This window comes from Culex quinquefasciatus, chromosome 1 (genome assembly GCF_015732765.1).
Source record: "Culex quinquefasciatus strain JHB chromosome 1, VPISU_Cqui_1.0_pri_paternal, whole genome shotgun sequence".
NCBI lineage: Eukaryota > Metazoa > Arthropoda > Insecta > Diptera > Culicidae > Culex > Culex quinquefasciatus.
The window spans coordinates 42,071,304-42,143,392 of record NC_051861.1 but is presented as its reverse complement, the minus strand read 5'-3'; the positions used below and the strand labels follow the sequence as shown (position 1 = coordinate 42,143,392).

General features: G+C 37.7%; 2 protein-coding genes across 3 annotated transcripts; one reads left to right on the top strand and one right to left on the bottom strand.

Moving 5' to 3' along the window:
* Positions 1-36,083: 36,083 nt before the first annotated feature.
* On the top strand, positions 36,084-58,793 carry LOC6040662. 2 transcript variants are annotated; one of them, XM_038248552.1, is made up of 8 exons: positions 36,084-36,232; positions 36,538-36,851; positions 41,463-44,791; positions 46,629-46,798; positions 46,858-46,939; positions 46,999-47,244; positions 47,304-47,780; positions 57,316-58,793. In XM_038248552.1, exons 2-8 carry the CDS (start codon positions 36,593-36,595, stop codon positions 58,747-58,749), a joined length of 5,997 nt encoding a protein of 1,998 aa, XP_038104480.1. In that variant the 5' UTR covers positions 36,084-36,232; positions 36,538-36,592; the 3' UTR covers positions 58,750-58,793. The 2 variants fall into 2 exon arrangements, with proteins under 2 accessions (XP_038104480.1, XP_038104485.1); XM_038248557.1 differs by having other exon boundaries at positions 36,089-36,252.
* Positions 58,794-67,033: 8,240 nt separating this feature from the next.
* On the bottom strand, positions 67,034-67,633 carry LOC6040663 (39S ribosomal protein L55, mitochondrial). The gene is made up of 2 exons (XM_038249251.1): positions 67,300-67,633; positions 67,034-67,239 (listed from the first exon to the last, which is right to left on the bottom strand). The coding sequence occupies exons 1-2, from the start codon at positions 67,495-67,497 to the stop codon at positions 67,093-67,095; spliced, it is 345 nt and encodes a 114-aa protein (XP_038105179.1). The 5' UTR covers positions 67,498-67,633; the 3' UTR covers positions 67,034-67,092.
* Positions 67,634-72,089: the final 4,456 nt, after the last annotated feature.

The following is a 72,089-nucleotide window of genomic DNA, read 5'->3' as shown; positions in this document are numbered from 1 at the left end:
CATCTTAACGCAAAGGATACCGTCTCAATCCGCGAGAAAAATCCGATTTTCACACAGTAATAATAAGATGTATAGCATTGCAAATCCCGCGGGCCACTTCCTTCAATTCTTCAAGATCTTCTCGTGCTTTCCAAGTCTCAGCCGTGTGCAATATTCGAAGCCAATATTTATGAGCCAGTTCCTGCAGACTTCCCAAACGACGACTCCCTCCGATATCGCTAAATGCTTCTTCCTCCCCCGACCAAGTCAGTTCGAGCGTATTCTCTCTAAAGTGTTAATATGAAAAATGTTGCTGGCATCGGGAATTCGAGTCACGATAGTGGTTAATCTTGGAGAGTTATTACTTCTGGGGCGCGTTCAGGGGTCAAACGAGCGAAAAAAGGGGCCGAACTGGGGGGCAGTGCCTTCGACGGGATTTTTTTTCCCGTTCGATCGCTCATTTTTCTTCGAGCTCTGTGAACTTAAAATCGAATCTTTCCTGAGAAACTCTAAAAAATCAACTTCGCAACAAACTTGAGTAGACACGGGAGGTCAACGTGGTTAATTTTACGACGCTCGAAATTCGTGGCTCCAATCAGATCAGGGGATAATTTTTTTTGATTGATTTCCAGTTTTTTATTGACCCTTTCAAATCCAAACTGCTGCTGCTGGAAATAGAAAACCCATTAAAGTGTTGTGACCTTTTTCAACATCTTCGCGACGTCATTGGAGAAGGAAGCCCGCGGATACTGATCTTTCCAAAGCTGGGGAGAGCCATATAATTAAAACTACATAAACGTGCAACAGTAAACTATAAACCGAAACGAACGCACTTTTTCCGTGGCTACTTTCATGAGTTATTGTTGAAAGTTTCGGACCAGAAAAGGCAGAAAGCGAGCCCAGTGATCGGGGATCTTAAATGGCGCCATTTTCTGGGAAATCCGACCAATCCATCAGCAGGCAGTTACGATTTCGGTTAAGGGAGCCACCAAATGAACATATCGTTTATGTAAATATTTATCACGATTCGACGATAGTGCCCTTAAAAACAGACGAAATCGTGGCTCAGTTTGCGTGGTTTAGATTTATGGTTTATGGTCAGATTTTGGGCTGATTGATTGGCACAAATATTTTGGGGAGCATAACTGCTCGTTACCGTTTTTGGATAGTAAAATCAGAATTGCTGATTGGATGTAACCTAAACTTAGTTAAAATACCAAATTAAGGCTAAGTGATTTTTCACGATCACAAATCGCAAACTTCCCGAAGACCCTACAACAATTCCGCGGTTTGTGAAAAAGTTAAAATAACCCTGAAAATCTTATATTAAGGCGCTGGAGTCGGAGTCGGAGTCGGAGTCGGTAGAGTCGGGTCTTTTTGGGGACCGGGACCTCATAGCCCGGAGTCGGAGTAGGAGTCGGAGTTATCTAAAATTCAACAAAAAATATGTTTTACATTTACAATTTACAAAATTTCTTCTTTCAATTTCAATTTCAATTCGGTTTTATTGGTGAATAATCAAGATACAATGAGTTATTTTTAAGTGCATAACAGAGTTTTAGAGTTCTTTTCAGCTGTGGGTTGCATCATAATCCATTTTGGAACCATTATTTCTTTAGAGCAATTCCAGCTCAAATCAGGAATTTTTCTGGTACTTTTGTACCCGACCCTCTCCGATTTCAATGAAAGTTTTTAGACATGTTATCCTAGGCCTATATAAGCCATTTTTGTGTATATAGAGCCAATAGTACTCGAAAATAACATTTGAGAAGGGAGTAAGGTATTTAAATATTTTTGTATTTTGCAATTTAAAAATTACTGTGTCTCGAAGCCATTGCGTCGTATCAAAAAGTGGTCCAAGACAAACTTGTAGGAAATTGGATGGGCTTTCTGAAAAAAATACACTGAAACAAAAATACACGCCACTTCTATGAGATTTTTTGATTTTTAAGTCTAAAACTTAAATTTAAAGGTGTTGTCACGATTTTTTTTTTGTTCAAAATTTTTGAGGAAATAGCCTAAGATGTTGCCAAAAGACTGACAAAAAATGCAGGATGGTATGTCTCTCCTAAAAAAATACAAAAATCATTTACTAAAACTGTTTTTTTGAAAAGTGGTCTAAACGTCAAAATTTTAAAAAACCCACAGTGAGAGTCAATTCTCCAGACAATTTTACATAAAAGTCTCCATATTGACCATTGTCCTATGTCCAATCCTTGGGAAGATACAGCGGTTTTAAAAATAAAAATGATGAAAAAATGGGTTTTTTTTGTGGTTTTTGGCAATTTCTATATGACAGACTTGGTTTTTCAGTCTCGTAAATATTTTTACCGGAAAGCTCGTCCAATTTCCCATAAGTTTGCCTTTGACAGCATTTCAATTGGATGTAAGGGCTTACAGTTATAAGCTTAATTACATTGTTAATAACTGAAAAGAGAATATTTTTTTCAGTGTGGTAGAAACCTGGATAATAAATTAGCTTACGTAAATATCAAAACGAGTCAAATCAAAAAGCTGTCAAAGGCAAACTTATGGGAAATTGGACGAGCTTTCCGGTAAAAATATTTACGAGACTGAAAAACCAAGTCTGTCGTATAGAAATTGCCAAAAACCACCAAAAAACTAACTTAATCCACCTATGTGGTTGATGCCTTCCTCACCAACAATGGATAATATGAGTGGTTTGGACACATATTTCAGCTATTTCTTTAAGGTCCAGAAAAATAAGTACACAGATATAACTTAAGTTGTCATAACTCGAGACAGGGTTGCCAAATTTTCAATTTTGTGGACTCGTTGGAAAGGTCTCTCGATTACCTAACCAATGATGGGTCGGATGATGGATCCGGACATCGTTTACATACATTTAAGTGAGATCCGGCTTCAAAAAAGTACATAAATATCACTTAAGTGGTCATAACTCGAGACAGGGTTGCCAGATTTTCAATTTTGTGGACTCGTTGGAAAGGTCTCTCGATTACCTAACCAACGATGGGTCGGATGATGGATCCGGACATCGTTTACATGCATTTAAGTGAGATCCGGCTTCAAAAAAGTACATCAATATCACTTAAGTGGTCATAACTCGAGACAGGGTTGCCAGATCTTCGATGTTGTGGACTCGTTGGAAAGGTCTCTCGATTACCTGAACAACGATGGATCGGATGATGGATCCGGACATCGTTTACATGCATTTAAGTGAGATCCGGCTTCAAAAAAGTACTTAAATATCACTTAAGTGGTCATAACTCGAGACCGGGTTGCCAGATCTTCGATATTGTGGACTCGTTGGAAAGGTCTTTTGATTACCTAACCAACGATGAGTCGAATGATGGTTCCGGACATCGTTTACATACATTTATGTGAGATCCGGCTTCAAAAAAGTTCATACATATCACTTAAGTGGTCATAACTCGAGACAGGGTTGCCAGATCTTCGATGTTGCGGACTCGTTGGAAAAGTCTCTTGATTACCTAACCAACGATGGGTCGGATGATGGATCCGAACATCGTTTACATGCATTTAAGTGAGATCCGGCTTCAAAAAAGTACATAAATATCACTTAAGTGGTCATAACTCGAGACAGGGTTGCCAGATTTTCAATTTTGTGGACTCGTTAGAAAGGTCTCTCAATTACCTAACCAACGATGGGTCGGATGATGGATCCGGACATCGTTTACATGCATTTAAGTGAGATCCGGCTTCAAAAAAGTACATCAATATCACTTAAGTGGTCATAACTCGAGACAGGGTTGCCAGATCTTCGATGTTGTGGACTCGTTGGAAAGGTCTCTCGATTACCTGAACAACGATGGATCGGATGATGGATCCGGACATCGTTTACATGCATTTAAGTGAGATCCGGCTTCAAAAAAGTACTTAAATATCACTTAAGTGGTCATAACTCGAGACAGGGTTGCCAGATCTTCGATATTGTGGACTCGTTGGAAAGGTCTTTCGATTACCTAACCAACGATGAGTCGGATGATGGTTCCGGACATCGTTTACATACATTTATGTGAGATCCGGCTTCAAAAAAGTACATACATATCACTTAAGTGGTCATAACTCGAGACAGGGTTGCCAGATCTTCGATGTTGCGGACTCGTTGGAAAAGTCTCTTGATTACCTAACCAACGATGGGTCGGATGATGGATCCGAACATCGTTTACATACATTTAAGTGAGATCCGGCTTCAAAAAAGTACATAAATATCACTTAAGTGGTCATAACTCGAGACATGGTTGCCAGATCTTCAATTATTTGGACTCGTTCGAAAGGTCTCTCGATTACCTAACCAATGATGGGTCGGATGATTGATCCGGACATCGTTTACATGCAGTTAAGTGAGATCCGGCTTCAAAAAAGTACATAAATATCACTTAAGTGGTCATAACTCGAGACAGGGTCGCCAGATCTTCGATGTTGTGGACTCGTTGGAAAGGTCTTTTGATTACCTAACCAACGATGAGTCGGATGATGGTTCCGGACATCGTTTACATACATTTATGTGAGATCCGGCTTCAAAAAAGTACATACATATCACTTAAGTGGTCATAACTCGAGACAGGGTTGCAAGATCTTCAATGTTGTGGACTCATTGGAAAGGTCTCTTGATTACCTATCCAACGATGGGTCGGATGATGGATCCGGACATCGTTTACATACATTTAAGTGAGATCCGGCTTCAAAAAGTTCATAAATATCACTTAAGTGGTCATAACTCGAGACAGGGTTGCCAGATCGTCAATGTTGTGGACTCATTGGAAAGGTCTCTCGATTACCTATCCAACGATGGGTCGGATGATGGATCCGGACATCGTTTACATGCATATAAATGAGATCCGGATATATGTGAAAACACATTTTTATACATAACTTTTGAACTAGTTATCGAAACTTCAAACAATTCAATAGCGATGTATGGGACCTAAACCAAGTCGAATGCAACTGGTTTGGTCAAAATCGGTTCAGCCAGTGCTGAGAAAACTCAGTGAGAATTTTGGTCACATACATACATACACACACACATACACACACATACACACACACACATACACACACACAGACATTTGTTCAGTTTTCGATTCTGAGTCGATATGTATACATGAAGGTGGGTATTCGAGCTTTTAATAAAAAGTTCATTTTTAGAGCAGGATTATAGCCTTACCTCAGTGAGGAAGGCAAAACCCATTTTTTCATCATTTTGCCTTCCTCACTGAGGTAAGGCTATAATCCTGCTCTAAAAATGAACTTTGCAAAAAAACGTCGTAGACCCACCTTCATGTATACATATCGACTCAGAATCGAAAACTGAACAAATGTCTGTGTGTATGTGTGTGTGTATGTGTGTGTGTATGTGTGTATGTGTGTGTGTATGTATGTATGTGACCAACAAACTAGCTCATGTTTCTCGGCACTGGCTGAACCGATTTGACCCGAACCTGTTGCATTCGACTTGGTTTAGGGTCCCATAGATCGAGTTTTATACAGATTGAAGTTTCGATAAGTAGTTCAAAAGTTATGTATAAAAATGTATTTTCACATATATCCGGATCTCACTTAAATGTATGTAAACTATGTCCGGGTCCATCATCCGACCCATCGTTGGTTAGGTTATCAAAAGACATTTCCAACGAGCCAAAAACATTGAAGATCTGGCAACCCTGTCTCGAGATATGCCCACTTAAGTGATATTGATGTACTTTTTGGAAGCCGGATCTCACTTAAATGTATGTAAACTATGTCCGGATCCACCATCCGACCCATCGTTGGTTAGGTAATCAGAAGATCTTTCCAATGAGCCTAAAACATTGAAGATCTGGCAACCCTGTCTCGAGATATCCCGACTTAAGTGATATTGATGTACTTTTTGGAAGCCGGATCTCTCTTAAATGTATGTAAACTATGTTCGGATCCACTATCCGACCCATCGTTGGTTAGGTTAACAAAAAACCTTTCCAACGAGTCCAAAACATTGAATATCTGGCAACCCTGTCTCGAGATATGCACACTTAAGAGATATTGATATACTTTTTGGAAGCCAGATCTCACTTAAATGTATGTAAACTATGTCCAGGTCCATCATCTGACCCATCGTTGGTTGGGTTATCAAAAGACCTTTCCAACGAGTCCAAAACATTGAAGATCTGGCAACCCTGTCTCGAGATATGCAAACTTAAGTGATATTGATGTAGTTTTTGGATGCCGGATTTCACTTAAATGTATGTAAACTACGTCTGGATCCACCATTCAACCCATCGTTGGTTAGGTTATCAGAAGATCTTTCCAATGAGCCTAAAACATTGAAGATCTGGCAACCCTGTCTCGAGATATGCACACTTAAGTGATATTGATGTACTTTTTGGAAGCCGGATCTCACTTAAATGTATGTAAACTATGTCCGGATCCACCATCCGACCCATCGTTGGTTAGGTAATCAGAAGATCTTTCCAATGAGCCTAAAACATTGAAGATCTGGCAACCCTGTCTCGAGATATCCCGACTTAAGTGATATTGATGTACTTTTTGGAAGCCGGATCTCTCTTAAATGTATGTAAACTATGTCCGGATCCACTATCCGACCCATCGTTGGTTAGGTTAACAAAAGACCTTTCCAACGAGTCCAAAACATTGAATATCTGGCAACCCTGTCTCGAGATATGCACACTTAAGAGATATTGATATACTTTTTGGAAGCCAGATCTCACTTAAATGTATGTAAATTATGTCCAGGTCCATCATCTGACCCATCGTTGATTGGGTTATCAAAAGACCTTTCCAACGAGTCCAAAACATTGAAGATCTGGCAACCCTGTCTCGAGATATGCAAACTTAAGTAATATTGATGTAGTTTTTGGATGCCGGATTTCACTTAAATGTATGTAAACTACGTCTGGATCCACCATTCAACCCATCGTTGGTTAGGTTATCAGAAGATCTTTCCAATGAGCCTAAAACATTGAAGATCTGGCAACCCTGTCTCGAGATATGCACACTTAAGTGATATTGATGTACTTTTTGGAAGCCGGATCTCACTTAAATGTATGTAAACTATGTCCAGGTCTATCATCCAACCCATCGTTGGTTGGGTTATCAAAAGACCTTTCCAACGAGTCCAAAACATTGAAGATCTGGCAACCCTGTCTCGAGATATCCCCACTTAAGTGATATTGATGTACTTTTTGGATGCCGGATCTCACTTAAATGTATGTAAACTATGTCCAGGTCCATCATCTGACCCATCGTTGGTTGGGTTATCAAAAGACATTTCCAAATAGCTTAAAACATTGAAGATCTGGCAACCCTGTCTCGAGATATGCACACTTAAGTGATATTGATGTACTTTTTGGATGCCGGATCTCACTTAAATGTATGTAAACTATGTCCGGATCCACCATCCAACCCATCGTTGGTTAGGTTATCAAAAGACCTTTCCCATGAGTCCAAAACATTTAAGATCTGGCAACCCTGTCTCGAGATATGTCCACTTAAGTGATATTTATGTACTTTTTGGATGCCGGATCTCACTTAAATGTATGTAAACTATGTTCGGATCCACCATCCAACCCATCGTTGGTTGGGTTATCAAAAGACCTTTCCAACGAGTCTAAAACATTAAAGATCTGGCAACCCTGTCTCGAGATATGTCCACTTAAGTGATATTTATGTACTTTTTTATTCCGGATCTTAAAAATAGATGAAATTTTTGTACAATTCCATCATATCAGCCATTGTTGGTAATAAGTGAGGAAGGCTCCAACCACATAGGTGGATTAAGTTTGTTTTTATTTTTAAAACCGCTGTATCTTCCCGAGAATTGGACATAGGACAATGGTCAAAATGGAGACTTTTATGTAAAATTGTCTGGAGAATCGATTCTCACTGTGGGTTTTTTAAAATTTTGACGTTTAGACCACTTTTCAAAAAAACAGTTTTAGTAAATGATTTTTGTATTTTTTTAGGAGAGACATACCATCCTGCATTTTTCGTCAGTCTTTTGGTAACATCTTAGGCTATTTCCTCAAAAATTTTGAACGAAAAAAAATCGTGACAACACCTTTAAATTTAAGTTTTAGACTTAAAAATCAAAAAATCTCATAGAAGTGGCGTGTATTTTTGTTTCAGTGTATTTTTTTCAGAAAGCCCATCCAATTTCCTACAAGTTTGTCTTGGACCACTTTTTGATACGACGCAATGGCTTCGAGACACAGTAATTTTTAAATTGCAAAATACAAAAATATTTAAATACCTTACGCCTTTCTCAAATGTTATTTTCGAGTACTATTGGCTCCATATACACAAAAATGGCTTATATAGGCCTAGGATAACATTTCTAAAAACTTTCATTGAAATCGGAGAGGATCGGGTACAAAAGTACCAGAAAAATTCCTGATTTGAGCTGGAATTGCTCTTTAACTAAGGCACTAGCAAGAGTAAGAAAAAAAAGTTACAGCAAAGTTTCTTATATTTTTAATTTTTTAAGTCACCTGCACTGCGCTGCCATTTTAAATTTTTTTTTTTTTTCAAAAAGATTTATCAGATGCCATTATCTTTTTAATGTGATTGAAAAGCTCTAATTCTGTTATTTCACTGTGATCACTAAATGATAACCTGTTTATCCTTCTTATCCATGTATTTAGTATCATAACTCAAAAAATTATAAACAATTTTGGATGGTTTTGATTGATTCTTGACTGCTTCCTTTTGCCTATATGTTTGTCTGGATAATTCTAGAAAATTGGATCAAATCTGTAATTTTTGCGATCAAAAACATAGTTCCAACTTGTTTTTTCACGTGTAAAAAAATCGCCAAAAAACCCGCAGAGGCAGTCGTTTTAAAAAGAGTGGAACGATGTTTTCGGTCGCAGAAATTACAGATTTGTTCAAATCAAGTTGTGCTAAATTTTAGGATCATCTAGACATTCTTACAAATCACTGGAAACAAGAAGTGTTGAAAAATGAGCAACTTGGCCGAAGACACCAATAAAAAAATTCTTGAAAAGTTACAGATTTTTTTTGAAATATTTATGTACCATTTTTGTATGAACAGCTGCCAAAATTGTATGGGTGAACCAATAACACAAAATGGCTTCTTTGGTGATAGGGAAGGCATCCACAAAGTTTGAGCCAAATAAAAAAAAATAAAAATGGTCGAAATCTCCAATGTCCTGAACATTTTTACAGAATAAATTCCATTATTCAGCTTCCTTTCATTTTATGGAGCAATTTACAGAAAAAATAAAACTGATCGGAGAGCATCTTAACTTTTTACCGTATTTTCAATCATGTGCAATCGATTCCCCAGGAAATTTTATGTGAAAAACTGACTTTTTAGGATTTTTTGTTCAGCCTCTTTTTGCGTGGCAGGCCTAATTTGCGATTTGTAGGTCTTAAATAGAAGCTAGAATTGGGTTGACGCCCTGTAGATGTGCCACATGACTTCCAACCGTGTCAACATTTCTTGGAATAAGTAGCTTAACAACTTTTCCTAAGACACCAACGCTTTAAAAGGTCACCAGTAGAAGTTGGGGCTTGGTTGACACCCTGTAGGTGTGTCACCCTGCATGTCAATAATTTTAAATAAAAGCCACATTTATATACAATAACTTTTCCTAAGACACCATTTTGCTAGGTTGCTTCCTTATTACGTTAAAAAATAAGATTTAGAAATATCTACCGAAGTACTGGCAGTGTTGGCAAGAAATATAATTTTCTGCACTTATTTTGAAATGCCTCTTTCAAACCATACTTTCTTCGGAAAAGTTTTAGAGGACATTCAGGACTATACTTCTACGGTGTTAGTTTTTAAATTGAGTGAAAAATGAAAATTATAAAAATCAAAATGTAAAAAAGAGGGTTTTCCCATACAAATGTCGCTTTGCAGAAAGCCGGGTCAAACCCAATCGCTCCCAAATTTTGGGGGGTTGTTTGGGGGCCCAAATGGGACCGGAAAATGCCTGTTCTGTAAAATCGATCATGTCGAGCCACCCTAATATGTATGTACCCTTTCAATTCAAATTTGACCAAATTTAATCCAGTTCTTTCTGAAAAAGTACACAATTTTGTTTATAACTAAGTACAAACGAATCAAAGTGTTGCATTTAAAATAATTGAAACTGGAAAAAATACCAAAACAATTGCAATTAATTTTAATATAATCATTGACTATGTTAAATATCTTTATGTTTACTATTTCTCTACCAAAAACTGAGAATGTTAATCCTTAAAGATCTAACGAGTAGCATAAAATGACATGTATTACGCAAAACATATAGAAAATGGTATTAAAAAACATCGAAACTATAGAAACGAATATTATGGCACGGACCATCATAGTGAGTTCACTCCGAAAAGTACTATGACCGTTTGCTCTCACTCTCTATCTTTTGATGTTCTGGTGAGTAATAGGGTAAAATGCCACAACGGTGAGAGAGAGGGCCTCGTGGCGCGGTGGTTAGCGGCTTCGGCTGCCGATCCCTAAGTTGCTATGGGGCGCGGGTTCGAATTCCCGCCTTATCCTCCTGGCCTTCTATCGGATGGGGAAGTAAAACGTCGGTCCATTTGCATAAAAGAGGTTTTTGGGTGACTCACCACACATAACCTTCGGACGCCTAGAAATGAGCAGAAACTTGCAACAGCCCACAAAAACCCGGGGTCGTTAAATTGGATTGCTTTGCTTTTTTTGCCGCAACGGTTTTGCTTTTTGAAAATACAAAAATGGTTTAAAAAATTATTTTTGGCCGTCTTGAGGTGATCTAATCAATTATGAAATTGGTGAAAATTTTAGTAATAAAATATAGTTCATCAGGTAGTTTGTTTGGCAAAACTTCAATGCTTTATAACAGCATTTTATTAAACAATTATGACATCAGAAATCCTTTCCATGGAAATTTTATCCATTTTGCAAACGACCGACTATGTTCTTAGTCCGATGCACTTTTGCATGCATTTCCAGAACGGACATTCCGAAGCTGCGGATGTTTACTTTTTTTCCACCGTTGAGAAGCCTAGAATTGGTGGCAATGTTTGCTGATTTTAATCCAACCAACACCCTGTTATTACGCTTTTCCTCATTCACCTCAACTCGTGGCCAATAGTGCCATTTAGTTGCACACAGTTTTGCAAAGTGCCATTCGCACGTCATACGTGTGCGCTACGTGCAAAAAATAGTATCTGCAAACACCGATGTATGGAATCAGGTGCAGCTTTGTAACAAAATAAAAAAAATACTGGCAGAGAAAATAAAAACTCCTCGCATGACTGACTGATTACAGTGTGTGTGGTTGCAGGAGACTAAAAAGTGGCCCTTTTCACCAACATTAGTGGCAACCTATCTCACGTGGCAAATCGTTTAGCCCAGGTGTGCAAACGCCAGCGGTTTCGATATTAGCTGGCAGCACTGCTTCAGGAAGAGACACATGCCTGGCACTGCAATATGCTAGAAATGCCGCGAAAACCTTCGTGTTAATTAGGCTTGACCCATAAATTGTGTGGCAAGTTACGTATCGCTTGGTGCAACCAATAATTAAAACATCGTTTGATGTGCGAAACTTGTGAATAAAAATCTGTGGAAAATTCCACTGGAAAATGCAATAAAACACAAAACTCATTGACATGGGAAGTAATCACATCCGAAACAAGCACCTGTTGATTGAACTTCCAATCGTTATTACATCATGCATCGAAAAGAGATACAAACTTTTCGATAAACTTTGATGGGCAATTTTTATTTCAATCCCGCACGTTCACCAATCATATTTACGAATACAAATCACGCCAAAAGGCCAACACGTCAAAAATGTATTTGATGGGAGTTTTGTGATATGCGGAAATTTGAATAAAACAGTTCCTAAATGTTTCGATTTGAATAATAATCCTACCGTGGACATGCGCCCACACACACACACACACACACACACACACACACACATATGCATGCAACGCATCATTGAAGTTCTTATCGGTACTTGGAAACCGCAGAATGGCGTTACTTTAGTACTACTTTCGGCACAGAGAAAGAAGTCGTGTCGGCAAAATCGTTAACATTGCTAAAAATTTGCCCTTAAAAGTGTTAACCAATGTAAACGGTTCTTCACGAATTCACATTTGCAACAATATCGAACCCATTTGTTAACGAATTTGTTAACATTGATTGAGAACGCTTGAAAAACGCCTACAGGTATGCAACCCGCAAACCATTATTTTTGGGGTGGCTGGTACGGCGTGCACGTAACATTTTTATTCCTGGCTGGTACAGTATGCACCTAGAATTTTTTATTCACATTTCAGAATAGAAGTAATAACAGCAAATGGTTGTTTTATTTTAATTGATTGTAGCATTATCATTAGCATTAGCATTTTAGGACGCCCTATCCACGGATGGCTCCACAACGCTTATCTCTCTGTTTGGTGTGGTTGTGTTAGACCCTCATCCGGAACAATAATCCAACACGGGAGATACCATTGTTTTATTTTAATTGATTGTGTCTATAAAATAGTTTAGCCATAACGAGTTCAACACAGTGGTGCATTTTTTTTATATAATAGCACTCACTCCCGATTTTCAAGAAGAACTATATTTTGCAGTTGCAGAATGACGACTCTGTGATAATTCAGCAACACCTTTAATTCCTGTTTGGGCACCGAATGTGATGTACCAAGGAAGAGAAAGTATTAACAATCTTGAAATCTAAAAAAAAAAAACAAATAAATATAAATAGAACAACAATCAATCTAACAATCTTAAAATCTCAAAAAAAAAACAAATAAATATAAATAGAACAACAAAATAAAAGTATTCAGTTTTCCATTTTAAGTTTTAAGTTTTAAGTTTTTAGTTTTTAGTTTTAAGTTTTAAGTTTTAAGTTTTAAGTTTTAAGTTTTAAGTTTTAAGTTTTAAGTTTTAAGTTTTAAGTTTTAAGTTTTAAGTTTTAAGTTTTAAGTTTTAAGTTTTAAGTTTTAAGTTTTAAGTTTTAAGTTTTAAGTTTTAAGTTTTAAGTTTTAAGTTTTAAGTTTTAAGTTTTAAGTTTTAAGTTTTAAGTTTTAAGTTTTAAGTTTTAAGTTTTAAGTTTTAAGTTTTAAGTTTTAAGTTTTAAGTTTTAAGTTTTAAGTTTTAAGTTTTAAGTTTTAAGTTTTAAGTTTTAAGTTTTAAGTTTTAAGTTTTAAGTTTTAAGTTTTAAGTTTTAAGTTTTAAGTTTTAAGTTTTAAGTTTTAAGTTTTAAGTTTTAAGTTTTAAGTTTTAAGTTTTAAGTTTTAAGTTTTAAGTTTTAAGTTTTAAGTTTTAAGTTTTAAGTTTTAAGTTTTAAGTTTTAAGTTTTAAGTTTTAAGTTTTAAGTTTTAAGTTTTAAGTTTTAAGTTTTAAGTTTTAAGTTTTAAGTTTTAAGTTTTAAGTTTTAAGTTTTAAGTTTTAAGTTTTAAGTTTTAAGTTTTAAGTTTTAAGTTTTAAGTTTTAAGTTTTAAGTTTTAAGTTTTAAGTTTTAAGTTTTAAGTTTTAAGTTTTAAGTTTTAAGTTTTAAGTTTTAAGTTTTAAGTTTTAAGTTTTAAGTTTTAAGTTTTAAGTTTTAAGTTTTAAGTTTTAAGTTTTAAGTTTTAAGTTTTAAGTTTTAAGTTTTAAGTTTTAAGTTTTAAGTTTTAAGTTTTAAGTTTTAAGTTTTAAGTTTTAAGTTTTAAGTTTTAAGTTTTAAGTTTTAAGTTTTAAGTTTTAAGTTTTAAGTTTTAAGTTTTAAGTTTTAAGTTTTAAGTTTTAAGTTTTAAGTTTTAAGTTTTAAGTTTTAAGTTTTAAGTTTTAAGTTTTAAGTTTTAAGTTTTAAGTTTTAAGTTTTAAGTTTTAAGTTTTAAGTTTTAAGTTTTAAGTTTTAAGTTTTAAGTTTTAAGTTTTAGTTTTAGTTTTTAGTTTTTAGTTTTTAGTTTTTAGTTTTTAGTTTTTAGTTTTTAGTTTTTAGTTTTAGTTTTTAGTTTTTAGTTTTTAGTTTTTAGTTTTTAGTTTTTAGTTTTAGTTTTTAGTTTTTAGTTTTAGTTTTTAGTTTTTAGTTTTTAGTTTTTAGTTTTTAGTTTTTAGTTTTTAGTTTTTAGTTTTTAGTTTTTAGTTTTAGTTTTTAGTTTTTAGTTTTTAGTTTTTAGTTTTTAGTTTTTAGTTTTTAGTTTTTAGTTTTTAGTTTTTAGTTTTTAGTTTTTAGTTTTTAGTTTTTAGTTTTTAGTTTTTAGTTTTTAGTTTTTAGTTTTTAGTTTTTAGTTTTAGTTTTTAGTTTTTAGTTTTTAGTTTTTAGTTTTTAGTTTTTAGTTTTTAGTTTTTAGTTTTTAGTTTTTAGTTTTTAGTTTTTAGTTTTTAGTTTTTAGTTTTTAGTTTTTAGTTTTTAGTTTTTAGTTTTTAGTTTTTAGTTTTTAGTTTTTAGTTTTTAGTTTTTAGTTTTCACCCAACCTTACGGTATCTTTGCATATGAAATCATAATTGCGTCACAGTCAAACCACACTGCACTGCTCATTGGCAAGGACTTCCCAAAGCACCACGATGGGATGCGTTTAGCTATGCTTCCGCTGCACAAACCAACCATTTCCACTTCCTGTCCTCTTCCAATTCTCGGTTCTAAACTTGTGACGATATGCGTTCAGCTCAACTCTATGAATTGTGTGTGTAAGATGTGGAAGCTCCAGAATAACAATTAATAACATAGAAATACAGACACACACACTGTAAATAATTCATGTGCAAAATTTTATATTCATATTCCTGAAATCAGGATGCGAATAAATCTTGTCAAAATATGCATATTGAGATTTACGAGCTGGAAAGGAAGCGTGTTTCTGTGTGTCTCTTGAGTGGTAGATTTGGTTGTAATAGAATGAAGAATTTCTAGCTTGATTAGAATCAAAATGTAAGGTAGTCTTTGCCGAGCAATTAGAATGCCAAATATGCAAAATGTTGGAAACTGCTTTACACAAAATCGCATAATTCACATGGTCAGTCGATTTTTCATCAAAACAGTCCAATATTCAACCCCGATTTCAATCCTAAACTGCCCCTCCCGTGGGAATGTGCGCACTTTAAAAGTGCGGCCAAAGTTGCAATAATCTCGCGGAAAATATGTTCACTGTCAGGGTTTTTCGTCGTAAATCATTGTAATTTATCGTAAAGTCGTGCATTAACACTTTCCTTCCCACCGTTGGTTGGTCGGTTGCTGGAACTATACGGTTTAAAAAAAATGGATGCAAACCGACCGCAGTCCAACAGCCAACAAATCAAACTGGGTGTAACTATACATTTAAAAAAAGTGCATCAGGCCTGAGCCTCAACAACAAAAAATCCCCGCGAAACGGACAACAATGTCGATCTAAATTGCACACCGTGGACCAACGACGGCAGCAGAGCCTGTACCGCTTTTGGTCACAATAAAAATACAACCCACAAAAAAATCCTATAAAAAAGATCGAATTTCACCTCAAACCCCGGCCAGGACGATATCGATATCCCTTGGAACCGTGCGCGCGTGCAAAACCGGAAGAAGAGGGTGTTGCGGCAGCAGCGTGGTGCGTAAAAAAACTGAGAACTTTCCGGCCAAAACAAGAAGGGGTGAAATGCAACGCGCTGCAGAGGCTGCACTTGTTTGCGCCACCCTCGATTGAGTTAGAGGTGGACTGCTGGTGCTGGTGCATCAGAGAATGTTAGACGAAGGGATGTCCAAATTATGGTTTTTAAATCAATTTCAAATACCCGGCCGAATAGGGCAAAATTTCCATATCGACGCTGTCGTGCTATCTTTTCGTACGTCGCTTTTTGACGTTCCAAGAAAAACGCGTTTTATTGTTTGACCTTGAATAAACAAAAACGAGAGAACGCAATGTAAACAATATTTTTTTTTTTTTAATTTATATTTATTCAAATTTCTTTTCCATGTACATTCATTCAGTTAAAATATTATTGAGTGTCCAATCACAAACGATGACTTTTCACCTCAATTTTAAATACTAGCAACTTTCATTTATTCATGAAATATTGTAGCTTTCGCTATTCAGTGATTTCAAATGTAGGAGGTCCTACATGTACAAAAGGGAAAAGGGATACCTTAAAACTAACTCATAAACTATATAAAGAGCGGATCAATGCAGCTGAAGACTGCAATGATTTTTGTCGAAATGCATCAATTATCTTATTGGACATAACATCCAAAGTGTCAACTTCGGCTAATTGATGAAGTTCACTGGTGCTGAACCAGGGAGGAAGTTTCAGAATCATTTTCAGAATTTTGTTCTGTATCCTCTGAAGTTTTTTCTTCCTGGTTAAGCAACAGCTTGTCCAGATCGGCACAGCATAAAGCATGGCAGGTCTGAAAATTTGTTTATAAATTAACAGTTTATTCTTGAGACAAAGTCTAGAATTCCTGTTTATAAGTGGATACAAACATTTAATATATTTGTTACATTTAACCTGGATACTTTCAATGTGATCCTTGTAAGTAAGGTTTTTGTCAAAACCAAGTCCAAGATATTTCACTTGATCCTCCCACTTTAAATTTACCTCATTCATCTTTATAATGTGATGACTTTTTGGTTTAAGAAAATCAGCCCTTGGTTTGTGAGGGAAAATAATAAGTTGAGTTTTTTCAGCATTTGGAGTAATTTTCCATTCTTTCAAATAAGAATTGAAAATATCCAAGCTTTTTTGTAATCTTCTTGTGATTGCACTAAGGCTTCTACCTTTGGCGGAGATGCTTGTGTCATCAGCAAAAAGTGATTTCTGACAACCTGGGGGCAAATCAGGCAAGTCAGAAGTAAAAATATTGTATAAAATTGGACCCAAAATGCTTCCTTGAGGGACGCCAGCACGTACAGGTAGTTGATCAGATTTGCTATTCTGATAACATACCTGCAGAGTACGATCCGTCAAATAATTTTGAATAATTTTCACGATATAAATCGGAAAATTAAACCTTTTCAATTTCGCAATCAATCCTTTATGCCAAACACTGTCAAATGCTTTTTCTATGTCTAGAAGAGCAGCGCCAGTAGAATAGCCCTCAGATTTGTTGCTTCGAATTAAATTTGAAACTCTCAACAACTGATGAGTAGTTGAATGCCCAAGGCGAAATCCAAACTGCTCATCAGCGAAAATTGAATTTTCATTAATGTGCGTCATCATTCTATTAAGAATTATTCTTTCGAATAATTTACTAATAGATGAAAGCAAACTAATGGGCCGATAGCTTGAGGCTTCAGCAGGATTTTATCCGGTTTCAAAATCGGAATTACTTTGGCATTTTTCCAACTACTGGGAAAATATGCCAAATCAAAACATTTGTTGAAAATTTTGACCAAGCAACTTAAAGTTGCTTCTGGTAATTTTTAATTAAAATGTAAAAATGCCATCCTCACCAGGGGCTTTCATATTTTTAAATTTTTTGATAATAGATTTTATTTCATTCAGATCCGTATTAAAAACTTCATCTGATGAAAATTCTTGTTCAACAATATTCTGAAATTCTATTGAAATTTGATTTTCAATAGGACTCAAAACATTCAAGTTGAAATTATGAGCACTCTCAAACTGCTGAGCAAGTTTTTGAGCTTTTCCCCATTAGTTAATAGAATATTATCACCATCTTTTAAAGAAGGGATGGGTTTTGAGGTTTCTTAAGAACCTTTGAAAGTTTCCAAAAGGTTTGGAATAAGGTTTAATTTGTTCGACATCTCTTGCGAACTTTTCATTTCGCAGGAGAGTGAATCTGTGGTCAATAACCTTTTGCAAATCTTTTGAATTCGCTTCAGTGCAGGATCACGAGAACGTTGATACTGTCTTCGGCGAACATTTTCAGACGAATCAGAAGCTGAAGATCGTCATCAATAATGGGAGAATCAAATTTGACTTGGACTTTAGGAATAGCAATATTCCTAGCATCCAAAATTGCATTAGTTAAAGATTCCAAGGCTGAATCAATATCAGCTTTGGTTTCTAAAACAAAATCATGATTCAAATTATTCTCAATATGATGCTGATACCTGTCCCAATTAGCTTTGTGGTAATTAAACACAGAACTATTGGGTCTGGTAACTGCTTCATGAGAAAGTGAAAAAGTTACTGGAAGATGATCAGAATCAAAATCAGCATGAGTCACTAAAGGACCACAATACTGACTTTGATTTGTCAACACCAAATCAATTGTTGATGGATTTCTAACAGAAGAAAAGCAAGTTGGCCCATTCGGGTATAAAACCGAATAAAGACCAGAAGTGCAATCTCTGAACAGAATTTTACCATTGGAATTTACTTTTGAATTATTCCAAGATTGGTGTTTGGCATTAAAATCACCGATGATCAAAAATCGAGATCTATGCCGAGTAAGTTTATTCAAATCCCCTTTGAAATAATTTTTATTTTCCCCAGTGCATTGGAATGGCAAATATGCAGCTGCAATCATAATTTTCCCAAAAGAAGTTTCAAGTTCAATGCCCAAACTTTCAATAACTTTTAACTTAAAGTCACGTAACGTGCTATAAGTCATACTACGGTGGATAACTATTGCAACTCCACCGCCATTTCGATTCATTCGGTTATTAGTTATAACTTTATAATCTGGATCACTTTTCAAATAAGTGCCAGTTTTTAAAAATGTTTCGGTTATAACAGCAACATGCACGTTATGAACTCGTAAAAGTTGAAAAATTCATTTTCTTTCGCTTTTAAAGAGCGAGCATTAAAATTCATAATATTGATGGAATTACTTAGATCCATGATTAAACTTCAGGGTAAGAACAACATCATTCGCAAATTTTAATCCAATCTGGATAGCTTCCATCATGGATGTAGCATTACTCATTGTTTGAATCAAACCAAACAGTGAGTTTTGCAAAAAAGTCATTTTTTCAAACGTTACATCGCCGAGATCAGAAGATCCCAAAGCGTTGCCAGCAGAAAAATTTTCAAATGAAATTTGAGGTACCTGCCCAATTTCAGGAAGATCGGTAGAGGATTTAAAATTCGTGGATGAACCCGAACCCGAAACGACTTTGGCATAAGAAATACCATTAGTGTTACCTAACTTTTCCACGGTAGGGGTATTTCTAGCATTGTTCGAGTGAGACAGCACGAACGTTTGATTTAAAGATGCAGGTACAACCTGACTTTGAGAAAATTTCGGTTTGGATTTCGGCTGATGCTTAGCACGAGAATCCAAAACCTTTTTTCTGATGGGGCAATCCCAAAAATTTGATTTGTGATTTCCACCACAATTTGCACATTTAAATTGGGTGACTTCTTTCACGGGACAATTGTCCTTGTCGTGAGAAGAATCCCCGCAAACCATGCATTTTGGAACCATGGCGCAATGATCAGTACCGTGACCGAATGCCTGGCAACGCCGGCACTGGGTCAGATTCTGACCATTACCGCCATGTTTCTTAAAATGCTCCCACTTTACCCGTACATGGAACAAAAACTGAACTTTGTCCAAAAGTTTCAAATTGTTGATTTCATTTCTGTTGAAATGAATCAGATAAAATTGTGAAGTCAAACCAAAGCGAGAAATATTCCCGTTTGATTTTTTCTTCATTGGTATTACTTGGGATGGGGCAAAGCCAAGCAACACCTTAAGTTCGTTTTTGATCTCATCCACCGACAAGTCGTTGGAGAGACCTTTCAAGACCGCCTTGAATGGACGAGCATTCTTGGTCTCATACGTGTAGAAATTGTGTTTGTGGTTTTTCAAATAACCAACAAAAGTTTGGTGATCTTGTAAAGATTCCGTCAACAAGCGACATTCTCCTCTTCGACCAAGCTGGAACGAAACCTTCAAATTGCAAGTTTCCTTGCAATTCTTCAGTTGCGTTCGAAAGCTGGCCAAATCGGAGACGGAAGTCACTACAATTGGCGGAGCCTTTACTCGTTTCTCGACGGCAGAAGGCTCAGTACGAGGAGAAGGTTCCTTGTCATCAGTTTCGGATAAAACACCGAAACTGTTTGTCAATGGAATTGGAGGATTGACCTCACATTCAGAATCAGAATCAGACCTCAGAAGAGGCTGTTTTCTTTTTCTGTTTCCGTTAGCCGGTTTAGCGTTCAAACGCTTCACCGACGTAACGACCAAATCTTCAGAAGATTTGCGTTTACCTTTGTTTTGACGCATTTTGCAAGCAAAGTTCTCTTAAAAGATGGCTTCGTTTGTAAAATACAACAAAATTTCAGGTGGGGTTAGTCTTGAAAAGACTGTTTAGAATTTTGGAAAATAACTCAGGTAGTCTTTAAAAAGACTGTGAATTTTGTTTTGAAATAACTCTGAGCTTAGGTAGTAAAAAATACCGCAGCTCTAGTATCCGTTCACCACGAAGGTTCGCAAGACACTGCAATGTAAACAATAACAAACACGTTTTGTTTGGTTGACAATTCTGTGCGTTGTCCCGAAGTTTGGTTCAATTGGTTGCCGGAGTACCGAGTTATAACGACTTACGGTAGTCGAGCTCGTACCTGTGTCAAACGCGTTCTGAACTGAAATCCCTTTGGCCAATTGTCGCACTTACATCAATTTTCAGACTGTGTCAAGATAGCACGGCAAGATTGAAACTTCTTTCACATGAACAGTGACAAAAATGCACGGAGTTTTTTTCGGTTTTTATGGAATATCTCAAGATTGAAATCGAATTTTGGGGATCTGTGAAGGTCAAAAGGTTAGGAACTGAGAGCTGCACAAAAAGGCGTTCTTAACTCAATTTGGCCCAAAATGCACGTACGATAAGGTATCACGACGGCGACGATATGTTTGCTTCCGTAACAATCTAACCCATTAAGTAAGGGACCATCCATAAACCACGTGGACACTTTAGGGGGTATGGCGATTGTCCACGCTCCATACACGGATAGAAATCCTGTCCGGGAAATCGACAACATTGTTCTCGATTCGTTCTGAAATTCGTTTCAGAATGTTGTCGACCAGTCGTCCGGTAACATTTGCAACAAAATCGAGAACAATGTTGTCGATTTTGAGTCGTCACGGTTGGTGACGCCTGGCAAAACAAAAAAGCACGCAGCCATCCCGAACGGTTTAATCGGTTTTTGAATTGACCGTTGGTTTTGGTTTTTGAATTGACCGTTGGATATTTCTTTTGGTTCAGTAAAACAGTTGATTGGTTTTTTTATTTATTGAGGCAAAAAATACATCATTAATTAAAAAACTAATCTTTGTGTGAGTGTGTGTCTGTGTTTGTTTGTAATATGGGAATACAAAAAATAAGTGTTTGTGAATTTGGGAATTTAAGAATTTGGGAATTTGATAATTTGGTAATTTGGGAATTTGGGAATTAGGGAATTTGAGAATTTAGGAATTTTAGAATTTGGGAATTTAGGAATTTAGGGATTTAGGAATTTGGGAATTTAAAAATTTGGGAATTTGGTAATTTGGGAATGAGGGAATTTGGGAATTTGGGAATTTAGGAATTTAGGAATTTAGGAATTTAGGGATTTAGGAATTTGGGAATTTAGGAATTTAAGAATTTGGGAATTTGGGAATTCGAGAATCCGGGAATTTGGGAATTTAGGAATTTAGGAATTTGAGAATTTAAGAATTTGGAAATTTGGAAATTTAGGAATTTGAGAATTTAGGAATTTGGGAATTCGGAAATTTGGGAATTTGGGATTTTGAGAATTCGGGAATATGGGAATTTGGGATTTTGAGAATTTGGGAATAAAGGAATTTGGGAATTTGGGAATTTGTTAATTTGGGAATTTGGGAATTTGCGAATTTAAGAATTTGGGAATTTGGGAATTAAGGAATTTGAGAATTTAGGAATTTGGGAATTCGGGAATTTGGGAATTTGGGAATTTGTTAATTTGGGAATTTGAGAATTTAAGAATTTGGGAATTTGGGAATTTATGAATATGGGAATTGGGGAATTTGGGAATTTGTTAATTTGGGAATTTGGGAACTTAAGAATTTGTGAATTTGGGACTTTGGGAATTTGTGAATTTGTGAATTTTTGAATTTGAGAATTTGGGAATTTATGAACTTAAAAATTTAGTAATTTGGGAATTGGAGAATTTGTTAATTTGGGAATATGGGAATTTAGGAATTTTGGGATAAAGGAATTTGGGAATTTGGGAATTTAAGAATTTGGGAATTTGGGAATTCGAGAATTCGGGAATTTGGGAAATTAGGAATTTAGGAATTTGAGAATTTAAGAATTTGGGAATTTGTGAATTTAGAAATTTAGGAATTTGAGATTTTAGGAATTTGGGAATTCGGAAATTTGGGAATTTGGGATTTCGAGAATTCGGGAATATGGGAATTTGGGAATTTTAGAATTTGGGAATTTAGGAATTTGAGATTTTGAGAATTTGGGAATAAAGGAATTTGGGAATTTGTTAATTTGGGAATTTTCGAATTTAAGAATTTGGGAATTTGGGAATTTAGGAATTTGAGAATTTAGGAATTTGGGAATTCGGGAATTTGTTAATTTGGGAATTTGGGAATTTAAGAATTTGGGAATTTATGAATATGGGAATTTGGGAATTGGGGAATTTGGGAATTTGTTAATTTGGGAATTTGGGAACTTAAGAATTTGTGAATTTGGGACTTTGGGAATTTGTGAATTTGTGAATTTTTGAATTTGAGAATTTGGGAATTTATGAATTTGTGAACTAAAAAATTTAGGAATTTGGGAATTCGGGAATTGGAGAATTTGGGAATTTGTTAATTTGGGAATATGGGAATTTAAGAATTTGGGAATTGGGGAATTTGGCAATATGGGAAATAGTGAATTTGGGAATATGGGAATTTGGGAATTTAAGAATTTGGGAATTTGAGAATTTAAGAATTTGGGAATTTGGGAATTTCAGAATTTGGGATTTTGAGAATTTGTGAATTTGGGAATTTGTTTATATGGGAATTTGGGAATTAAGGAATTAGGGTATTTGGGAATTTGTTAATTTGGGAATGTGGGAGTTTGGAAATTTAAGAATTTAATAATTGGGAAATTTGGAAATATGGGAATTAGTGAATTTGTTAATTTGTGAATTTGAGAATTTGTGAATTTAAGAATTTGGGAATTTGAGGATTGGAGAATTTGGGAATTTTGGAATTTGTTAATTTGGGAATATGGGAATTTAAGAATTTGGGAATTGAGGAATTTGGCAATATGAGAATTAGTGAATTTGTTAATTTGGGAATTTGGGAATATGGGAATTTAAGAATTTGGGAATTTGAGAATTTAAGAATTTGGGAATTTAAGAATAAAGGAATTAAAGAATTACGACATTTGGGAATTTGGGAATTTAGGAATTTAAGAATTTAGGACTATGGGAATTTGGGAATTTGAGAACTTAAGAATTTGGGAATTTGGGAATTTGAGAATTTGGGAATTGAGGAATTTGGGAATTAGTGAATTTGTTAATTTGGGAATTCGGGAATTTGGGAATTAAGGAATTTAAGAATTTGGGAATTTAAGAATTTTGGGAAGTTGAGAAATACGGAATTTGTGAATTTGGGAATTTAAGAATATGGGAATTTGGAAATTTAAGAATTGAATAATTGGGAAATTTGGAAATATGGGAATTAGTGAATTTGTTAATTTGGGAATATGGAAATTTGGGAATTTTAAAATTTGGGAAATAAAGAATTCGGGAACTTAAGAATTTGTGAATTTAAGAATTTGGGAATTTGAGTATTGGAGAATTTGGGAAATTTGGAATTTGTTGATTTGGGAATATGGGAATTTAAGAATTTGAGAATTTAAGAATTTGGGAATTGTGGAATTTGGCAATATGGGAATTAGTGAATTTGTCAATTTGGGAATTTGGGAATATGGGAATTTATGAATTTGGGAATTTGAGAATTTAAGAATTTGGGAATTTAGGAATTTAAGAATTTCAGAATTTAATAATTTGGAAATTTGGGAAATTGGGAATTTAGGAATTCAGGAGTTTAGGAATATGGGAATTTGGGAATTAGGGAATTTGGAAACTTAAGAATTTGGGAATTTAAGAATTTGGAAATTTGATAATTTGGGAATTCGGGAATATGGGAATTAAGGAATTCAAGAATTTGGGAATTGAAGAATTTTGGGAAGTTGGGAATTTAGGAATTTAAGAATTTCGGAATTTAAGAATATGCGAATTTGGAAATTTAAGAATTTGATAATTGGGAAATTTGTAAATATGGGAATTAGTGAATTTGTTAATTTAGGAATATGAGAATTTGGGAATTTTAAAATTTGAAAAATTGGGAAATAAAGAATTCGGGAACTTAAGAATTTGTGAATTTTAGAATTTGGGAATTTGAGTATTGGAGAATTTGGGAATTTTGGAATTTGTTAATTTGGGAATATGGGAATTTAAGAATTTGGGAATTTAAGAATTTGGAAATTGTGGAATTTGGCAATTTGGGAATTAGTGAATTTGTTAATTTGGGAATGTGGGAAAATGGGAATTAAAGAATTTGGGAATTTAAGAATTTGGGAATTTAAGAATTTGGGAATTTGGAAATTTATGAATTTAAGAATTTCGGAATTAAAGAATTTGGGAATTTGGGAATTTAGGAATTTGGGAATTTAAGACTATGGGAATTTGGGAATTTAAGAATTTGGGAATTGAGGAATTTGGGAATTAGTGAATTTGTTAATTTGGGAATTCGGGAATTTGGGAATTAAGAAATTTAAGGATTTGGGAATTAAAGAATTTTGGAAAGTTGAGAAATACGGAATTTGTGAATTTGGGAATTTAAGAATATGAGAATTTGGAAATTTAAGAATTTGATAATTGGGAAATTTGGAAATATGGGAATTAGTGAATTTGTTAATTTGGGAATATGGGAATAAAATTTGGGAATATGGGAAATAAAAAATTCGGGAACATAAGAATTTGGGAATTAAGGAATTAAGAAATTTGGAATATAGGAATTTGGAAATTTAGGAATTAAAGAATTTAGGAATTTAGGAATTAAGGTATTAAGGAATTTAGGAATTTAGGTATTTAGGAATTAAGGAATTTAGGAATTTAGAAATTTAGGAATATAGGAATTAAGAATTTGAGAATTTTAAAATTTTTAAATTTTTAAAATTTTAAATTTTTAAATTTTTAAATTTTTGAATTTTTAAATTTTTAAATTTTTAAATTTTTAAATTTTTAAATTTTTAAATTTTTAAATTTTTAAATTTTTAAATTTTTAAATTTTTGAAATTTTGAATTTTGAATTTTGAATTTTAAATTTTGAAATTTTGAAATTTATGAATTTTGAATTTTGAATTTTGAATTTTGAATTTTGAATTTTGAATTTTGAATTTTGAATTTTAAATTTTGAATTTTGAATTTTGAATTTTGAAATTTTGAATTTTGAATTTATGAATTCTTTAATTTATGAATTTTGAATTTTGAATTTTGAATTTTGAATTTTGAATTTTGAATTTTGAATTTTGAATTTTGAATTTTGAATTTTGAATTTTAAATTTTAAATTTTGAATTTTGAATTTTGAATTTTTGAATTTTTGAATTTTTGAATTTTTGAATTTTTGAATTTTTGAATTTTTGAATTTTTGAATTTTTGAATTTTTGAATTTTTGAATTTTTGAATTTTTGAATTTAATTTTTAATTTTTTGGATTTTAAATTTTTGATTTTTTGAATTTTTGAATTTAATTTTTAATTTTTTGGATTTTAAATTTTTGATTTTTTGAATTTTTGAATTTTTAAACTTTAGAATTTTAGAATTTCAGAATTTTAGAATTTTAGAATTTTAGAATTTTAGAATTTTAGAATTTTAGAATTTTAGAATTTTATAATTTTATAATTTTAGAATTTTAGGATTTTAGAATTTTAGAATTTTAGAATTTTAGAATTTTAGAATCTTAGAATTTCAGAATTTTAGAATTTTTGAATATTAGAATTTTAGAATTTTAGAATTTCAGAATTTTAGAATTTTAGAATTTTAGAATTTTAGAATTTTAGAATTTTAGAATTTTAGAATTTTATAATTTTATAATTTTATTATTTTAGAATTTTAGAATTTTAGAATTTTAGAATTTTAGAATTTTAGAATTTTAGAATTTTATAATTTTATAATTTTATAATTTTATAATTTTATAATTTTATAATTTTATAATTTTATAATTTTATAATTTTATAATTTTATAATTTTATAATTTTATAATTTTATAATTTTATAATTTTATAATTTTATAATTTTATAATTTTATAATTTTATAATTTTATAATTTTATAATTTTATAATTTTATAATTTTATAATTTTATATTTTTATAATTTTATAATTTTATAATTTTATAATTTTATAATTTTATAATTTTATAATTTTATATTTTATAATTTTATAATTTTATAATTTTATAATTTTATAATTTTATAATTTTATAATTTTATAATTTTATAATTTTATAATTTTATAATTTTATAATTTTAAAATTTTATAATTTTATAATTTTATAATTTTATAATTTTAGAATTTTATAATTTTATAATTTTATAATTTTATTATTTTATTATTTTATAATTTTATAATTTTATAATTTTATAATTTTATAATTTTATAATTTTATAATTTTATAATTTTATAATTTTATAATTTTATAATTTTATAATTTTATAATTTAATAATTTTATAATTTTAGAATTTTAGAATTATCGAATTTTTGAATTTTTGAATTTCAGAATTTTAAAATTTGAGAATTTGAGAATTTGAGAATTTTAGAATTTTAGAATTTGAGAATTTTAGAATTTTAGAATTTTAGAATTTTAGAATTTTAGAATTTTAGAATTTTAGAATTTTAGAATTATAGAATGTTAGAATTTTAGAATTTTAGAATTTTAGAATTTTAGAATTTTAGAATTTTTAGAATATTAGAATTTCAGAATTTTAGAATTTTAGAATTTTAGAATTATAGAATTTCAGAATTTTAGAATTTAAGAATTTAAGAATTTAAGAATTTAAGGAGAAGGAGGAGGAGGAGGAGGAGGAGGAGGAGGAGGAGGAGGAGGAGGAGGAGGAGGAGGAGGAGGAGGAGGAGGAGGAGGAGGAGGAGGAGGAGGAGGAGGAGGAGGAGGAGGAGGAGGAGGAGGAGGAGGAGGAGGAGGAGGAGGAGGAGGAGGAGGAGGAGGAGGAGGAGGAGGAGGAGGAGGAGGAGGAGGAGGAGGAGGAGGAGGAGGAGGAGGAGGAGGAGGAGGAGGAGGAGGAGGAGGAGGAGGAGTAGGAGTAGGAGGATGAGGAGGAGGAGGAGGAGGAGGAGGAGGAGGAGGAGGAGGAGGAGGAGGAGGAGGAGGAGGAGGAGGAAGAGGAGTAGGAGGAGGAGGAGGAAGAGGAGGAGGAGGAGGAGGATGAGGAGGAGGAGGAGGAGGAGGAGGAAGAGGAGGAGGAGGAGGAGGAAGAGGAGGAGGAGGAGGAGGAAGAGGAGGAGGAGGAGGATGAAGAGGAGGAGGAGGAGGAGGATGAGGAGGAGGAGGAGGAAGCCGCACCACTTTGACCACAGGCGGGAGTGCTGAACTGCTGCTGCTATGAGGAGGGCGTTGGAGAGTTGAGGCTACGCTTGTAGATGGTCCCCGAGGTTCCGTTCCACTCGGCGGTGGCCGTTCATTTGGGTGAAGAGGTGCTGACCATGTTGGAGGAGCTGACCTACGAGGTCTGCTGGGCGGCGATCGGGTTCCACGGGCGGAACAGGGAAGTTCCGCAACGCCGACCGGAGGTTTGTTCTCCGTTTGCTCTCCGCCGACATACTTGTTCTGCTTCTCGATCTCCTTGCGCTTCGCCTAGGTGATGCACTCGGACATGGCAAACGACTGCTCGAAAACCGTCGACGAGATGCACAAAAAGTTCCTCGGCCGCTCGTCCATCTGCGTCGTCTTGCTGCTGATCTTGTCCGAGAACCCGGAGCTGATTGTTTCCGCCTCGCCGTCTTCCGCCGCGTCGTGCCCCCGTTGCTGCTCTGGCCGTCGCCGAGCTCCTCACCCTGCTGTTGATCCGACGACTGCTGCGTCTGGCCTTGGCCTTGCTGCTGCGGCGGGGTCACTCCGGGGAAGGTGGAGGACGCTTTGCCGGCGCTCGCAGCTTGCTCGATTTCGACAAAAAAACACAAACTGCCACGGTCGCTCGTTTGACGTTTTGATTAATTTAGGCTGCGTTTTGACAGTTGTTACGCTCGGGGGAATCGTAGGGGACGGTTGTCAATTTTGAAAACAAAATGTTTCAAAATCGAAGAAAATGTTGTCGATTTTGAAAACATTGTCGATCAAATCGAAAACAATCGTTGTTTTCGATTTTATCGCAACTTGTTTTCGATTATGCGGACCTGATTTCTATCCGTGTACAAAAAAGATTTTTTTTGCATGGACAATTGTCCACGAGGGGGGGGGGTTCGAGATTACCAAAAAAGTGTCCACGTGGTTTATGAATGGTCCCTTAGGAATTTTCTCGGTAATACTAAATCCATTGTTTATTCTTGTTTTCACTTCAGCGAAAGTTTCAACATCCATAAGGCCGTTGCAAATATTTTTCAAAGTTTATGTCGCCCCCCACTCCCCCCACCCCTACCCTCAAAATGGGTACGAAAAATCAGGGGGCAAAAAAATATCAAAATTTCAATGGAAATTGAAGTCTAATCAATAGCAATTTTTATTTTTATTTATCGAAAGATATTTTTATTTAGTTCATACAAAAATAACTAGGAAAAACGATCTTTTTTTAAAAAATATTTTTTTAATTTTTTAAGAGTTAAGCATTAATAACTTTCGAGAAGGGTTACACACAGAAAATTTTCCACATTTCATATTTAAGACCGTAGTTTTCCATTTTTAAATTTATTTGTATCGAAAAAAAACAAAAAAAAAATATAAAAGCTTCATTTTATAACGTTGAAATTCAAATCAATTATTTTGGAGATATCGTCAGCTGAAAACAACAGGCTGATTTGGTTTCAAACTCATTTTTACCGATTAGATTTTCTTGTGACGCTGTAAAGTCTCAGAGAGATAATTTAAACGGAAATTTTGGCAGTATTTTAAAATATTTTTCTCTCAGAGATGGCTGCATAATAAGTTTAAATAAAAACGAAATTTGTTAAAAAAAATCCTGAAAATTATAACCTAAAATTTCGGTAAAGTGCTTATTGATTGCAAATTTGTTTTAGTTTTTAGTGCAAAATCTTGTACCAGCGTTTTGAATTGTTTGAAAAGATGATGATTTTTCAAACAAAGAGTGGTTTTCCATTTTTTTTATTGGATATTTGTATCGTTTTCAAGTTATAGTCATAGTTAGGTATCTTTTACAAAAAATGTTGATTTTTTTGGGGAATAATCAACGAAAATCCCACCTGCAAAAAATAATTTTGATTTCTGACAAAATGTCCATTTCTGACAATGTTTGTTGGACTGCTGATTTTCTGCCTCTTATAGTAAAAATATTGAGAAAAAAATACATTTTCTCAGTATTAGAGAAAGTTAAAACATGTGTTGAAAAATAAGGGATAAGTTCAACACATGTTTTAACTTTCTCAATGCTATCATTTTTCGCAATATCTCAGAAACTATTGGTTCGATTTTTTAAATAGAAAACCAGAATTTGTGAAATTTGCTGCTCTTTTCAATCAAAATAATTTCTAAATTAAATTTTTCAAAAAAATATTTTGAAGGGGCTAAAAACACTCTCGATCAATTTAAAGTGGGGCGAATCGGGACACAATGTTTAAATCTTAAAATGTTTGTACCTAAGGCAAAGCTCAATTAAATTGCAAAATTTTAAACGCAGCTGATATGCCTCCAAAAATGCAATAAAATTTGTAAACTGAAATAAAAAAGTGTTCCTTCCAGTTATCAACTCAGTTCGACCTGGAGCTTAAGAGGACTCCTAGGACTACCATCTGAGACTGAGAACAGTTTGGGCAGTTTTACATATAAAATAGACGCATTTTCCAAGGGAATTTTTTGGGTGTGTATTGTTGGTCGGGAGACCGCTAAGAACCCATTTTCGGGTGTTAGTTTTATGAAAATCGAGTCATTTTTAACAAAAGAAACATGCATGAAAAGGTACATTTATATTCTTTTACCCATTTAAACCCATTAAAAATACACATAAAAATAAACAAAATCTGCTTAAAGTTTTATTGAAATTTCTTCAACAGCAAAAATCAAGATTAAATCAGATTTCCCCTAGCCATAGTTATCATGCTTTCATTTGATTGGTTTTAGCACTTAAAGTTATGTTTTGTTATAAAAAAAAAGTGTGGATGTCGGAGGTCAATGATTTGCTTCAAATTTTTACTCATAATACGTAAGACCAGTAATTCTTTTTAAGTGGTAAAAAAGAACATACAATTTTTAAAATCATCCCTAAAACATATCCACAGTCCACACCCGAATAGGTGCTCTAATTCCTCACATCCTCAATCTTTGGCAGCCAAAAACTACTTCCAGGGTAGCAGCCGCGTGACGTGCCGGACGGAGGTGCCATTCGGGAGGCCGCCGCGTGGCTTTTCCATCATCATCATCATCCCGGTTCCAGTCAGTCCACACACGCACACCGCGACCGTGGCACCGCTTGATGGCGCGATACTTTATCGGAAATTAGATCGGCCAGGTCTTCTGTAGTGTGTAGTTTTTTTTTTGTATATTTCCTTTGTAAGTTTTTTATATCACTTTCTAGTTGAAGTTTAAGACAATCTAGGTTTATATAAATAATATTCTCAACAAACTTTTTTTTTTCGTTTATATAAGTTCTAAAGAATTATAAAACTTTCTTATTTTTTGTATACATAAATCCAATAAATCCAAATTCAAAGTGTTGAATAATAATTAATCACTAACAAAACGTCCCCTTCGAGTGTATCACATGACAGAAAAGATCCCTAAAACGCACGAAACCCCCTCTAATAACACCGCAGTTAACCATCGTTTACGTTACTCTAAATAGATAAATCATCCCTCCGCTTTCCTCTAGTCCAACCGTTCAGCGAAGGCATCAACTCAATAAAAATTGCACCCCTCCTAAAATGCAAGCCCAGCAGAGGTACAAATACTTTACGCAAACAAGAAGCTGTGCGTCGATTTAGCACTCACTTCAGTTTTTCGGAAAAAAAAACCTTCTTTCCTGAAATAACAACTTTGTGAAGCAAATTGACTGCCACTGATGAACACACCCTCCTCGGAACGCAAAGTCATGTGCTGGGTATAGTTGATGTGACCAAAACGAGATTTGGATTAAAAGTGGCGCGGGAAAACCGTTCGCTGCGTTGGGAAAATATCCTCGTGGGAGTATTTGACTTCCTTTGAGGGAAATGATTTTTGACTCCGGAAAGGGGTTGCTGGCTGCTTATGAATAATCGGTTTAATTATGGTTACGGCATATTGTGCGAGTAAAATTTGCTCATTTAATTGTGATCTTTGCTTTAAAATATCAGATGTAAAGTTTCGCTAATATTTGATATCTTAGATTCTATGGTTATAGAGTGGATAAATTAATTGTATGAAAAATTCACGTAATTCAAAATATAGATTTTAATTGAAAATTGACAAACAATATTAATGCTTCCATGGATTTTAGTAAAATACGATTGATTTTAGCTGATTGTACTTCAATTTTCATTAAAAATTTTGATGTTCTTTGAAAAAAAAATGTTTTTGCTCCCTGATTTTTTGGGCCATTTCAAAACATATATTTTCCTTATTTTAAATAATTCCCAATAATTGTAAAAAAATCTTTGTAGGAACTTTTGAAATTATTATAAATTAAAAATAATCAGAAAATTCCACTAAGGATAAATTTTGCAGCATTGAAAATCGATAAAAAATAACTAACGTAATTTTAAGTATTTTTTCAAAGTTATTAGTGACAATGAGCAAATAAAAATACGAGGAATATAATCTTATCATTTACAAAACAAAAAACAGATTTGGACATCGAAGGACTATTTTCATGAAACTCAAATTATATTTTGCTTAAATAAATTCTAGAGCTCTAAAAGATAGCAAAATCGATTTGAGCCGTTCTCTGTTAACTCATACGACATCCGTAAAAGTTGCCCCAATCCTTCTTCGATTTTCGTGAAACTTTGCTTTATGGGATAATTTTGGTCCCAGTTCACAAACTCGAACGGTGGGTCGGTACGACCTCTTTAATGTTACTTGATTTTTACTAAAACACGTTTTTCAGTGTTTTATAATCGCTGCCACTTCCCGTTACTCAACTATCAAAAATCAATTTAGTTTTAGGAGTAACAACAAAAAAACATTTTCAAGAAAACTTTTTCGTTGAATTCAGATAACTCGTAAAAAAAATCATGCAAATCCCTTATGTTTATAAATAAAAGTATGTGTCCTGTCTGTTCCACAACTTTGAAGAACATAGTTATCGTATAAAAGTAACCCGGCAAAGTTCTCCTCCCACTAACATTTACACACAAGATCCTCTGTAAGTACCGTAAGTACTCTTAGCTTTAAATAATATGTAATTACAAAAACCGACTCGGTCCTAACCAGGTCCCAGTACCGAAAAGGACCTTATAAAAATAATTTTATGAAAAAAACCCCTGCAAAGTTACAAAAATATACATAATTCTAAAATCAAAAATTATGTTCTGATTCTAAAAGTTAATTAAATTTCCGATAAAATGACATACGTCACGATTTTTGACAATTGAGTGACGGGAAATTTTCACACTATTTTTTGATGAAAAAAGTCGTTCTTTCGAAAAGTTTCACGAAAATCGAAGGTTCGGGGCAACTGCCATTTGATTGGCGGATAATTACTCATTTTAGTTCTAAAATTTAACTGCAGTTTTTTTGGAGAATATTTTTGAATAGTTTGCAAAAAATATTGTTTTTAAAAAAATGCATAAATTCTTGACAGGACCCCCTAGTAGAGTTGACGAGACTTTTTCACAATTATTAAATATTATATGCACTATTTCATAACCCTTTGTACAACACAATGAAATATGAAGTCTTTTGAACAGTTCTGACTATTTGTTTCAACAAGTATTTGCTTTTTGCATTAAAACTTTACAGACTTTTAAACTCATTTATTTCCGAAAAATATCAAAGAAAATGGGTCAAAACAACTATAAACATAAAAAACGATAAAAAAAGTAATGTGGATGCAAATTTTCCATATTAATTACTTAAATAGTTGACCAAAACAAAACAATGTATTTGTTTACAGTTGCTGATAAAATCACGCATGTTTATTTTCAAAAAAAAAGGAATGTTTTGTTATTGATTCATTACACTCAACCCCCGGTGGTTGGTCACTTTTTCGTTTGACACTTTTTTAGTTTGTACCCCGTTGGTTGGTCAAAGTCAAACTAAAAAGTGACGAACTGTCACTTTTTACACGGCGCTCACGCACACTATCGAAACAAACGTTTAGTAGTGTGTGTGAACTCCGTGTAAGAAGGGTGTCAAACTAAAAAGTGACCCCGTTCGTTTGACAACAGTTGGTGTCAAACCAACGGGGTTTGAGTGTATTATAAAATATCATTTCAAACTTCAATTATGATGCTTCAGTTAAGTACAATTAACTTAAGTTTTGATCAAATATAAACTCATACAGTTTCAGCAACTTTAGTACATTTAACATGAAAGCAGCTATTCAGGGGTGACCAAAGTATGGCCCGCGGGCCAAACGTGGCCCGCGAGGTGATTTTGTGAGGCCCGCGGACCCTTTGAACGATCTGCAAAATGAATTTATAATTCTTTTTAATATTTAGCCTATACTTTTTGTGATCGATTTATTTTTTTATTCATATTAAAGAAATGGTTTATCCATGCTTTGTTCCCGACGACGACAAGTATTTTATGGAAAAAGGGTTCTCCGTACTTTTTTTTGGGCTGAGCCTTAAACTTGTTTTAAACTTAGAAATTTTCCACCTCGGGATTCGAATTTATGAAATTTGGTTTATGAAACTAATTGACTAAAATCTGATTCAGGCATGACTGATTGATTGATTAACTTAATTGGAGGAATAGTTCTTAAAAAAAGCTTTTGCAACGAATTAACATATTTTTTGCACTTTATATACAAATTAAACAACTTTCTGTGTAACCCTCATTCATATTTTAAAATAATAATATTTTTAGGGAAAATACAAGTGCTTTCAATTAAATATTTTTTTTCATTTATATAATATTGGAGAAATCACGATCATTTAAAAAAATGTGCAATCACCCCACGACCTGTACCTGTCTGTGGCATACAAACTTCTATCAAACATATTTGCAGCAGCCTAACCTTGTTTCTATGAGGCCATGCAAATTGGGTCCTAAAATGAAGCTTAGATTGCTGATATTATTGTTTACAGCGATAAAGCTTATTTTTCTGAGTACAATGACCCATTGCACGACCACAAAAAGTTAAAAATGGATTTTTGAATCAATTTTGAAAAATTAACCCCGCGGTCCTTCTTGACAGAAAAGCTCCTACTTGACAGCTCTTTCCAAGGGGACCATAGTTGATCCATCGAAAAAATGTTGTCTTGACAAAAAAAAAAAATTGCGTTAAAATGATAAAAAGTGATCAGAAATGGTTTTTAATCGTGTTTTTTTACCGTTGTACATAAAAAATTACATAGGGCTTTAGTACCCAATTGCAATGAAAAACTCATGGATATTTTTGTTTTCATTATTTAAAGTTTTGTTGATTTTAATAATTATTTCAATTTACTTAGAAGCATTTTTGAATAAAGCTGTTGGAAAACTGCCATAATTTGTTCTTGTATATTTAAATGACAAAAGTGTTAAAAATACAAAGAATTATTTAAAAATCTTCAGTCTTATAGATTGTAATGTATTTTATTTAAAAATAATCATTTTTCACAGTTGTCCCTAAAGTTCATGCGAGCTTTAAATTTGGCTCGCGATTTCAAAACTTTGAGCACCCCTAAGCTATATTTATACTCATGATTGAAATATATGCTTATATATAATATATTGATTGATTACAACAAGCATTTATTGTATTTTTAAGAAAAACTTAAGCTTAAATACACAGTTTTCTTTATTTTTGTAAGTTAAAATAACATGGGTCCACTTTTGGAAAAGTTAGGATTTTTGTTGTCCTATATTGGACCCCCTTAATTTTGCTCGAAATTGAGCAGTTCTTCGTTTTATTTTAGTGAAGTTTCTTAAACTTACATTGTTTTGACTAACTGAAGTTAAATAATTAGTGAAATAATGATTGGATAGTTAATTCAGTCATAAAATGAAAATGCTGTTTTGTTGTGAAAATGCTAGTGGCCATTGCTGATTTCAGATATCGAACTCAAAACACTTATTTTGGCTGAAAGGACACGTAAATGCCAGTCAACATTGTTTTAAATGGTGCTGAACATGCCAAATAAAAGATTTGTAGACAAAAACACGCTTTTAATTGTGATTTTATTGAATTATTAATCAAAAAACCTTCAGAGGGTCCACTATAGGAAAGGGTTCCACTAACGGATAACGTACCCTACATAAAAATTACCCAATATCTTGTTATCAAGGCGAGAATTACCATGACTAAAATGCAAACCAATGAAGTAACAGACGAAACATTATTGTGTTACTTGTTTCATTAAATTTTAATAAAATGTCTAAATAGGATGACAATATTGCGCCACGTAATTTATCGTCTGTCCCTAATTTTCCCGATTTTCCCATTCTCTCTGCTTTCTCCCCTCAAGTCCACCACTCGAAAGCTTGAAAGTTGCTGCTCGTGGTGAAAAGCTCACGTTGAGGTGATCTTGGTGGACTGCTGTACCAACAAATCAAAATAGAGTATGATTTTTGACCGGTTTTCAGCATTAATGTACGTTTAAAAAACCTTTTTTATTTTGCAGTGTCAATAATTGATCATTATTTCCAGAGCAACATTTGAAAGGGGCGGTACGACATTGCTCTTACGGCCTTTCATTACACGCGTTTAAATGGGACGAAAGGACGTAAGAGCAATGTCGTACCGCCCCTTTCAAATGTTGCTCCAGATTTTTCAAAACCAAGAGGCAAAAATCATCAGAACTTCAAAATTGCCTACTTAGTAACTTCCAACCAGCTTTGTTTTTGTATTGTACGCCCTTTTCAAATGCTAACCTAAACATTCTGACAGCGCTCTCTCGTTCTCCTCCTCCGCCCACCCCCACCGCACTCGCTGTCAAAACAGAAAACAACTGATGCGTTTTGCTTGTTGTTGCTTTTTGTTCGAGCGCGGCCCGAGAGGAGCACCCAGTTTTCATCTGTCAACTTTTTCCCGCAGGAACGGTCGGGACGTCCGAGAACGGAGTGAAAAACTGCTAAATTTTGCTGAAAATGTGAGTTTTCGCGTTCGAAGGTGTGCTATTTTCGTCGTTCGATTGATTTGCACGCTGGTGAGCGTGAATTTGCGGCCGGATTTGGGGTGTGATTCGGGTTGGGAAGCCTTTTTTCCACCTTCTTTTTTTTTGCTGACCCCGATTTGGGCGGTGCAAGAAGGCAGAAAAGGGCTGCTGAGGGAAAAGAGTGACACATTTTCATGAGAATTTTTGTTGGCTTTTGCTTGCTTTTGTCGTCTGGTTTCACCCCACAGGTAGTGAGTTAAGGCGACGTAAAATTATTCCGATTTTTGTTGTTGTTCCAGATAAAAACGCAAAACGGGACGGTTCAGAGCGAGGACAAAGAAAAACCTCGAGAGGATGGCATCCCTGAAGGATTGGGACGTGCTCCGGCTGACGACGTTGATTACGAACGTGGACGCGAAGCTGTCGGCGAGCACCAAGACCGATGGGGACTTTCAGATTCTGTGTTTGGTCCGGAGGAACGATCAGATTCTGTTCCGGTACATCGATGGGAAGGGGGAGGTGCATCTGATGTTGATTTGCTGGTTCGCCGAGAACCGAAAGTGCATCCAGGACATTTCGTTTGATACTACGGGAAGTTGGCTGCTGGTGTTTTGTAAGTATTATTGAACTCTCACTCAGCAGTTGTTATTACCGTCATCTGGGGTGATTCGGGACTACAGTCTGAATAGGGACAGCACTTAAAGGTTTTAAATTTGGAAATGGTTGTACACATTTTGTTGGTCTGAGTCTGTTCTAACCGAAACCAATCAAAACAAATCAAAATATTGTGCTCTAACATAATTAAAACTGTTGTCCCAATTTTCCCCGGGACAAAAGCCTCGATTACCGATTCTCGGTAGCTTCTAGATAACAGTCACACCTCAGAGACTAGGTATTCACAGCGAAATACTGTCACCTACTCAGAAAAACGAAAGAAGAAATACAAGACGGAAAAACGGCATCAAACCAGGTGATGTAAAAAGGAAAAGGATTGGAAACTTGGTACTTGGAACGTTCGAACTCTCCAAAATCTTCGACTGATGGTCAGAAGCTGCAATGGCTGAACGTGAATTTGGCCGCCTTCCAGGAAGTTAGCTGGTCCAATTCGCGCCGGTGGATCCCATCGCAAACACCTCATTCAAGTACCAAATCTACAGTGGCGGCGATAAGGCGATGTATGGAGTCGGTTTCGTAATGATTGGCGATCAGAAGAACCGAGTCGTTAAGTGGAAGGTGGTGAATGACCGGATCTGCGTGTTGAGAATAATGGGCAAATTCTACAACTACAGCCTGAACGACAAGCCCGATGACAATAAAGACACTTCGTCTCGATAGGACCAATGGAGAGTGGAAGGGAAACATTCTCTCATCCTGCCAGAGGATTGACTTGCTGGAGAACCTTCTTCGCTCGCTAAAACATCCGATGCAAGTGAAAAGAACGCGGCTCCACCTTCGAGAAGTAAGGAAGTGCGATGGAAGGGTATTCAGCGAATCTCAAACACAATACATAAAACGTAAACGATAAGCGGAGGTTCTACGCAACTGTCAACGGTGTAAGAACTATCCAGTCATGCGCTACGCCAACGAAAATAACCTGTTGACAGATAAGACTTGGGAAGCGGCTAGCTAGAAGGATCCTTCTCAAACGGGCTCATCACCTCAATCTACAAGAAGTGACAAAGACACACTCTTGCACGAGACGTCGCCGCGGACGGTTCTTTAGCGCGCGGATGAAGACCAGCGACGGACCCAAAATGGCCAAGAGGAGATTTTTTTCAGCAACAACAAGTTTAGCCCGCTAGTGGATAACTACAGCAAACACAACTAGGCCGATCAACAAGCTAATTCTGTTTGGGATCAAAAAGCTGAGTCTCTCCGAGGACCGTTTTGTATCCGCGCGGGCCCCACTTGTTTGCGAAATAAGTGGAGTTGTATATCCACGAGAAACGAAGCGAGCGACAACTCCGCGTCGTTGTCAGAGGACTCTCACCGGCTTCACCAGAATATGTCAAGAAGAACCTCAAAGAATCGCACAAGCTGGGTGCTGGGCATTGAACAGAAAAGGAGAGTTCACCTCCTCGGAGGAAACCCCGTACATTGTTACGTTCCCCAAGGGATACATCAACCTAAAGCAGCTGAGTGAAATCAAGTGCTTGAAAGTATTGCACATTCGGTGGGAGGCCTACCAGACCAAGCCGACGAGTGTCAGAGTCCAGCGGCTCCGGTGTTCACGCCGGCGGAGTTCCCTCCGCTGCTGGGCGCAGTCCCGGACGTAAAACCGAAGGATCGCCCTTGACCCAGAGGAAGCAGTCAAGAAAATACTGGCATCGACGCCAGTGCTACCCTAATCCTAACCTGTCGCAGCACCTAAGAGGACCAAATAAAAATAAGTTATGAATTAAAAAAACACTATCGAGGCTTTACTATCCTCAATTCGATGAGTTGGTCAACGAGGTTCGAGTCAACTGAGGGAAACTGCGAAGATCAGACTGATTATCCCACCACACGCACAGACATTTGCTCAGTATTCAGAAGTGAAGTTAGGTCTAGGAGGTCTACTTAAAGAGTTAATTTTCTAAGTGATTTTATAGCCTTTCTTGCAGGCCAAGGATTGATACCTAAGAGCATGCAATGGCACTGGCCTTGTTGCGTGCTCTTCGGTTGACGTCCACGTAAGGAACATCCTGGAAGGAGCGTAACTAACTACATCCGTAGTTCTGTTAGATCATCCGAATTATCTTGATCAGAACAGTACAGCTCTGGTTCCTTGCGAGTGTCCTATTTTCTTACCTCCACGTTGGCTTGGTATTCATGATGACCTAGCTGGTGGCCTGTGGAAACGACTCGTAAACCTTTGACCACCGCGGGTCAAAGTCGAGACGGCTAAAAGAAAGGGGCGCGACAATGTGAGAAAGGGAAGTAATTTGTGATTGTAGACGGTATTGTTTTGATTCGCAGTATGTTGAGTCAACTGCTGTGGATGTACCTGAAACATCGCACAACGGGGTTTCTCTTCTCTTCATTCTCAGCTACCACCTATCTCCTATTTTTATTTTGCTCTTCTGATTCCCAATTCTTCACTGATTCTTCTATTTAATATCCAACATTTGATTTTAATTTTACTAACTTTTGATTCTCTTATCTCTCAAAGCTTTTCCACTCTTTTCTATCAATTGATACTGCTGTAACAAACTTTGTTTTGTTTTTTTCCTTAAAAATATACTTTTCCTTAATGTACTAGTAATATCAAGTCTATTTATCATTCGCCTAATCTTTTTTGATTTTATTGCGAATTTATTTATTTGAATAATTCTTTATCTGTCCTATAAATTATCATTACTATAATCTAAGCTTGTTTTGTATCTCTATTTATTAACTACAAGCCTTACCCGACAAACTTCGTTCTGCCTTTTTTCGTTTGTTGACGTTTTTAACTTTTTTGCTTATTCAGCCTCCTGTGATCAAAATTAGGTTTTACGTAACTTTTCCCATACAATCTGCAGATGCTCCGGAATCGGTCCCAGAGTGGTCAAAGTGGCAATTTTTTAGCATATAAACCTTCCTTGGGCTTACACGAACCTAATGCAACAAAAAGCGCCTCGATCCGACGCTTCGTATTGAACTGATTCGCGTTCGAACAAAACCTTCGAAATTTTTTATATATATAGATTGTCTAATTTTACATCTAATACATCTAGCTTCTCATTTTTATTCTTCAAATTACGCTCATCATTCTCTTACTATTGATACTTGATTTTTATAAAATAAATTCTCTTTTACTGTCTATTGTTTTCAACCTTCACCCTTTTTTCAAACAAGTGAGGTTTGAGCCCTTACTCAATTTATGGAATGGTTAAAGGATTAACACAAATATTACTATTGTATTTTTGATAAACTTTTATAACATGCTTAGGACCAAAAATTGTAACAAAACACCGCGACAAAAGAAATAGCAACAGACAAACAGACTCAACAATAGGGAAGATTTCAGGAGAAAACAATACACAATAAAATAACAATAAGTTTTTAAATTCAAACTAAAAATAAAACAGTTTTTGCTTTAATGAAAGTTAATAGGCACACTACAAATGGTTAGGCGCTTATACTTACATCAAACCCTACGTAATGTACCACCCCCGGCCGAGTTAAAATGCGTAACCGGAAAAGAAGGTGTGCATGCCTGGCACGAACACTCAAAGCGTGTTCTAGCGTGCTGCTCGTACTGACTCAGAGCAAGGGTGAGATGTAGGTGTAAGGGCAGTGCGTGTTCGTCGGGAACCTAATGCATAAGATCAGTCAAGTCCCGTTCTTACACTGAAAAATTGCGAATTGCGATTTTATAGCCTTTCTTCAGTGAAAAAAAGTAAAGTAAATCTTTCCCTGTTCCTGAGGGGAACACCCGTGAAGAGTATCGGGGCTGGCATTTACACAGTAGATTTAGTGACAGTTAATTTAATCACGATAATGTTAACATGTTAAGGTTAGTGTTACATTCCATAGGTTGTCTTCCTAAGGTGTCTTGATAATGTCCAATTCGTGACGATACACTACCTTCCCTTTACTAACCAATCGAATCCAGAAGGGAAAAGATCGCCAATTGTGTTGGTTCGAGCCGAGATTTGAACCCCGATCTACCGCTTACGAAGCGTTACCACTAAGCTACGTGGCTCGGTCTCGGTTCTTCAAAGAGGAAGGCAAAAATCTTGTTTGACCAAAAAAAAATCAAACCATCCATATTAACGACCCCCGGGTCTTTTGTGGTCTCTATTGCAAGTTTCTGCTCGAACCTAGGAGTCCGAAGGCTTGAATGGGGAGAGCACCCAAACCTCTTTTTACTCCAAGGAACCTTCCACCCCAGTGTTTGAACTAACGACCTTTGGATTGCGAGTCCAACCGCCGCCAGCGATTCCACCGGAGTAGGCTTGGTTTGGTGTGTTGTTTGTACTTATGGCATGGAGACAACTCCTACACCTGGAATGACTTAACGGCCTAACAACCAAAGCCGGGACCGACATTTTACTTCCTCATCCGATGGAAGGTTGCAGCAGATGGGAATCGAACCCAGAATCATCCGCTTACAAAGCGGACAGCGTAACCATTCGGCCACGCCCTGCCACCATCTGTTTGACCATCTTTATTTAAAACTGTTTTACTTCAAAAACATGCTCTGTTTCATTGTTTTAGTTATGTGTAATAACATTTATTTTTCTCTTATTTCTCGCAGGCTACGACAACACGCTCCACATCGTCCCTGCCCTTTCGATCTGCGACAAGTCCAAACCGGCGGACGCCACCTTCAACACGGACGAAATCACCTCCTTCATCGTCCCGTTCATCGGCCCTCACGAGTGCCCCAACCCACAAACATGCCCCAACAATTCGCACAACCTTTCGACGAGCGCCTCCTCGGTGGGCTCGCATCGCTCCTCGATCGCCTCCAACGGCAGTTCGAAATCGAGCAGCCTGAGCTCGGAACTGCCGGCCGCGCCCGTCTCCGCCCTGAAGCGGTCCGACTCGTGCTACACGACGCACAAGATTGACGAGATCTACTCGCTGAACAGCATCTACAACAAGCTGCAGGAAGGCGGCGAGCAGGAGAAGCAGGACGCCGTCGCGACAACGCCGATCGCCATGAAGACGATCGAGAACTTTTTCGAGAAGGAAGTGGGTGGGGCGAGCAGTCCAGGGCAGGAGTGTCCGACGAGCGGGACGCTGAGTTCGAGCATCGAGTCGACGGTGTCGGCGTCGTGTCCGTATCCGACGTGCTGCAGCTGGTGGAAGACGCTGACGAACGAGCCGCGGGCGATTCTGGGTTATTCGGACGGGTCGATTTGCGTGGTGGCGCTGACGCCGAATTGTCCCTTTTTGGGGAATACGAATTGCGAGCGCGGGTCGATCGAGAAGTTGGTGATCTGTCAGGACAATAGCATGGAGACGATCAGCTTGATGATCAATACGTCGACGAAGGAGCAGTGGAAGCTGCTGTTGGAGCAGAACTCGATTAAGTACGTGTTCCCGGGGGACATTTCGCCGACGTCGAGCCAGGAGCTGAAGGCGGAGATGTTGAAGTCGTTTGGGGATGAGCGATCTGATTCGGGGACGATTGACGACTGGCAGATTGTGGTATCGCTGCCGAGGGAAGGAGACCAGCAGCAGGACGTGGCTGGGGAGAAGGGATCTAGTCCGAGTGGATCGGAACCGCAGTCTAGTGACGACTTTGAGAAGGTTGAGGGAGAGGGGACGTCTGGGGAGGATCAGCAGAGTTCGCTGCCAAAGTTGTTTCCAGCGGCACGAGCGCGGTTGATGTCGCTGCGCGACTTGGGAGCCAAGAAGATCGGCACATTGAAGCTAAAGCTGTCGGAGAGCCGGAGTAAAATGAAGGAAAAGGAGCGGGTTAAGGAGCAGGCTGCAAACTTGGCGGTAATGGAACTGCCCGGAATGTATCCGGAGATTCTGACGACTCCAGCTGGGCCGTACTTTGTGGTCCAGTACATGGACGGTAAATATCTGCTTAGCGCCCTGCACTCTTACTCGGACACCTTGTCCGTGCATAGTATGGACATTAGCCTGATCCCGTTACATATCTACAAGGTGCCAAAGCAGTGCAAGACCACGGTCCTCACCAAGAACGTCATCTACGTGCAGCACAATCTTAGCCTAGCGTCCGGCAAGACCACGGAAAGCACCAACTCGTCCCCCGACGAAGCGGCGTCCCACGTCGAGGAAGAAGCTTCGGTAACCGCCGGAGATCGTCGCGGTACCGACAGCAGCATAGAAGATCTCAACAGCTCGCGGCAGGACGACGATCTGTCGACGGAGACGACCAACACGGACACCGTGAATGGGGTGTCGGTCGTAAGTTGTCAGATGGCCGCCATGAAGATGGGCGATGACTGTGACTTTAACGAGCATGCCATGCTGGCGCTGTTCCAGTTTCCGGAAGAGAAGGTGCTGGCCATACATCGGGTTAGTTCGCTCGGGGAAGAGGGTAAAGACGCGGAAGAGGTCAAGCAGAACGCAACTGAAGATGGGGGTGACGGGAGGTCCGTCTTCAATAAGTCAACCGTTTCAAATTATCTGAAGATGCAGCGAAGTCTGCGGATGGACAAAAAGTTGGAGACAAATGAGGCTCAGGTTATGGTTGGAGCGTTCCCACGGGTTGAGTTCGACAAAGCCGTTGTCGTAACGGACAAGAACCTGTACTCGATCGAGTTGAATGACACAGCTCGTCAGCTGTTCCTCAAGCTAGCCCACAAGTCCCTCTGGGCACCGTGTGAGGATTTCTGCACAACCTTCAACCTCCCGCTAGCAACCTGCGTAGAATACGCCGGCGACGTCCTGCTCAGACGGCGCAAAATCACCGAAGCCCTGATGACCTACAACGTGGCCCGCCTATCCCCCATGAAGACCGCCCTCAAACTTGCCCAAGTCAACGAGAACGGCGCTCTCATGAAGCTCTGCTCAATGGCCCTCCGTAACTCGCACATCATCAACAGCCAGTTCGTGATGCACGACGTCATGCGATTCCTCGTCGACGAGGCCCACTTCGGGAACGTCGTCTACGACTCACTCATGAACCTCAACGCCAAGGTCTCCCTCAAACCCATCAACGCCGGCGCCCAGTGCAGCGACTACTCGTACGAAAACGACGACGTCTCCTGGGACGTCCAGATCTCAACCACGGCCCAGTTCCACCTCTCCAACCTCATGCTCCTAACACTCTGCGAACGCTGCGTCCAGGACAAAAACTACATCCCGCTGTGGAACTTTATCGTCACCAACAGCAAGTACCACACCAGCCTCGCCTGCATCGTCCTCGCACACGGCAAACTCTACTCCTCGGCCGTCCTGCTCGCAATGACCCGCGGCACCTGCCTGGACGTGTTCTCCTGCCTCATCGGCATCTGGGAACAACTCTCCGACAACAACGCCGAAATGAACGCGTACGTGTACAACCTCTCCAACGAACTCTTCATGGAAACGCTCATCTACCTGCAAGAGTACACCATCAACTACTTCGAAATGATCCGCACCTGTCTCGACACCTTCGACATCAACGTCCTCGAGCGGCTCATCCACCAGCTCAACCCCTTCCACCCGATCTACCGACCCCTCCTCCACAAACTCTCCAACCACGACAGCGCCTCGCGCGAACTCGACAAAACCCTGCTCCTCTTCTGCAAGTCCCTCATCGAGACCTTCCTCGCCGTGTCGATCCGCGCCCAGCTGCTCAAGTTGCACACCTCCAACAGCTTCCTGAACGCCCTTCGTCACGTGCGCGTCCACTACGACGAACGCCTCGTAGAGATGCGCCTTCGGCAGTTCTCGCCGATCTCGGCCGGATTCTCGCACGCCGGTTGCGTCATGAACAAGGTCGCGTACCTGTGGGGATCGAACGGGGTGAACTGCGCGCTGAGTAGGACGTCGCTGCAGGGAGATCCGCTCGGGGCGAACGGGTATCCGCCGCATGCGGCGTTTATCAAGCAGCTGGATTTGGAAGTTCTCGGAGTTCAATGCGGACGGCTGCACACGCTGCTGCTGACGAGCAATGGGGTGAGTTTTGGGATAATTTACTAATTTTCTTTTCAGTTTTAACTCGGACAAGGAAAGAACACCGATTGGAGACTCAGAACATGGAACTGCAAATCGCTACATTTGGAAGGATAAGATTACGCTCTGTTGAACGAAATAATACTCAAAGTCGAGATAAATTGAGCGGGGATCAACAACCGGGCACCCTGCCCTCATGATGAATCGTTTGATGCCGAGAAGGAAGCATTCTATGCAAAGCTGAATCAGAAGTTCAACATCCAACGCCCGCATCCATTATCGCCAAGAAGAAAGCAGCTTACGACAAGAAGCTGCCCAAGGCGACGAGAGGAAACATGGAACGATACAGATAGGCTCGGAATCGGCAGGACGCGGTTTTCAAGCTCAAGAAGCTCCACCAAGAAGGCCGAGACTGCGTGGAAATGGAGCAGCTATTCCGAGCTAACGAAACGCGGAAGTACGAGAAGGTGAACCGGTCCCGCAAACGCTTTGTGCCGCGAGTCGACGTGTTCAGGGACAACGGGAAACCTGATCGTGAACAAAAGCGAAGTGTTGGATAGGTGGAAGCATTACTTCAACGAGCACCTCAACGGCGATGAAGCGAACGGAGACGGTGATGGAATCAACCTTGGAGCGCCCGCAGCTGATGAACAGTTTCCAGTACCTGATCTGGAGACGGTGAAGAGGGAGATCAGGCAGCTGAAAAACAACGGAGCTGCCGGCAAGGATCGGTTACCCGTTGAGCTCTTCAAATATGGAGGAGAGAAACTGTCGAGCGCACTTCACTGTGTGATCTCTAATATCTGGGAGGAGGAGAAGCTACCGGAGGATTGGATGGATGGAGACGTATGTCCTATCTATAAAAAAGCGATAAGCTGCGACAACTACCGCGGCATTACTCTCATCAACGCGGCCTACAAAAAGCTCTCCCAGATTTTCTGCCATCAGCTGTCACCCATTAGAAGGAGGTTCGTGGGGCCTTGAAAAGCGGGCTTCACCGCGGACCAAATATTTTGTCTCCGACAGATCCTCGAGAAATGCCGTTAGTATAACATGCCCACACATCGCATCTTTATCGATTTCAATCGCATCTTTATCGATAGTACAGTCGACCGCGAGCAGCTATGGCAGATTATGCATGAGAACGGACTCCCGGATAAACTGACTCGGCTGATCAAGGCTACCTTGGATGATGTGATTGTGTTACGTGCGAGTGGCAGGGGAGCTAGCGGAACCCTTTGGATCACGCGCCGAGGGCTGCGACAAGGGGTTGGTTCATCTTGTGCGTTGTTTAACATCGTCCTCGAGGGCATAATTCGAAGGACGTGCATTGAATCGAGAGGCACGATTATGAACAATTCCTACCAGCTGCTTGCTTTCGCCGATGACATCGACATTGTGGCAAGAAACCTGGAGACGGCGAAAGATGTCTACACCCCACTGAAGGTACAAGCAAGACGTGACGTGGACTGGGCATGAATACGACGAAGACGAAGACGGCCACCCAAGTCTCGACCCTCTAACTGTGAATGGTGATGAGTTGGAGGAGGTGAGCGAGTTGCATCGTGCGAGTGCATCGTGCTTACTTCGGATTACCGAAGACTCTTTCATCGGATCGAGTGCAACGCCGCGCGTAGCTGACGATGTACAAAACACTGATTAGACCGCAGGAGGACGACAGTGAATTGCAGATGGCTGACAGAGTATGGCGAAGACGCATGAACCATGCACTGTGCGCGTTTCTTGAAGATCCCTCAAGCTTAAGAAGAGTGGCAAAGACAGTGTCAAAAATACAGATTATTCGTAATCACAAACTATGTTTCTCGCTCTTGCTCCTCAGATCTACTCGATGGGCGCTAACAACCTGGGACAGCTCGGCATCGGAAGCCACGTGATAAACGCGCTGCAGCCTATGCTGGTACAGGCGCTGGACGGGAAAAACGTAACTCACATGTGTGCCGGCCAGTACCACAACGCCGTAGTGGCCAACGGTCTGCTGTACACCTGGGGGTTTGTTTCATTTGTGGTGATTTCTTGGTTGATGACTAATCATTCAAAAAATGTTTTAGTTGGGGCATCTTCGGACAGCTGGGCCACGGAACCGTCGCGGACTGTCCCAAGCCAAAGGCGGTGGAATTCTTCAGGAAGAAGGTTAACCTCGAGACTAAATCTAAAAATCTCGTAACAACTTAGTTTGTGTTGTTTCACAGAACGTTCAACAAATCGCACTTGGGCACGCCCACACGTTGGTGCTCTGCAAGCAGGACGCCAACACCCGGAACGTCCTGTACGTGTTCGGATCCAATCACTACGGCCAACTGGGTCTCGGTCAGGAAGACAAGTTTAATGTGACTGTGGACACCCGGAACGGCAAGTCATTTGTGCTTTCACTGGTACCTCGTCGGGTAGAGCTTGGTGAAGAAATCAGTCTCATCACCACAAAGTTGTTTGTTAACGTAAGTTTCTCCTGGATTTCTCCCAAACCCCATGAATTTAACGAATTTTTCTATTTCAGCTCGTCCTAACAGCCAGCAATAAACTGTACACGTGGGGAGCATCCCCACAAGCGCTTCGCTTAGCCACCCAAGCCCGCAAGCGGGCCAAATCATCCCACAAGAGTCGTTCGGCTACGCCGAGCCACACGGCTCAACAACCTGCGGAGCAGGCAAAACCCCAAGTCACAAATGAGCCGATCTCAGCTGTCTCACCGACAGCTGCTACCTCTAGTCAGGCGGATGCCGAACCGTCGACTTCGACCACGCCGGAAGATCAACCGGCGCAAGTGGCGAGCGGCGAGGAGAAGGAAGCGGTGCCGGTTGTTTCGATTCCGGACATCAAGATTGAGGATACCTCGGGGGATGAGCCGAAGCCGCCGACTTCGGAGCAAGGTGAAGCGAAGCCGGCCGAAGCGGCGTCGACTGGGGAGGAAATTGCCGAGCATCTGTATCCGGCTCAGGTCGATACGACGCTTGTGCAGGACGATATTGTGAGGGTGAGTACGAGAATCGGGGTGATTTGTGAAGCTGGTTTAGTGTCTCGGTTATTTTTTGGGATGTTAATTTTTTGCTGTATTTCCGTAATTATGTGCAAGGATAGATACCTTAGAGCATGCAATGGCACTGATTTTGTTGTGTGCTCTTCGGTTGACGTCCAGGTAAGGAACATCCTGGAAGGAGCGCAACTAACTACATCCGTAGTTCTGTTGGTTTTATCCCATATTCCCGAATCCCACTTTCCCGAATCCCATATCCCCGAAAATCATTTCCCCGAAAATTCCACATTCCCGAAAATCATTTCCCCGAAAGTGCCATTTCCCCGAAAATCATTTCCCCGAAAATTCCACATTCCCGAAAATCATTTCCCCGAAAGTGCCATTTCCCCGAAAATCATTTTCCCGAAATTTCCACATCCCCGAAAATCATTTTCCCGGAAATTCCATATCCCCGAATGTCATTTACCTGAATGGCCATTTTACCGAACTGTCGTTTTCCCGAATTTACATATACCCGAATGGTTATTTCCCCGAAAGTTCCATTTTCCCGAAAGATATAAACTTAGATATAAACTAAATTGTTTTTTAGGGATATTTTTACAAAAGTATGACCTTAATATTAAATTCTCCTACGTGTGTTTTTAAATATGAAAAAAAAAAAAACAAATGACCGTATTCATAAACCGCGCGGAAACTTCCAGAAAGCGAGGTTTTGAGATCATCCATGTTCAATAAAAAAGATTTTTTTTGTATCGGACAATTTTCAGCAAAGCACAATTTTCCAAAACGGTATCCACGTGGTAAGGATTGCACAGCACCGAAATGATCAATGTATCAAATCGACCCTGTCGTGCTATCTTGTCGTTTGTCGTTTTTGACGTTCCGAGAAAAATGCGTGTTAGTGTTTGACCTTGAATAAACGAAAAATAGAGCACGCTATGTAAACAATAACAATCACGTTATATTTTGTTGACCATTCTGTGCATTGTCCTGAAATTTGTTTGAATTTGGTTGCTGAGGTCCCGAGTTATAATTACAATCGTTTACGGTAGTCGGGCATGTACGTGTGTCAAGCGCATTCTGATCTGAAACCTCTTTGGCCAGTTGTCTCACTTACAGCAATTTTCAGAGTGTGTCAAGTTAGCACGAGACAAAAATTTTCGGTTTTTATTGAATATCTCAGAATTGAAATCGAGTTTTGGGCAATGTGAGCTGCACAAAATGGCTTTCTTAATTCAATTTGGCCCAAAATCGACGTACGACAAGTTAGCTCGAATGCGACGAAATGAGAAAAATAGGCAAATGAATTAAGCGGCACGCAGCTATTTAGATTTGTTCATTAGAAATAAGGAGCGTTCTTTTATTACGTAACGCAAAATTTGGGATTTGGGAGAAACTCAAGTGGAGCTGGAATAAAACGCTCGTAAAAATCTCGGAATTTTGAACGTTCAATTGTGGACATGATACTTCATTGATCGCCACTTCCCCGAACCCGGTCAGGCGGGTATGCCCGTTGTCCAGAACCGCGCGCGCGGTTCTGGGCAACGGGCATACCCGCCTGACCGAGTTCGGGGAAATGGCCGTTCGGGGATATGGTCTTTCGGGAAAATGATTTTCGGGGATGTGGAAAATTAGAAAAAGTGGCCATTCGGGAAAATGGTTTTTAGGGGAAGTCGCCATTCGGGGATGTGGCCATTCGGGGAAATGGATTGTTCGGGGAAATGATTTTCGGGTAAATGACATTTCGGGAAAGTGTCTTTTCGGAGATGTGGCATTCGGGGAAATGTCTTTTCGGGAATGTGGGTTTCGGGGAAATGTCATAGATGCCGAGGCACGGGAGCTGTCGAGCGGAGGTGCCTGTCGAGCAAAATCCTTTGTCTTTTGCTCGATTGGTACCTCCGTTTGACGGTTCTCGTGCTTCGATTGGTGCTTTTGGTTTGGGATGTCCGTTCTCTAGTAGGCTTTAGGCTCTCTATCTACCATCTATATTCTGTTTATTTTGTTTCACTGATTCTCTAACACGCCTTCTGTTTATTATCGTCCATTTGTTTTCGATTTTATTTTCCTGATTCTCTTATTTCTCAACGTTTTTCCACTCTATTGATACTGCTGTAACAAACTGTCTGTTTTCGCATAATTTGGCAGCGACGTCAATTTTTTTATCTTTATTTATCTATGTATTTGAATAAATTTTCATCTGCCCTATAAACTGCCCTTATACAATCTAAGCTTGTTTGTTGCCTCTATTTATTAACTATTGTTAATTTCTTTATCTACTTCATAAATTACTATCTTTCTTTAACCTATGATTCTTCAAATCTGGAATTTTTTTTTTTTGAAAAGGTCCTATAAACCAAATTTTCATTTTTTGCTTTTTGGGTGTTTTTGATTACCCCTGACTCAAGGCGATTCTAAAAACACCCAAAAAGCAAAAATTGAAAATTTGGTTTATCCAGGTTTTTAAGCGAAGACTGCGTGATTTTGACATTTCGGGCGTTCACCATTCGAACGCCATCTTCGCTTAAAAACCTCGATATGACCTTTTCAAAAAAAAAACTCCAGAAATAGTATATTTCTTTCACTGTCTAGTGTTTTCAATCTTCACCCTTTTCTTTAAAACAAGTGAGGTTCGAGCCCTTACTCAATTTATGGAATGGTTAAAGGATTAACAGAAATATTACTATTGTACTTTTGGTAAACTTTATAACATGCTTAGGACCAAAAATTGTAACAAAACACCGCGACAAAAGAAATAGCAACATATAAACACGACTCAACACTAGGAAAGATTTCAGGAGAAAACAAAACACAGTAAAATAACAATTAGTTTTTGAATTCAAACTAAAAATAAAACAGTTGTTGCTTTAATAAATGTTGATAGGCACACTATAAATGGTTAGGCGCTTATACTTACATCAAACCCTACGTGATGTACGAAAAGAAGGTGTGCATGCCTGGCACGAACACTCAAAGCGTGTTCTAGCGTGTTGCTCGTACTGACTCAGAGCAAGAGTGAGATGTAGGTGTAAGGGCAGTGCGTGTCAGGGTTGTTACGGACGGCGCGGATCGCGCGGATGGCGCGTATCGCGCGAATCTGGCGCGGATTTGCTGGCTAATTTTGCTCAGGCGCGGATTTCGCGCGGATAGCAGTTTTGATAAACAAAATAATTGAGAACGATAGAATTTCTTTCAAATTACAAAGGAAATTATTATTCGCTGGAGATGGAGCCACACGTTGCCGTCGTTTCAGGGCTATTTGCAAAGATGGTTTCCGATGTTGATATATATCACACATTTATTTTATATTTATATACTTGTGTTGATAGAAATCACAACTTTTATACTATGTAAAATTGCAAGATATTGATTTTTTTATTTGCATCTCAATATTCTTGTTTGTAAAATCTGGTAGGAACAGGTTTAAATCTTTTTGATACATCGTTAGCTTAGGTAGAAACTCATAAAGCAAAGCAACGCTTACGCACAACAGCGTGATTTTTTCTTATCTTAATGTGGGTGTTAGGTTAGGATCTGGTATTTTAAAAAAATAAGTTTATTGCAAGGCACTCAGAATAGCTAGTTTTTTTTTTGTAACTTTCTTTAGATTGTTTAATAATTCCAGGCCGATAGCTCTAGGCGAGTTAAGTGATGCTATCAGAATCTCTGATTTCAATTTAAGTGATATACTAACCATTCGGAATTGTATGTTTTGACATAGAGTCTCGATCAATCAATAATGGAATGATATCGGACAAAATTCGTTAATCTGTTGAACTAACGGTTCTCGGATTATGGTTGTATCGACCATTGTTGCGAATCGAGGATTTACTGGAGTTTTGACGATCGAATGGAGCCTAACATTTGAAAGGGACACATTAGTTTTGTGAACAGGAGTTCATCTCTTTCACTCAAATGACAGTTTATATTAGGTATGATAGGGATACACTCTTGTTTGCAGAGCTTCTGTGCCCTAATGAAATGGAAGGCACGAAATATTCTTCTTAACAAAGAGTATTCACCTTGTAAATTATGAACTGTTCATTTATGTTTATTGGTTTTGGACGAGACAAGTCATGTTTAAAAACTAGGTAAAGGAATGTTTGCCTTTGTATTTAAAATTTCGGGGATTTGAGATTCAAGTTACTTTCAGACAGTTTAGTTGAGGTTGTTGATTCAAGTTAGTTAGTTTTCCTAAAATGAATAATTGGGCATAAATTATTAGTTAAATTGGTCAAAGTGTACTATTTTATTGGCAGATCTGCTTCTAATTGTAATGTACGACAAGACTACTGACGGACGTGACAAAACGGGCCCAGTAAACAGACTTCAAGATTTATATTCCCTAGACAAGTTAGTTTTCATCTTTTGTTTTCCAGTATTTTTTTAATTTCCTTTAAATTTGAAATACATTATAGGTTTCCTTTGTATAAATCTCTTTCTTATTTAATTAACTCATAATTTAATTTCTTTCGGGCCTTTTTACTTTGAATCATAATTTCAGATTTTCTTTATTCAGTGTTAAGCTTAGATTAACGTAACTGCTCAAGTCATCCAAGTTCTTACAACTCACACCTACACTAATTTTCTTTCACCTTCCCCCTCCCGATCCCCTATATCTTCCGGTGGTGTTCATTTTGTATGCAATACTAGTTCGGCCACTACCCTTTTTTCCACAAGAAACCGGACTTGGACTGACTTGAGGCCGCGTCCCCCACCTTGCTCCGTAAAACGAAAACGAAAACGAATTAGAAAGGAAAATATAATGAGGAATTAAATAAATTCAATCTTATTCGTTGAGTGCGAAAACACAAATTTCTAAGAAGTTTTAAATGAAGAAAATTTTCTTCTAAAAATTATTGATTTTTTTTTTCCTAATACGAAACTTTGAAATAATCTTCATGGAGCGATTTTGTTAATGTATTGAACATTATTTTTAAAACATCTGCCTAACAATTCAAATAAATACCAATTTTAATAAAATCAAAATAACAAAATTCGAAAAAATTACAAAATTTAAAAATTTAAAGCTATGAACTTTTTAGATTTTCTATGTTTTTTTCAATATAAAAATTTAATTTTTTAAATTTTTGGTTTATTGAAAAAAAATCTGTTGCCACTCTGATTCAGGTAGAATTGATTCTACTCCCAATTATCACAACATGACGAAATCCACTTAGAAATCTGCTAAAATCTCCGTCTAAAAGCGAAATGTAATGTTAAAATAAAAAAAAATAAGAAATCTGCAGTTCAACAATTTGAAATTTCAGAATATACATATTCAAATAATAAAAAAAAAATATAATTCATTATTTGAAATTGTCAAAACTTACAGACTTAAAAAACGTAAAAAAGTACGAATTATTAAATTGAAAAATTACGAAAATAAGTTAAATAAGTTCTTAAGTTATCAAATTATTAAATTATTAAATTATTAAATTATTAAATTATTAAATTATTAAATTATTAAATTATTAAATTATTAAATTATTAAATTATTAAATTATTAAATTATTAAATTATTAAATTATTAAATTATTAAATTATTAAATTATTAAATTATTAAATTATTAAATTATTAAATTATTAAATTATTCAATTCAATTCAATTCAATTCGGTTTTATTTGTGAATAATCAAATTACAATTTGTACATATTATGAACCTAACAGAGTTTTTGTGTTCATTTCAGCTGTGTGTTACGTCTTAATTCGGTTTAGAGCAATTATTACTGTTAATTAAATGCACAAACAAGAGTAAGAAAAAGTTTTCAAAAAACTTACGCAATTGCTAATGATAGGGGATAGGAATAGAAAAAGCTTACAACTAGATCACAGCAAAATTTAATCAATTATAGATGTGCTTGATCATCAGCTCCCCAAGGGCCAGGAATTGCTCCTCTTTGTTACGGCAGGTCCGAAACCGCGTCATCATCTCCCCCGCGAGAGCAAAGAACTCCGGCAGGGTAAAGAGATCTTCCCCGGTGACTTCTTGCTGGGCCGCATTGCCGCTACCGGCAGCGACCACGCTGGCGAACGATCGACCCCATCCAGGAGGGAACGCTGGGTTGTCCGCTGGAACTGTACGATGACCAGCAGCCGGCACGGTTACGCTCGTACTTCGCTGAGGAGGGTGGGACGCTGCTGCTTGCTTTTTCCTCTTTTCCTGCTCCTCGATGTAGGTTTTCCGTGCGCTGCATCCACGGTAGTTGCTGGTATGGTTACCTCCACAGTTGGCGCACTTGATGCGCGCCTTGGTTTGCTCTGCCTTGTCCCCAAGTCCGCCTTGCACGGCAGTGCGCACGCCTCCGAGAGGTGTGTTTCACCGCACTTCACGCAGCGGGGCGGAGGTTGCAGTTCCGCGAGCCGTGGCCAAATTTCTGGCAACGGTGGCATTGCGCTGCGTCCGTCGGGTTCTTTGAGTAAAACCGCCAGTTTACCCAAAACCGTCCAACGCCTTAGTTTTCCGCAGGTCTTGAATTTTGACGGTGCCGCGGTCGAAGTACAACAGGTACAGTGTGTGTGTACCTGTGACCGTTGTCTTCCGCGAGAGGACTTTTATGTCACGCGGCGTAATTCCAGCACCCGAGAGGTCCTTCTTTAGGTCGGAGATCGGGCGGTCTTGGTACCCCTGCAAGACGACCTTCACGGCAGTCTTCTGCACGGGGTCGAATGTGTAGAACTTGAAGTTTTTATTCTTCAATTTCTCCACAACCAGGTCGAAGTTCTTGCTGTCAAATGTGTAGACTTGCACTGACGACTTACCGATTTTCAGACAGTATCCGAGGCCTTCCAGCAACTCGTCAATATCGTCCGTCAACGTGTCCAAAACATAGATTGGAGGTGGTCTACGTTCCTTTGGAGAATTATTCGTTTTTGACGTCAACACTTTCTTCCGTGCACGTTCATCGTATTCGTCGTCGTCGGTAGTGCTGCTACCGTCGGTGTTGTTGTTGTTTTCTTCGTCGTCGCTCAGCATCTGGAACTCGTTCCTGATGGGAATGTTGGCGGATGTCGACGTGTTGGTCGTGGCACCGGAAGTACCGGAACGGGTTCGCACTGGTGATCTTGGCACATATCCGGGATGTAGTAACTTTTTGTCGATGCCTTCTGCGCTCACGCTCCCCTGCGCGATGGCGGTCGACACGGCGTTGGCTTGTTTACCTTTTTGCACACGGCCGGTAGACGAACTTCGCGGGTTTTTCGAGGCCGCACTCGAACTGCCACGGCCACGGCCGGCCTTTGGCATGCTGCAGGAGCAAACTCGCGGGTAATCACGGTAGACTACGGCGGAAAATTTCGAAAAAACTATAGAGCACTGAGCACTTGACTGCTGCTTGCTCTCGTGCGTACACGGAGGTGAATTATTAAATTATTAAATTATTAAATTATTAAATTATTAAATTATTAAATTATTAAATTATTAAATTATTAAATTATTAAATTATTAAATTATTAAATTATTAAATTAATAAATTAATAAATTATTAAATTATTAAATTATTAAATTATTGAATTATTAAATTTTAAAATTATTAAATTATTAAATTATTAAATTATTAAATTATTAAATTATTAAATTATTAAATTATTAAATTATTAAATTATTAAATTATTAAATTATTAAATTATTAAATTATTAAATTATTAAATTATTAAATTATTAAATTATTAAATTATTAAATTATTAAATTATTAAATTATTAAATTATTAAATTATTAAATTATTAAATTATTAAATTATTAAATTATTAAATTATTAAATTATTAAATTATTAAATTATTAAATTATTAAATTATTAAATTATTAAATTATTAAATTATTAAATTATTAAATTATTAAATTATTAAATTATTAAATTATTAAATTATTAAATTATTAAATTATTAAATTATTAAATTATTAAATTATTAAATTATTAAATTATTAAATTATTAAATTATTAAATTATTAAATTATTAAATTATTAAATTATTAAATTATTAAATTATTAAATTATTAAATTATTAAATTATTAAATTATTAAATTATTAAAGTGTTAAATTATTAAATTATTAAATTATTAAATTATTAAATTATTAAATTATTAAATTATTAAATTATTTAATGATGAAATTATGAAATTATTAAATTATTAAATTATTAAATTATCAAATTATTAAATTATTAAATTATTAAATTATTGAGTTATTGAGTTATTAAATTTTTAAACTATTAAATTATTTTTTTGCCGTTTTCTTAGTTCGGATCATTTTTGGAGTCATATTTTAGTTTAGAGAAATTTAGAGAAGAAAATAATAGAAATTTCGTGTTTCGATTTTCCAGAGTAAAGTTTTGGCGAGAATTATCAATACTAAATCCCTAGATTTTATTATTTGGTGATTTATTTTCTGGTTTTAATTTTTTTTAATTTTCTAATTTTTTTCTGAATTTGTTTTTAAAGCAACGATATTTAAAGTGTTGCAAAAAATGCTAATATTGTTTCAGAAATGGCAAAAAAAGGTTCCATTTGGTACAGGAGGGATATGAATCCACAACTGAACAACGGTACTGATTCAAATGCCTTCTGTATTATTCTTTTATCGTTTAAAGTTTCATTAATTATGTTACTCTCTTCTATGTTTGTAGCGATTTTTTTATATGGCGCGGATTTCGCGCGGATTGGGGTTTGGGATCGGCGCCGATTTTTTCTCGACTTTTCCGTAACAACCCTGAGTGCGTGTTCGTCGGGAACCTAGTGCATAAGATCGGTCAAGGCCCGTTCTTACACTGAAAATTGCGAATTGCCAATTTATTGGTTGATTCCGTTTGAAAACTTACTGGTTTAGTAAAATTTTTCTTTGTTTGTTGGATTAGCTTCGCTAGACATGGGTCCTAAAATTAATCTTAAATTTGTGATTTTAATTTTCACATAGATAAAGCTGGTTGTTCTGAGTACAAGGACTCTTTGTACGACAGCAAAGGATAAAAAAAAGGATTTTTCATTCAATTTAAAAAAATAACTTCTTCGCCCTTCTTGACACAAAAGGTCTTACTTGACAGTTTCTTCCAAGACAACCATAGTTGATTTATTTTTTGCATTAAAATAAAAAGAGTGATCAGAAATGGTTTTTAATCGTGTTTTTTTATCGTTGAACATAAAAAATTACAAAGGGCTTTAGGACCCTATTAGCGTTGTTTTTTCGCTGGACCAGGAAGAGCTGCAGGATTTCAAAATCAGTCAGAGAATTTATCTGCGACATCACAGAATGAAACTCTCGCCGCAGTTCTTCGTCACCCGTGAAAAAGATAAACCTTTTATAACCGATCGACACACAATTTTCCAGCTAAAAATGTAAAAAAAACTAGGCAAAATAAAACAAATACGATTATAAAACAACTCATTTTCTGGTAAGAAAAAAGTCATGCTTATGTTTGAACAGCTTCCTACTTTGTAGATGTAAACAAAGTGGGATCATTGGAAGATCACGTTACGCTTTCTCTCTATTTTTCACCCACCCAGATTAAACAGTGCAGTGATGAGCGTTTCTCTCTTCCAGATCTCCAGCGGTCTGTACCACTTTGCGCTGGTCACGGCCAAGTCGCACGTGTACACCTGGGGCAAGAACATCGAGCGGCAGCTGGGTCGCGAAGGAGGCCGCAACGAGGTGCTGATTCCGACCCGGTTGGACCACGTGGCGGGCGTTGAGTACGTCGAGTGCGGCGCCGATTTCACGCTGATCATGACCGAGGACGGGGTGGTCAAGTCTTGGGGTAACAATAATTTGGGCCAGTGCGCGAAGGAAATCAACCAGGAACGGAGCGGCGTCCCGGGTAAGCTGGTGCGGTTGCCGATTTCGAACCGGTTGGTGCGCATTCCGGACAGTTCGCAGTTTATCGAGTTGCCGCACGAGATTAGGCTGCCTGCTAGCGATGGGAGTCACGAGCCGGGCGGTCAGGTGTTGCGGTTGATCAAGTCGATGCCAAAGTTTAGGCGGGGTTTCGTGCAGAAGAGCACGCTGGAGAAGGTGATTAGTAATAACATTTCGACGATCAGTTCGAGCTTGAACGATGTTAGCAATACGACCGAGTTGGAGGACTTTGTTGGGGAGTTGCGGACGGAGTACGATTGTAGACTTCAAAACCAGAACGCTAGTACGATGTCTTCGCTGCAGTCGGTTTCGTACGCGACTTCACCGATCGTTACGGATGACGACGAGGATGGGATGGAGGAGATGGACGAGCAGGAACAGGAGTCGGAACAGTCGTCGAGGTTGTTCAACGAGCGTCATCTGCTGAGCAACGACTTTATCCACTATTGTTTGTACATCTTCCACGGGCTGTACAGCCAGGACAACATTCTGGAGTTGACGAAGCGTTGCAACGAGTACCATATCCGGATGATGATGCTGAACTACGACTACGTCGAGGCGTTCCACCTGATCTTGGAGCAGCTATCCGGGTCGATGTCCTCTTCAGCATCCCCGGCGGCAATCGCCAAAACCACCATGAATCTGGTTAAGATCTTCGAGTACTTTACCAAAGACTCCTCCATCATCCCGATGGACACCGCCAACTTCAAGTACTTTATCTACGAGCTGTTCATGTTCTTTGTCAAGCACAACATCTCCCTCGACGTTCTGGAAGAGTACTTCCTGCGCAACCTCGACTACTACCTGCTCCAGCTGGCCTTCGTCCTGTACTTTAGCAACACCAACAACCTCTCGAGCGGCCTGCGCACCAACGTCGATCCCGCCACGCTGGAACTCGAGCGCAAACTCCTTGACAAGTTCAACAACAACGGCAATAACCTGCTCGCGACGGCGGAAACTTTCGGCGGAACTTCCTCCAGTTCGTCCAGCCCCGGTTCCCTGTCGGCGGCCCGCGTCGTTCGCAAGCTGGAAAATACCGAGGCCATCGCGCGTGCCCTCTCGACCAAGTTCAGCGTGATGCTCTGCCAGAAGCTGATCGAACACTTTGAACGCAACAAATGACTGGGGCTGGACGACGAGGAGAGGTCGCGTTAGACAAAAAAAAAGCAGCACGTACTTACGCTGAGTTGCACACGATTGTGTTTGTAGCGAGAATAGCTGAATTTATTTATTTATTTGTGAATACTTTTTTTTGTATTTTTAAGTGAACAACGGCGATCAAACCGGACGATATTTATTTGCATCAAACACGATTATTTTTTTATACAATTTGATTATGAAAAGAGCTATTACAATTGTACACACAGACATACACTCAAACTTTAAACTGTAGCTAGTTTCAGTAAAGTTTCTTGGAAGAAATTGAAAGACTGAACATCTTAACAAACAAAAAGAAAACGGAAGCACACTAACAACAAAACTACAAAACAACGCTACTCATCAACAACTACTTTACTTATAACTTATATTTATATTAACTAGTTTGTAGCAAAAACAGTCAGCATATTATTATCCTTCGTCCTAGGCAAGCAATAGTAGAATCTACAAAACATTTTTACTGAACTGAAAACGGAGCGGTGCGCGCGGTGGCACAGCAACACTAGTCAAAGCCAAAATTGATAGTAAGAATTGGCAAGGGAGGCGATTTGGGACTTTTTCGATTGCATGATTGGACTTTTAAAAACTTAAATAAATTGCATATTAAATTTTTGTACTTAAAAAATTCTCAATCCTGAAAAATGGGATTTAAAAATATGGCACGGGGAGAAGGCACCGAATACCTATATTTCCACTAGGATTTTTAGCGTCCGCCTTGGGATTCGAACCAGCGGCGTCTGGATTGTGAGTCCAGTGTGCGGTTCGATTGGTCCACACAAGCAGGCAAAATATTAAAACTCAAACTCAATATGAGTTTATTGAAAGATCTAGTGAAACCACGACCAGACCAGGTTTAAAGTTCAGTAATCATAAATCCAAATCCTCAACGACGAGCAAAATGGTTGAAAATTACCTTTATTGTATGTATGAAATTTCACGTCACAAAATGAAATATTTCAAAGAACCCAGCAAAATCTAGAACAGAAACCGATACTTCTTTAAGCCGACCTTTGATAACAAAAAGTTACATTTTTCTATATTCATCCCAAAAACTGGTAACTCTGCCCATGAGTTATTTATCAATCAGTTGATTTTACGTAAATACATCAATTACTGATCGACAAATAGCTTTTAGTATAACAAATTACAATTGCGTGCTTTTGAAAAAAAAAATGTAATTTGAACATGATCAAGCCCAACGAATCATCTTTGTGGTTAAGTTTACGCCGTGGGCCTGGCCGCAATACCTTTCGGGGTATATCCTAGGGTTCTACCTTTCCTACTAACATTTAGTCCAAAACCACCCTACAAACATCTATACCACTAAGGTGACGCAGGGGTCCCTGCGCACTTTAGATAGGTGTTTACTAACATAGCTTGGACCCGGCGTGGACCCCCTTATGCCCTGGGCTGTATTACACACTCATCAAAAGATGAAGACATGGTATCTCCCGTGTTGGATTATTGTTCCGGATGAGGGTCTAACACAACCAGACCAAACAGTGGGATAAGCGTTGTGGAGCCTTCCGGTGGTGGGGCGTCCTCCAAATGCTAATGCTAATGCTAAGTTTACGCCGTGGGCCTGGCCTCTACTATGTGTACTGCAAATGTTGATAATGACATGAAGAATGTTAGACATCTAATCTGGAGAAATCTCACAGCCAATAGTTCTCAGTTGTGAAAGATTGGCTGCAGACAGAAAAATATGTAGCAGAATCAGCATATGCGTTGGCTGATTCAACAAAGAATTTTGTTGAGTGTAGTTATCAACAACGATTTATTTTTATTTTTATCGATTCTACATTAGGCATTGGTTCAACACAAACCTGATCTACATCTACAGAACGTTTTTTTTTGTTTACCTAACGATAAAATTTTGACTAAAGTTCCGCTTCACGGAAACGGGAATCAGCCGAGAGATTTGTGTTACTATAGAAATTTAGGTTTTCTGGTGTACTTATAATAACTGGTTGCCTAAAATATCTGACTGCGGGAAATATTGCGTAACACGCTTTGAAAAAGAAAGCCACTGCACATCAATCCAGACCTCGGCAGAACAAAACTCTCCTCAAGAACTCTTCCAAACTCCTGAGAAGCTTAGAGAAGAATTTCACCCCGCAACGGTCCAAACCGCCATGCTGTACAGGGATGCCAGATACACAGATTTGTCTGTGTTTCACAGACATTTGAGCTCGTGTCAGACATTTTTTGAGGTACACAGACTTTTTAAAAACTTCATTAAATTATTATTTTGTTAAAATATCAATCGAAACTTATTTCGTTAGTCTTCAAATGCTCAAAACACAATTTTTGATAGATTTCTATGACTGTAAATTGATTTATTTGAATTTTAGACAAAGACACAGACATACACAGACTTTTTCACAGACATTTTAAAAAATCATCTGGCATCCCTGATGCTGTAGCTCCTGAAAGTCTTGATTCTGACTGCTACTTGGGGAGAACCCCCGTTCAGCTCGTTGAACATGCTACTGCGAATCAAAACAATACCTTCTACAATCTTCCAATTTCCACATTGTCGCGCTCCTTTCATACTGCCGTCTTGTTTCTGACCCGCGGTGGTCAAAGAATTGGCACTTGTAATTGGGAAATGTCGGGAAATTGGGACATTTCGTCGACAAAATATTTATTTTCTAGATCTCGATCTTTTTTTTTTTCAATGTTTTGTATCATTTTCAAATCGAGGATTGCCTCAACAGGCACTTTTTTTTCTTCGGACTGAACTAAATTTACAAATTAATCTTACCTCGGCAAGTCAACGGAGAACCAGGCTCTGCAAGGCATCAAGTGTGTTGTTTTGCCCTGTTGGTTGCGTAAGGGTTGTGAGTGAAGTTCTATGCTGGCAGATTTCTGTTCTTCTTGTCGATGAGTGCTTGGACAGTTGTTTTTCTGTAACCATTGATACTCGCTGTTTCAAATATGTAGTTAACCCAATGGAGCATTTCCATTCAAGCAGTTTTTGTTTTTTTCTACAATGTATTCCTTATGGGAGAGCTGTCATTTCTACCACTCGAATCGGGTGCTCCATTCCTCCTGTTTCCTGTTTCGCTGAGGGGTTAAGCTAAGAACAAGATTGTCCGTTCGACGCAGTGGTGAACGCAGAACGCTGTGCCGGTTCGATTTTTCCATCAGCTGTCAGTCAAACAATCTGCAGGGGTTTTTTTTTGTTCTTAACTTATTTTTATTAGGTCCGTTTAGGTGCTGTGACCAGGTTAGGACGGAGGGACGGTTCAAAATACATTATAATACATAAAAAAATCATTTTCCTTCGTATTTGCCAAGCATGTAACTGACGAGTCTCAATTGGTCCACGCGAGTCTTGCAGGTCTGGATCCTGGCGCTGTACTCGTTGAAAATGTGCCACAGCTCAGTCGAACTGTAGAGCACCTCCTTTTCTTCCGCCGTGGGAGTGGTATCGGCGCCGGCGCCGATACTTTGTTGACTGCTTCCTGCGGGTCGAGGGCGATCCTTTGGTTTTACGTCCGGGACTGCTCCCGGCAGCGGAGAGAACTCCGACGGCGTGAACGCCGGAACTGCTGGACTCTGCTTTTCCGCCTTCCGTACCGGCGGTTTCAGATTCGATGACTGCTGCCGCATCCGGATGAAATCCGCATGCTTGGGGCAGCTCCGGTCCATGGCTTCGTGCGTACCGTTGCAGTTGGCACACCTCTTCGGCTCGGCTTCTTGCACTTGGCAGTCGTCCGTCGTGTGGGGACCTCCACAGCTGTTGCACCTGGCCTTGAGGTGACAGTTCCTGGTTCCATGGCCCAGATGCAAGCAGTTCCTGCACTGGGTCACGTTCGGCCGCTTGTTCCGGTAGGCCTCCCACCGGATGATAGTGCTTGCCACAACCTTCATTGCAGAAAGCTTCTTCAGATTGGTGTATCCTTTGGGGAAGACCACAATGTAGGAAGTTTCGTCCACGGTGGACTTTTCCTTCCGCTTGATGACATGCACCTCCAGCGCGTCCAGCTTGAGATCCCTCTTCAGCAGGTACTTGACCTCATCCGGTTTCAGTTTATCAGGTAAACCACGCAGAACTACCCGATGATTTCGTTCGCTCCGTCGTCCGTGGGTGTAGAATTCCACTTTGTGCTTCTTGAAGAGCACTTGCAACTTGTCGAAGTCTTCGACAGAGAAGCTGTTTACCTTGGTGCCAAACCGGGTAATCTTGAAAATTGGCTCGAAATCGTATTGACAAAGCGACGTTATCTTCACAAGCCTGTAAAAGGCCGTGGAGCTCTTTACCACCAAAGGTGGTTGCTTTTGTTTACCTGCCGACTGGACGGGTGCTGGAACCGCCGGGGCGTCTCCTCCTCCTGCTGGGCTGGCATTGTTGTTGTTTTTGTTTTCCGCTAGCGGGCTGAACTTGTTGTTGTTGAGAACATTCTGCTCCACTTTTCCTTCTTCGACTACAGCTCCGGTGATCTCAGGGGACTTCTTCCGCTTCCGATTTCCGGGAATGAGTTGGAAATCATCCGTCTCGGAGGTCTCTTCCACCTCCATCCGTCAAACAACTCGAGGCACGCAACGATGCCTTTAGCGCGCACGACACAACAAACACGTCTACTCTCTGAGAGCTGTCGAAGACGAGTGAATCTGCAGGGGTTGCTTTGTTTGATGTTCGATGACTGGCAGGCTATGATGACAGGCGCAGAATTTTGCGTTTGCGTCCAGGCCTGACGGACAATCTTGTTCTTACCTTTAAAGTTGTTATTCTGTGTATGAAGTGTATCAAGTAACCTGGTTCTTTTATGATCAGAATGTCTGAGAAATGCAACTTTCCACAACTTTCATTTCGTAGGCGAACTTGATGCTCCTGCGTGCACTTTTTAGATGTTAGTGAACCCTGTTTGATGATGCAAAAGTCAGCTTCTACTAATCAGTTTATCCAGGTTTTTAAGCGAAGATGGCGCTCGAATGGTGAACGCCCGAAATGTCAAAATCGCGCAGTAGCACCAACATTAGAAAAAAAATATGGCTGTCATGCCATGGCACACTTGTTCCGTAATGTTGGTACCACTGCGTGATTTTGACATTTCGGGCGTTCACCATTCGAACGCCATCTTCGCTTAAAAACCTCGATAGCTCTTACAGGGTTGTTACGGGAAAGTCGAAAAAAAATCCGCGCCAAATCCGCGCCGACCGAAACCTATATCCGCGCAAAATCCGCGCCATATAAAAAAATCGCGACCAATATTCAAGAAATGTTATTTCCAAAGAAAAAAACTAATACAGAAAGCATTTGATAAAAAATTAAACTCGTTTTATGTTTGAAGGAATGAAAGCAAAAATCCTTTTAAAAATACCTCAAGAAACGTCAAGAAAAGTGTCACAAAAAAAAACTATTTGCAAATCAGAAGGACACTACAATAATTTTGACCAATATAAACAAAATAGAAAATTATCAACCAATATAAACAAAATTTAAAAATCTAATTTATTTATTCATTATTTAACTTCAAAAATGTTGGCTAAAAAACCAAAATCTAAAATTTTATTATGATTAAATTTTAGATTTCGAAATTCTATAAATTCAAAATCTATGTATTTTAATACAGATTGTATTACAAATTTCTCACTAAAATTTCATTCCAAAATAATTTGCATTTCCAATATTTGAAATATTTTCTTCTAAAAAATTAAGAATTCAAGAATTTAAGGATTTTTAGAATTTAAGAATTAAAAATTTAAGAATTTAAGAATTTAAGAATTTAAGAATTTAAGAATTTAAGAATTTAAGAATTTAAGAATTTAAGAATTTAAGAATTTAAGAATTTAAGAATTTAAGAATTTAAGAATTTAAGAATTTAAGAATTTAAGAATTTAAGAATTTAATAATTTAAGAATTTAATAATTTAAGAATTTAAGAATTTAAGAATTTAAGAATTTAAGAATTTAAGAATTTAAGAATTTAAGAATTTAAGAATTTAAGAATTTAAGAATTTAAGAATTTAAGAATTTAAGAATTTAAGAATTTAAGAATTTAAGAATTTAAGAATTTAAGAATTTAAGAATTTAAGAATTTAAGAATTTAAGAATTTAAGAATTTAAGAATTTAAGAATTTAAGAATTTAAGAATTTAAGAATTTAAGAATTTAAGAATTTAAGAATTTAAGAATTTAAGAATTTAAGAATTTAAGAATTTAAGAATTTAAGAATTTAAGAATTTAAGAATTTAAGAATTTAAGAATTTAAGAATTTAAGAATTTAAGAATTTAAGAATTTAAGAATTTAAGAATTTAAGAATTTAAGAATTTAAGAATTTAAGAATTTAAGAATTTAAGAATTTAAGAATTTAAGAATTTAAGAATTTAAGAATTTAAGAATTTAAGAATTTAAGAATTTAAGAATTTAGGAATTTAAGAATTTAAGAATTTAAGAATTTAAGAATTTAAGAATTTAAGAATTTAAGAACTTAAGAATTTAAGAATTTAAGAATTTAAGAATCTAAGAATTTAAGAATTTAAGAATTTAAGAATTTAAGAATTTAAGAATTTAAGAATTTAAATTTTATTGGAGATTTTTTTAGATTTCCATTTTTTTTTTAAATTTAATATTTTTTATTTTCAAAATTAGATTTTTTTAATTTTAATTTTTTTAATTTTGATTTTTCTCTAAATTTTGAATTTTGGATTTTTAGTTTTTGGAGTTTTGAATTTCAGATTTTTAAAATTCTGAATTTAGAAATTTAGGATTTTTAAATTACGATTTTAGAAATTAAAATTGGTTGAATCTGAATTTTAAAAATTTGATTCAAAAAACTATTAAATATAAAAAAATTTCGAATTTTTGATAGAGCAATAATTTTGGAATGTTCTGATCTTTTTATTTTTCACCAAGAATGTTTAAATTTAGAAAATATTTCTACGGGTAAATCCCATCTACAATTCAAAGGCAAAGTGAATAAATCCACTAAAAATTGAAAATAAATAAGGGTTAAAAAAACATTACTCAAAACTCAAAAGAAATTACATATTTAGAGCCGGATATACTAAGAAATGAGTTAAGTGTAGTAATAATTAAATTTAAGAAATTCTCAACCATACATTTGAAAAATAATCTCTACATAATCTTCATCTTAATTTTTCGACGGTTCGTACTAAGAAAATACAAACAATCATTTTCAAAAAAAAAAATCTATTAATAAGAAATTGAAATTGCAACTCAATGAAAAAAAAAACAAACTTGAAAGTAATTTTATCTATTTATTTATTAAAATTGCCATCCGCGCGAAATCCGCGCCTGAGCAAAATTAGTCAGCAAATCCGCGCCAAATCCGCGCTATCCGCGCGAAACGCGCCATCCGCGCGACCCGCGCCGTCCGTAACAACCCTGCTCTTAGGTACCCATCGCAGCTCCCACCTTGTTCTCAGATGCAATCCCTCAACTGGAAGTAGCCCTGTTTCTGAGACGAATTCCAAAAATGACGCGAAGTGAAAAAGAGGCAAACATGTTAAATCTAGATCGAAAAAGTCACAAATTGATGTTCCAAAAACACATTGAATCAATCTACCGTAACTGCCATCGGGCCAAAATTAAGAAATTGAGACATTTTGTGAGAAAGAGATATCAGATAGGTCAAACCATGAGTCACTATTGTTCTACACTACATATTTCATAAATATTTAATCGCTAGTTAGTGCATTCTATTTTGTATTAAACTTTAAGATATTTTTTTTTTCACGCTCAACTGTGAAATCGAAGAAGCTATTCAACTAGACGTTTAGGTTTGTTTGTGCTTTGTGGAATAATTTTCCCTAAATGTTGGCAAGTAGCACAGAATAAACAAACACACACACGCGCGCCTTGAGGAGCAAAATTAGCGGCAAATATTCAAATTCTTACTCAACATCACATGGAACTGTGAATTTGTTATCGAATAAGTGATAGGATATGGATCTTACTAGTAGCGAATCAAAAACATTGTTAGAGGAACAAATATTTTAATCGTCATAATTAAAGCATAAAGGTAATCATACAAAAAACACACTTGCAAGAACCAGGTTCGGAAGAGAGCACACAAATTGTTGCGCGAAAGGAATTTGCTTGGCGAAAGAAGAAGAAGCTTGAGAAAAGGATCTTGTTAAGAAGTTGCGAACGTTTTTTGCTAAACTATAAATCTTGCATTGAAAGAAATGTGAAAGAATAAAGGAATGTTTTTTTCATGAACTTAATTTTATCCCGTGTTTTCTTCAAACCAGACCAAACTTACTAGAAACTTGTCTCATTTTAAGTGAAATTTATTTACATTACTACAAACATCAAATCGCTTACCAACAACCCTCACTTCTGCTTGATATACTTGAGGTACTTCCGGGCGTTAAAGTTGTCCTCCACTTCGTCTTCGATGCGGATCTTCTGCTTGGGCTTTCGCTTGTCCAACCGAGCCTTTCGTTCCGCTTCCGACAGGAGACTCAAATCCAGCGGCAGCTAAAAAAGAGCAATATTTTTCAAAAACATCAACCCAAATTAAATTTCTACTGCAATTACCTTGATGATCCGTCGCGGCTCGTGGTAGTTAATGTTGATGGTGGCCCCGTTCGGCAGCACGACCATCGTCGGATAGCGCCGGGCGTAGATGCTCCGATGAACCTTCACCACGGCGGCCGTGTTGGACGAGAGGAAGCGTTGGCCGGTTGAAACGATGCCGGGCCGGACCAGGCCGAGCAGGGGAAACTTTGTGAGCATTTCCAAATCCTAGTAGAACGTGATCTTTTGAATTATGATTGAAATTCTAATAAATAATTATGAAAATCAACGAGGCGAGATGTCTTGTGCAACAAAATCAAAACATGCCGTGAAAAGTGAGTGCTTTTTGACAGAAGTAATTCTCTCGTGAGTGCCCAGGGATTTGTTTTGAAAGTTGAGCACGCTTATTTGAAATTAGTAGAATTTGGAATGGAATTTAATCGATATTTGAAATGCACTGGTAAACAGCATTACACTTTTTTTCAGATCACTTTTACACACTTATATGGGATTTTTCAGTTCAAGTATGATTACACACTTTCGTGTAAAAGTGAACTGAACAGTGTGTAATGTTGATTATCAGTGTGTGAAAGAACTGCACTGCCGTTCTACGCATAATTGTCCCATGTTCAAAAAAGTGCAACTGAGAAAAACGCGATTGAAATTTTTCGATCGATTTCTGTGTTTCTACGCATAATTGTCCCGTGGGTTCCTATTCGCCCTATGTGTCCCTAATCGCCCCAGTTAGCAGTTTATCACCCTTATTTGTGATTATCTTGCTATACAACTGGTAAACAAGACATAATGCTTAGTAAAACTGATGATTCCGTGTAAGAAAATACTTGGTGGGACAATCATGCGTAGAAGTTCAACGATGGGACAAACAGACTTGGTGTTGTTTTTAATGAGTTTGCGAACAAAGTACCAGATTTTATGTGTTTTTCTTAAAGTACACATAAAACTAAACTTAAAAATGTCATAAAGTCAAAATCGTCCAAAATTGACATGGGACAATTATGCGTAGAACGGCAGTGCACCCTTACCAATTGTGGTGCTCCACTAAGGGAGCGTTCTTTTATTACGTAACGCAGTTGGGGGGGAGGGGGGGTCGGAGGCCGTGTTACGCTCCATACAAAATTTTTAAAATTTGTATGGAAATTTTGTTACGAGGGGGGGGGGGGGGAGGGGGGTCTAAAAGTCCGATTTTTCGCGTTACGTAATAAAAGAACGCTCCCTAAGTATTCTGATCGGGTAATTATCATAGTAGAATTCTGGTCGGGTTATCATCTGGGATTTTCAGTGACGGGTAGTGCCAGAGAGGAGAGACAGGGAACGGACAGGCAGTCAGTGAGGAGAGGCCGGAGAAGTAGAAGTGCGGTGAAGGACCGGAACGGAGATTGCGGGAACCATAGTGGCCCCTGTGGCATCCTGAACATTAACCAAAGTTAGCTAGTCAGCGATAAGCGTGTAGAGCTGTGTATGTGTGAGTGTAAAGCGAGCGTGGATGCGTAGTCAGTCTGGAAGATGAAGCCGAATAATAAAGATGGAGCTCGGCTCCCTGGTAGATGACGAAGAGTGTGTAGCTTAATATTATTAAATAGGAGAATATCACATTGGCGATCCTGCCATGTTGATTAATAGTGATTTTGTGAATAAAGTCTGACAAAAAAAAAATGGAATAGTCAATTTCCATTAGTGAAAAAAATAAAATAAATAAAATAAAGTGCGTGATCCGAAATTTTGCGCAGCAGGACGGCTTTCCATCGGATTGGGAAGGCAGGACGGCATCGTGGCGACGATGGCAGAAGGCAGCCGAGATTCTGGAGTTTTGGTGAGCATGTTCCGGTTATTTTGTTTGTGTGAAGCGAGCGGAGCAGAAAGATGTGTGTATGTGTGAAAGTATGAGTGTGTGAGAGTGTTATGCGTGATGATCGCGTGCACGGCCTGATAGCTGGGTTGGGATGTTCAAGAGGTTTGACTATGTGTGGCTCGATTTGGTTTTGGCAAGAAGTCGACGACGGGTTGGTGTGTGTTCTTCCCTTAACATGTCTAAACGAAGCACACGAACGCTGTGCCGAAGTTTCTCCCTTTTTCATCTCCCCCGCGTTGCGTCTTTCGACCAAACTAAATTTATCTGTTGCATCCGTCACGGCATGCAAAGATCGCAGCAATCCTAAACGTTGTGCTGCCATCACTCAGATTTAAAAAAAATGTGCGCGAGGAGGAGGAGGCGAGAGTAAGGGGAGCAGGGCTTAATATGAGTGTTGTTGTTTAGTTTTGAAATGTCAGTTTTTTGTTTCTTCCGCGGAGTGATGTGTGCTGCACCAGCGCGAGTACAGATTGTCAAGGCAAACAGATTGGCCAATGTTTCTGGACACCAAACGTGCTGGACACCAACCGCCCTTTACGCCCAGCAAAACTGGCAGTGTGGCAAGCGCAAAACATACGTTGCCAGTGCCGATTTATTTTGCATCGGCCAATCTGTCTCCCTCGACAATCTGTAAGCGCGAGCGGCGCACTCAAATAGTTTTGTTTATATGATGCACGATTAAGGGGTTCTGATTGAAGTAGTCAATTATAACATTACCCAAAATTGGGTGAGCGGAAGGGTGATGATTACTATATACACGATGCCGAGTTTTCAACAGGAATTAGAAGAAAAAGGTCGGATATGTTCAGATAATTATTCAGAAGATTTGTGTCATTTGTATTGCTTTTGTATAATTTGTAGGCTTTTTGTTTTCTATTTTTTAAAATTTCTTAGTTGTGGAGTGAACCACACTGGGTATTTATTTCCTGTGTTATTACGTCGTTTTTTTCTAGAAGTACGGTTTCGGATGTTATAGTGTTAATTTTTGTATAGAATATTCGTACTAATTCGTTGACATTTCCTTCATTATTAAATAAATTTTGCCAGTAGATTGCAACTAGCTTACGTTTGGCTTCTACAAAGATTATTTTATTGTATTTCAGGACTTTCATATTCCCAGGCAATGCGCAAAGTGTTTTTATGAACATAAATAGAATATTCTATTGTTGTATGGAAGCTTTCAATACAGTTAGTGAATTACAGGTCTAAAATTGAATTTCTTTGTTTTTTTTTAATGATTGATTTGAAAAAGTCCATAATTTGCAATGTTTTCAAAAAGAAAATGCAAAGTTTAGTCGCTTATATAAAAAAAAAAAAAACTTCATTGCCAAAAAAGACTTGAGCATAGATTTCTTTATATTTTTTTACAGTTGGAAGCCTGTGAATATTTACTGTAAGGCCTGAAGTAAAAAAAAAAGCAGTCATGAGGGTTTGTGTTTAATCATTGGATTAAGAAATACAAAATGTATCTTTAATATTTTAATATGACAGAAAGTTTAGCTTCGTAACGTCTAGTTTAATATCCCAAAGGTCCTCGATGGAAATATATTATGTTAGTTAAAGTATTTTTAAATTTATTAAAAATAAAAGTTGAGTTGTTGTAAATCATAACCAATTTGCTATGTTGCGTTTGTTGTTGAATAGTTTGGGAGATTTTTGCGAATATGCAAAAACATGAAAAGTATATGCTTAGCATTGGATAAGCATTTGCTTTTTCGTATTAAACTGTTTATACCTTTACTGAATGCAATTGCGTTGTGGGAGAATTCTTAAGAATTATAATAATGAAGCCATCTATTAAACAATAATTTAAGGAATTATAACGATTCTACAGTAATACCGTTGCTACTGGAAAAAGAAAAAAAAAACATTTTTTGTAAGAGAAAGTGGATAGAATGTTGAATTTATGATTTTAGAGCATATAAAAGAGTTCCTGAAAAGTTGAGTCGGGTTCAGCCCAAGGCCAACTGCAACAAAAGAGTTCCTGAAAAGTTGAGTCGGGTTTAGCCCAAGGCCAACTGCAGCAAAAGAGTTCCTGAAGAGTTGAGTCGGGTTTAGCCCAAGGCCAACTGCAACAAAAGAGTTCCTGAAAAGTTGAGTCGGGTTTAGCCCAAGGCCAACTGCTGCTAGAGATTGAGTCGGGTTTAGCCCAAGGCCAATCGTCCTAAAAAGTTGAGTCGGGTTTAGCCCAAGGCCAACTGCAGCAAAAGAGTTCCTGAAGAGTTGAGTCGGGTTTTGCCCAAGGCCAACTGCAACAAAAGAGTTCCTGAAAAGTTGAGTCGGGTTTAGCCCAAGGCCAACTGCTGCAAAAGATTGAGTCGGGTTTAGCCCAAGGCCAATCGTCCTAAAAGTTGAGTCGGGTTTAGCCCAAGGCCAACTGCAGCAAAAGAGTTCCTGAAGAGTTGAGTCGGGTTTAGCCCAAGGCCAACTGCAACAAAAGAGTTCCTGAAAAGTTGAGTCGGGTTTAGCCCAAGGCCAACTGCTGCAAAAGATTGAGTCGGGTTTAGCCCAAGGCCAATCGTCCTAAAAAGTTGAGTCGGGTTTAGCCCAAGGCCAACTGCAGCAAAAGAGTTCCTGAAGAGTTGAGTCGGGTTTAGCCCAAGGCCAACTGCAACAAAAGAGTTCCTGAAAAGTTGAGTCGGGTTTAGCCCAAGGCCAACTGCTGCTAGAGATTGAGTCGGGTTTAGCCCAAGGCCAATCGTCCTAAAAAGTTGAGTCGGGTTTAGCCCAAGGCCAACTGCAGCAAAACAGTTCCTGAAGATTGAGTCGGGTTTGCCCGAGACTAGCTGCAGCTACCGAAAGAGTCAGGTTGAGTTATTTTAATGAGGAGGTTTTCACAGTAGAGTACAAAATTATGCAAAAGAATAGATAATAACATGATTAAAAATAATCAAAAAAAAATTACAACAGAAGAATCATAATCTTTGATCAATTCACATAC

Excerpts from the sequence above, each read along its gene's own strand:
- LOC6040663 (XM_038249251.1), bottom strand. The coding sequence starts at position 67,497 with ATGCTCACAAAGTTTCCCCTGCTCGGCCTGGTCCGGCCCGGCATCGTT. Across the intron at positions 67,240-67,299 it reads AGCCGCGACGGATCATCAAG|CTGCCGCTGGATTTGAGTCT; the intron begins GTAATTGCAGTA and ends GCTCTTTTTTAG.
- LOC6040662 (XM_038248552.1), top strand. The coding sequence starts at position 36,593 with ATGGCATCCCTGAAGGATTGGGACGTGCTCCGGCTGACGACGTTGATT. Across the intron at positions 46,799-46,857 it reads GGTCTGCTGTACACCTGGGG|TTGGGGCATCTTCGGACAGC; the intron begins GTTTGTTTCATT and ends AAAATGTTTTAG. Across the intron at positions 46,940-46,998 it reads TGGAATTCTTCAGGAAGAAG|AACGTTCAACAAATCGCACT; the intron begins GTTAACCTCGAG and ends GTTGTTTCACAG.